This window comes from Toxorhynchites rutilus, chromosome 3 (genome assembly GCF_029784135.1).
Source record: "Toxorhynchites rutilus septentrionalis strain SRP chromosome 3, ASM2978413v1, whole genome shotgun sequence".
NCBI lineage: Eukaryota > Metazoa > Arthropoda > Insecta > Diptera > Culicidae > Toxorhynchites > Toxorhynchites rutilus.
This window is the reverse complement of record NC_073746.1, coordinates 315004686-315076774: the sequence shown is the minus strand read 5'-3', so window position 1 is coordinate 315076774 and position 72089 is coordinate 315004686. Positions and strand designations below refer to the sequence as shown.

The 72089-nt window shown below is 41.0% G+C and overlaps 1 protein-coding gene across 1 annotated transcript; it reads left to right on the top strand.

The window, feature by feature from the left end:
• The first annotated feature begins 21633 nt into the window (after positions 1 to 21633).
• On the top strand, positions 21634 to 65784 carry LOC129780139 (uncharacterized). Its single transcript, XM_055788119.1, has 4 exons — positions 21634 to 21885; positions 33380 to 34013; positions 63845 to 64128; positions 64188 to 65784. The coding sequence occupies exons 2-4, from the start codon at positions 33779 to 33781 to the stop codon at positions 64986 to 64988; spliced, it is 1320 nt and encodes a 439-aa protein (XP_055644094.1). The 5' UTR covers positions 21634 to 21885; positions 33380 to 33778; the 3' UTR covers positions 64989 to 65784.
• Positions 65785 to 72089: the final 6305 nt, after the last annotated feature.

Sequence of the window (72089 nt, the reverse complement as noted above, 5' to 3'; positions counted from 1 at the left end):
TTCGAGTCACCTTTGCTGGTGCCGCCCTCCCTGACTACGTTATGGTGGACAAATTGAGACTACCTGTGCGACTCTTCGTGCCAAAGCCCATGACTTGCAACAAATGCAAGTCAGTTGGTCACACTTCAGATTATTGTGCCAACAAGGAGCGCTGTGCCACTTGCGGAGAGCAACATGAGGGGAAATCCTGCAGTGCGACTGAGCATAAGTGTCCATATTGCGGAGGATCCCCACACGCGCTCTCAGCTTGTGAAACTTACAAGAGTCGCTGGGAGAAACAGAAGCGCTCTTTAAAGGAACGCTCGAAGCGCACTTTCGCGGATATTTTAAAGGGCGCTTCTCCACTGGCCCAACAACAACAACAACCAATCTCAACACACAATATCTTTTCCACGTTGTCAGTTGATGAAATGGAAGCGGACACAGCTAGCGGGGGCACACCGTTTATTTTCAAAGGGAATCCCCGGCGCAAAAATGTGACCACTCCCAAAGTTCAAGAACAAGTCCCTCCGGTGATGCCCCCTGTTAGCTTGCCCAAAAAATCGATTGCAGCGGATAAGCAAAATCAGGTCCCTCCTGGCCTCCGTGGTAATAGTTCACCTTCGAACGACCCAGCACTCGAGGGGACATCAAAAACCCCAACTGTCCCTGTTTTTCCGTCCAGTTCAACTTCCCAATCGGGATTTATAAAGTTGTCTGACCTTGTAGATCAAATCTTCACGTGTTTTAATGTTTCCGACTCCATCAGAACCATTGTCACCGCAATGCTTCCAGTACTAAAGACAATTTTGCAGCAATTGATGCAAACATGGCCCCTCCTTGCAATGATTATCTCTCTTGATGTCTAATTTAAATAGAGAGGTCGGAGATATCACTGTTTTACAGTGGAATTGTCGTAGTCTTATCCCTAAATTGGATACATTCAAATTTTTAATTCATAACTTCAATTGTGATGTTTTTGCTCTGTCCGAAACTTGGCTTTCTTCACGAGATGATATCTCTTTCCACGATTTTAATATTATACGCTTGGACCGTGATGATAGATACGGAGGGGTGCTTTTGGGGATCAATAAGTGCCACTCATTTTTTCGAATTGACCTTTCACCTATTGGAGGGATCGAAGCTGTTGCTTGTCATGCAAACATCAGAGGCAAAGACATCTGTATTGTCAGCTTGTATTGGCCTCCGAGAGCTGCGGTTAGCCGCAAACAACTTTATGACATGTGCTCACTCCTTCCTGAGCCACGATTGATCTTGGGAGACTTCAACTCTCATGGAACTGCCTGGGGGGAACAGTACGACGACAATCGTTCATTGTTGATATATGACCTTTGTAACAACTTCAATATGACCGTTTTGAACACTGGGGAAACAACACGTGTGCCTAAACCTCCTGCTAACCCAAGTGCTCTTGACCTCTCGCTTTGCTCGAATTCACTATCGTTAGATTGCAAGTGGAATGTAATCCAGGACCCCAACGGTAGTGATCACTTGCCAATCAAAATTTCCATCACCATTGGGTCGAATTCTTCTGAATCTATAAACATGGCATATGACCTCACAAGACACATTGACTGAAAAAAATATGCGGACGCGATTGCTCTAGCCATCAATTCCAGAGATGGTTTACCTCCATTGGAGGAGTATAACTTCCTTTCTCGTTTGATCTATGACAGCGCGGTTCGCGCTCAAACGAAACCCATCCCAGGCTCTACTATTCGTCGAAGGCCTCCCAATCCATGGTGGGATAGCCAATGTTCCAAGCTTTATCAGGATAAATCGAACGCATTCAAAGCTTTTCGGAAACGTGGAACCATTGAAAATTTTCAATCGTATTTGGACCTTGAAAATCAATTTAAAAACTTGATCAAAGGGAAAAAACGTGCTTATTGGCGAAATTTCGTGGGAGGTTTGTCACGAGAAACGTCAATGAAAAAATTATGGAAAGTGGCTCGAAACATGAGAAATCGCTCTTCAACAAATGAAAGCGAGGAATATTCACATCGATGGATTTTTAATTTTGCACGGAAGGTTTGTCCTGATTCCGCTCCTGTGCAAAAAATTGTTCGAGATATACCACAAGATAGGTGCGATCTTGATTCCGAGTTTTCGATGGTAGAATTCTCTCTTGCTCTCCTTTCATGTAACAATTCTGCTCCGGGATCGGATAGGATTAAGTTCAACTTGCTGAAAAACCTACCTGATGTGGCGAAACATCGCTTGTTGAATTTATTCAATCGATTTCTGGAGAATAATATTGTTCCAGATGATTGGAGACAAGTACGAGTTATAGCTATTCAAAAACCCGGAAAACCCGCGTCCGACTTCAATTCGTACCGCCCAATAGCAATGCTGTCTTGTATACGGAAATTGTTGGAGAAAATGATCTTGTTTCGCCTTGATCGATGGGTTGAAACGAATGGCCTACTCTCAGATACACAATATGGGTTCCGCAGGGGCAAGAGGACGAATGATTGTCTTGCGTTGCTTTCTTCAGAAATTCAAATGGCTTACGCCGAAAAAAAACAAATGGCTTCAGTATTCTTGGACATAAAGGGGGCCTTTGATTCTGTTTCAATAGAGGTTTTGTCAGACAAATTACACTCTCGGGGTTTGCCGCCTCTATTGAATAATATGTTATATAACTTGCTTTGTGAGAAACATTTGAACTTTTCTCACGGAGATTCGGCAGTAAGTCGGGTCTCTTACATGGGCCTCCCCCAGGGCTCATGTTTAAGCCCCCTTTTGTACAACTTCTATGTAAGCGACATCGACAATTGTCTTACACAAAATTGCAGCCTAAGACAACTTGCAGATGACGGAGTGGTGTCTGCCGTAGGATCAAACGAATCCGACCTGCAAGGACCCTTACAAGATACTTTGAACAATTTTTCAACCTGGGCCATTGGGCTAGGGATCGAATTCTCCACGGAGAAAACAGAGATGGTGTTTTTTTCTAGGAAGCATAGACCAGCAAAACCAAAGCTTCAACTTTTGGGTAAACCGATCACTCATGCTATGTCATTCAAGTATCTTGGGGTCTGGTTCGACTCCAAATGTACTTGGGGGGCCCATATTAGGTATCTGAGTAAAAAATGTCAACAAAGAATAAATTTTCTCCGTACAATTACCGGCACCTGGTGGGGAGCCCATCCCGAAGATCTTATAATGTTGTATCGAACAACTATTCTCTCAGTGATGGAGTATGGTAGTTTCTGTTTTCAATCAGCTGCCAAAACACACCTTATTAAACTCGAGCGAATTCAGTATCTTTGTCTCCGTATTGCGTTGGGATGTATGCCCTCAACGCATACCATGAGTCTCGAGGTTTTGGCAGGCCTACTCCCACTAAAAGATCGCTTCAATTTATTATCTCTTCGGTTCCTCATCAGGTGTAAGGTCATGAATCCATTGGTGATCGGAAATTTTGAGCAATTGATCGAGCTAAATTTTCATTCTGGATTCATGAGTTCATATCATGAATTCACCTCTATGCAGGTTGTTCCTTCTTCGTATATTCCCAACCGTGTTTGTTTTCCTGACTACATCAATTCCTCTGTACATTTCGATCTGTTCATGAAGGAGAAAATCCATGAAAATCCAGATTATCTTAGATTGGGGTTCGTTCCTACAATCTTCAATGCAAAGTATGGGCGTATCAATTGTGATAATATGTACTTTACTGATGGGTCCTCTATGAATGAGTCCACAGGATTTGGAGTGTTCAACGTATTTTTTAGCACCTCACACAGTCTTCAGAATCCTTGCTCGGTATATATTGCTGAATTGGCAGCGATATACTGGGCGCTGGACAGCGTCGCCTCACGACCTGTTGAACACTATTACATTGTAACGGATAGTCTTAGCTCTGTCGAAGCTATCCGTTCAGTGAGGCCGGAAAAGCACTCGCCGTACTTCCTTGAGAGAATACGAGAAATTTTGAGTGCTTTATCCAGACGCTGTTATGTCATTACCTTTGTCTGGGTCCCTTCACATTGCTCAATTCCGGGTAATGAGAGGGCTGACTCATTGGCAAAGGTAGGTGCAATTGAAGGCGATATTTATCAGCGTCAAATCGCCTTCAATGAATTTTATTCTTTAGTTCGCAAAAATACCATCGCTAACTGGCAACGCAAGTGGAATGAAGATGAATTGGGCCGGTGGTTTCACTCGATTATCCCTAAGGTTAGCCTCAAACCGTGGTTCAAAAGTCTAGACTTGAGTCGGGACTTTATCCGCACCTTCTCCCGACTCATGTCCAATCACTGTTCGTTAGATGCACTACTCTTTCGTTTCAATCTTGCCAGCAGCAATCTCTGCGTTTGTGGCCAAGGTTATCACGACATCGAGCACATTGTTTGGTCGTGCGAGGTGTATCTGGTCGCCAGATCGAATTTAGAAAACTCCCTTCGGGCCCGAGGAAGACAGCCCAATGTGCCGGTGAGAGATGTGTTGGCTCGGTTAGACCTTGATTACATGTCCCATATATATGTTTTCCTTAAAGCTATAGATCTTCGTGTGTGATTGTCCCTACATCCTAATACCCTCCTTTCCTTCCTTTGCGGGTAATTCGTCCCCTTGCTATAAATAGTAGAATAAGTTGAAATGTAAATAAACTATAGATATACGAATAGATTTAAGAATTGAGTGCTCATCAACATTGTTACAATTTCCTTATATCCCATCCTTCTCCTAAAAATATGTCACCCTTCTAAACTCGAGTACACCGCGAGTAATCGATTTTCCACCTTACTAACCATAGATGTAAGAAAATTGTTTCTATATATATATAGTTTTAAAAATATATTTAAGAATTCGGCTCCTTTAAACTTAAGTAACTGAGCCTGTAAAAATAAACGAATTAAAAAAAAAAAAAAAAAAAAAAAGTTTCTGCTCACTGCGAACAACATCACATCATCGCAGAAGAGCAGAAAGGATGCAGGAAGAATACGCATGGCTGCAAAGACCAGGCCATCATCGACGCAGCCATCGTCGGCCAGGCGGTTTACAACCAGCGGAACCTAAGCATGGCCTACATCGATTACAGGAAGGCTTATGACTCCATTCCTCACTCGTTTCTCGTCCGGGTATTGGAGCTCTACAAAATTGATCCCGTCGTCGTTAGGTTCCTGCAGCATGCGATGAGGCAGTGGAGTACGTCTCTGCACCTCAGTGATGGGGAAAATGTGTTGCAGTCTAGAACGCTGCAGATAAAGAGGGGGATATTCCAAGGCGACTCTTTCAGCCCGCTTTGGTTTTGTCTGGCACTGAACCCCCTCAGTAGGACGCTCAATAGGAACGGTCATGGCTATAAGTTAAGGTATGGCGACGGCGCCAACGAAGAAGTGACCCATACCTTTTACATGGACGATCTCAAGGTCAACGCTGATTCACGTCAGCGTCTAGGTGTAGCTATCCGGGTTGTCGAAGATATAAGCAGGGACATCTGCATGGAGTTCGGCCTCGACAAGTGCCGCTGTGTCCACCTGCTGAAGGGACAACTTACCGAATCCGGAGGCTACGAGGTCTATGACGACGAGTTTATACAAGACATGGTTCGTGGCGAATCCTACAAATACCTTGGATTCCGACAGCTCACCGGGATTCGCCACTCCGACATCAAGACGGAGCTGCGAGACAAGTTCTTGAGTCGAGTGAACTGTGTCCTGAGGACTTTCCTCAACGCGGGGAACAAGGTACGCGCGATCAACACATTCGCGGTTCCCCTGCTGACCTTCAGTTTTGGTGTAGTCAAATGGAGCAAAACTGACCTAGAGGACCATGAGAGGATGATGAGGAAAGCATTTAAAGAGGCCGGAATGCACCATCCTCAATCGGCACTGGAGAGAGTTTCACTGCCACGCAAAGAAGGGGGACTTGGAATAGTCGACATATCTGCACTGTGTGTTGCCCAGGTACGACAACTGCGCGAGTACTTTGCAGAACGCGCCAACCAAAACGCGCTATACCGGGCTGTCTGCGCCGCCGACAGAGGATACAGCGCTCTGCACTTGGCGCAAGCGGAGTACCAACTCAACTGCAATCTGCAGACAGTGGAGGAGAAGATTGCAGCTTGGAAGCAGAAGGCAGTGCATGGTGCCCACCCCCATCAACTGGACCGGCCACACGTCGACAAGGCCGCATCTAATCTGTGGCTAACGCGTGGTGAACTCTCTTCAGTAGTAGAAGCTGACATGATAGCCATCCAGGACAGGATAATGCCGACGAGAAACTGCAGGCGGTACGTCTGGCATCAAGACGTTGATGACATTTGCCGGATGTGCCATCAACCAGGTGAAAACATAGAGCACATTATGGGAGGCTGTCCCGTTTTGGCCAACGCAGCCTACACCGAGCGCCACAACAACGTGGCCCGTATTGTTCATCGACAACTGGCGCTCCAATGTGCTCTACTGGAAGACAACGTACCAAACTACCGGTACCTGCCTGCACCTGTCCTGGAAAATGACCGTTTCAAGCTGTACTGGGATCGCACTGTTCTGACCGACCTCTCGATCCACCACAACCGCCCAGATATAATGGTTTACGACAAGAGCGACCGCAAAGTCACCATCATCGATGTCGCTATTCCACTGAACCAGAATCTGGAGGAGACCCACGGTCGCAAAATCTGCAAGTACCGACCATTGGCCGTGGAGCTCAAGGAACTGTGGGGGCTAAGGGAGGTCCCAAGAATTGTTCCAGTCGTTCTCTCTGGAACTGGAATTGTCCCGAAGACACTTCTGGAAGCACTAAAGGTGTTGAATATGGAGAAGGAATTGGCCGGCATCCAAAAGTCGGTCATCCTTAGCACCTGCGCGATTGTCCGACAATTTCTCGGTCAGAACTGAAACAGCACGAGCATGCAGATACGTGCATTCCGCAGAGCCTAGCCCCCTTTGGCATTCAGAAGCCCGGGGGCAGTTGAAAATTCTGGCTAGGTTCGCCTAGTTAAGAAGTGAGATAAGTCTGCCAAAAAAAATTCAAAATTAAAATTAAAAAGGTTACAAGCTGGTGAAGTGAGGGATCTAATAGTTGCGCCATGGCGTAAATGATTCCAACTCTTCTGGTTATCTGAAACCAAAAAAAATCGAACAGATCAGTAAAGATACCGCTATCGTATGATCCTCGGACAGGTGAAAAATCACTAAAATAACTATAACTTGGTAAACGATGGGATTTGCGAAAAGCCCTTTTTGAGGTATATTCTTGAATGTCTAATCTTCAGGAATATGAAGGAAAAAAATCGTGTTTTTTTCTCTAATTTCTATACTACAACACATACTTCGTTGAGTGAAGAGTGACGGTTCAGTTTTCATGAAGTGCCGTTCTCAATTTTCGACAAAGCTCCAACCATGTCAGGAGGAGTTCATGTTTTGTAGGGAAAGCAAAACCAAAAAGCCGTATTCAAGAGTTTGTAAACCACTCTTCGAACTTATGAGGACAACATGCTGGTAATTTTACTTGTTGCAGAAAAGAGCATTGATCGTTTTCATTGAGAATTACAAGAGCGATCGAAATCGCCAAATAAGTGGCCGTATTTCAAGCAAGATACATGTTAGCAGTATCTGACAGCGAATTGAAAACGTTGATTCCTAAATTTGAAAATTATTACGACGAATTTTTGGAAATTGAGTAGTTACTAGAGATTTCAAAATTCCGTGGACATTTAATGGGCGCAGGAATGAACCAAGACGATGCCAATCATTAGTGTACAGTGATACAGTTCATCATCAAATGGAACTTCTAAGAAACGCTTCCAAATCTTACAGTGAGTTTGAAGCTGTTATTAACGATATGCGTTTCATGGCACCTAGTGGAAGAGGCTTATCAAAGTTGAAATTAATAAAAAAAAATATACGCAGTCAACGATGGGACCGGCATGCTCAAATGGATTCGTTTTGTTGTCAATCGAAAGTAAATTGACTAACTCTGTTGACTTTGGCGATATGTTCAGACAATTTGCTGCTGTCGAGTCGAGACGTGTTACGATTTTACGATTTGTTGTTCGTGATTTTTTCTCTTTAGTTTTTCAGCGCACTGTTTCGACTGATCACAAGTAATTCGTGCCATGTGTCAAAATTAAAGTTGCAAGTGTTCATTGGCATTTCATTATTAAACTTATAAATAATTGAATTTTGTTATCAAAATCAATGCTCTGTTAAAAATAATTCAACGATGAATCTCATTTTTGGTTGAACGAACACGTTGATAAACAAAATTGTCGCATTGCAGACACAAATAATACGAGAGCTGCCAATGCATCCCGAAAAATGTATTGTTTGGTGCGGTTTGTGATCCGGAGGAATCATTGGCTCGTACTTCTTTAAAGATGAGAACAATCTTGCTGACAATAGTGATCACTATTCTTCTTCTTGAATGGCGTTAACGTTCCTTGTGAAACTTTTGCCGTCTCAACGTATGCATTAATTAGCGTCATTTATTAATACTTAGTTGAGATTTCTTAAGCCGAATAACACGCCCTCAATGTATTCTGAGGGGCAAGCTCTAGAATACGCGTGACCACAATGCAAAGTCGGAGGAAATTTCTTTGACGAAAAATCCCCCGGCCAGAACGGGAATCGAACCCGAACACCCGGCATGATAATGTGAGACGCTAACCACTCGGCCACGAGTGATCGCTATTGCGAGGTCATTTTCAATTTCTGTTAACACTTAAAAATTCACCTGTTTTATTAATTACAATTAACCTCAAATTTAGGAATTTAGGTTTTTTGCCACTGGATCATGTTGATGATGGTTTCACATCATATGTTTTAGGTGTAATAACCGAACCTGATACCAACAAATAGGAGGACCAGGCCAAATTTTTGAGAAAAACAGTTTTGATCGTTTTCTCACAAGTGCGCCAAATGGACTTATGGGGTTTCTCAAACTAACGATTCAATTGTATTGATATATTCAAAATTGCTATTTGCTATTTGAGGAACATGGATTGGTGCACCCGTGGCCGAGTGGGGGTAATTTTTCGTCAAAGAAATTTCCTCCGTCTTGAACTGTGGTCACACGTATTCTAGAGCTTACCAGTCAGAATGCATTCAAGGTGTGTTGTTTGGCATAGAAATCTCAACTAAGTAGGGGAAGGGTGGTGAAGACGGACATCCTAAGTAAAAGTAGATTTTTTTCGTCAAATTTACAAAAAATATATAGTCATCTCACCACAAATTGATAGTCTAGGTCTCTTTTCATGATAAAATTTGTCTTTGAGGCAGAAATTTTGAAAAATGAATGTGTCCGGCATCTTTGAAAAAAAAAATTGAGTCGGAACACTTGGCGGGAAAGATGGACACTAACTGAAAAATCAAGTTTATGTACTCGTTAAGTTTTGGAGGCCTTCAAATATGCTTTGAAGATAATCTAACAAAAAATCTAGACCAAAATCACCTAGAGGGGCTTGTAATTTTTTTCGTTTTTTCACGTCTAAAACAGTTTCCGGTATTCGGAATGACAAATTCGGATTACGTTTTAAAACCCGCTCTGCTGATTCATCCATGATGTGTGGTTGCACTTGCAAACGAAGTTAGTGAGCATCTGCTAATAAAAGAAGGAAAAGATAACCAAATTGTTTTCAAAACAAAATGTTTGTTCTTTGTCGGTGGAGTGTCTGTCTTACCCGATTTGCTTAGTATTTTATTTTCGTTAATATTTCTGAAGTAAAAATGAGGAAACTTCGTCGCTGATTCGATAAACTGGAAGAGAAGTGATGGTAAAACATTCACGTAACGAAAAATACCCCAAAAAACTACTCGATAATAATGAGAACCTTATTTTCTGCTTTTCACCCGACGAACTTCGTCTCGCCCAAAATAGATTTTTTGATTTGAATACTTTCAAACATCCACGTTTTTTTACTAAGTAAACGTTAGTAAGTCCAATCACTGAACTCTTCATTGATTGATTACCCTTTGACCCTTTACAATTTTCTTTTACTATAAATCGTCTAGTACTTCTACAAAAATTCGTCCTTATAATATAAAATCGTTTTCAGACACAATTCTCCTTCAAGATTCTTCAAGCATTTGGAAATAACATGTTTCTCCGTTGCATGGAATACATGTTTGATACAGAGAATATTACAAAATAAAGACAGCTTAAATCGGACCATTCCTTCTTAGGGTTTAGGGCACACCAACAGCTTAGGTCTTCCATTTTTGTTTATATAGACAGAAGATGTAGGAATGCGTTATTCCGTCTGAAAATCCTTTTCCACTTTCGAACAAAAATCAATTTCGTTAGCGCCAACATCAAATGGATTAACAACGCTTAGCTAATTGTAGAACATATGGGAATTAAATTTTCCGATTTTTCCGCGAATTTTCCCGATTTTCCGCGCTTACCAACACATTTGGCCTTCCATTTTTATTTACAGATATAAGATATGGAAATGCGTTATTTCGCCTGAAAATTCATTTCCACTTACGAACAAAGATCAATTTCGATATATCGATATATAGCAAATATCGAATGGACTAACAACGCTTATTATGATGTAATTTTCGAACATGTGGGAATTAAATTTTCCGAATTTTCCGACCTTCCTTCAGGATTTTCTGGAAATTTTCCGATTTTTCTCTCCACTATATTGATCTACGAGAAGAGACGAATACAACAAAATAAAGAAGGCTAAAATCGGGCCATCCCTTCTTCGTGTTTTCCGCTAACCAACAGATTTTACATTTTGTTTATTGGCCCAAAAAAAATATCTGTGCAATGTTTCAGCACCATCGGACATGATTTAGGGGTGCCTCAAAGCGATCAAAGTATTGATTTTTTGATCCTCGAAAATCTTCCTCCCCCCTTGGAAATTTGGAAAATCGGAATTTTTTTTTCGATGCCAAATGACTTAAAAATGCATGAAACGTCGAGATCTGGTGTCATTTCGAAAAAAATTTTTTGGCCGAAAATCGACCTTTTGGGACTTAGCCTTTTTTTTTACCCCATTTATTTATTTATTAGGCTCATAAAGGGTGTGTCACATCAAATTGCATCACGGAAAAAACGCGGTAGAAATTTAATTTTTAGGAATTATATCTTCAGCTTTCGCTTATAATCAGATAAGAGTGTATAGATCACGTTGGCCATGCTTCACTGTAAATTTTTCGTAAATTTGGAAAAATGTCGTCGAACGAAAAAGAGCGTCGTGAATTAATCCTGTGCACTCATTTCGAGAATCCGGAGATGTAAGATGCTGGGAATCGTCCAATCCACGGACAGCAGAGTACTAAAACGATACTTCGAGAACCTAACCATCGACCGGAAGGTGAAGAAAGGCAAAAATGGATGCTCCGTCATTGAAAATATCACAAGCGCGTAGTTAAGCAGTTTAGACGTGATCCGAGAAGTTCGGTCCGGGATGTCGCCAATAAGCTGAATTTGTCAAGTTCATTCGTCCAGCGGACCAAGCAGCGGGAGGGCCTGCGTACATACAAGGTTCAGAAGGCTCCTAACCGCGACGAAAAGCAAAACATGGTGGGGAAGACGCGAGCCCGGAAGCTGTACACCGAAATGCTGACGAAGCCGCATTGCCTGGTAATGGACGACGAAACCTACGTCAAAGCGGACTTTCGTCAGCTGCGGGGCCTGTTGTTCTTCTCCGCAGAGGACAAATTCAGCGTTCCGGAGGAGATTCGCAAGCAGAAACTATCCAAGTTTGCCAAAAAGTACATGGTGCGGCAAGCGATCTGCTATTGCGGAAAGCGGAGCGCCCCCTTCGTGATGACCGGCACGGTAAACGGGCAGGTTTACCTTAAGGAGTGCCTACAGAAGCGCTTACTACCACTATTGAAGCAGCACGAGGGCCCGACCATCTTCTGGCCGGATCTCGCTTCGTGCCACTATTCAAAGGACGTGTTGGAGTGGTACGAAGCAAACGGGGTCACCTTCGTGCCAAAGGAAATGAACTCGCCCAACGCGCCGGAGCTTCGCCCAATAGCAGTTTCTTGCCATTACACTATGGTAAATTACTCAGTAGTAGCCATTTAGGCGTGAGGGTATTCTTTCTGTTCTTCCATTGTGCAGCAGACTGGACAGCGGATACAGTTGAAATTGATCATTGTTGGGTTATTTATAGAACAGCAGCCCGATGTTTCTTGCAGAGCAGTTGTATGGATGAATCGATCTTTGTTCCACCGTGGATCGATTTCCATCGCTGATGATGGTTGCGTGGACGTAGTTATTCTATAACAACACAAAGATGGTCAATTGAGGGCCCTGAGTTTAAACTCACGATCGATCGCTTGGTAAGCGAATACGTAACCAAGTGGCTACGAAGACCCCCGGGACTTAGCCTTGAGAGGTAATGAAGGTGTGGAAAAAAAATAATTATCGAATTTAAAGAACCGACCATGTACATTTTGTTTATTGGCCCAAAAAAATGCTGTTTCAGCTCGATCGGACATGATTTAGGGATGCCTCAAAACGCTCAAAGTTTTGATTTTTGATCCTCGAAAATTTTCCGACCATGTACCATGTACATTTTGTTTATTGGTCCAAAACAATGACCTGTGCGAAATTTCAGCTCAATCGGACAATTTCCTTTACTTGGAAGATTTTCGAGGATCAAAAAATCAAAACTTTGAGCGCTTTGAGGCATCCCTAAATCATGTCCGATCGAGCTGAAACTTTGCTCAGATCATTTTTTTGGGCCAATAAACAAAATGTACATGGTCAATTTTTGAAATTTGATGATGAAATTTTAACCATACATCCATTGCCACCCTAGTGTAAGTGCCAAGGGTACTGTATTGCAAGTTTGTACATCATTAAAATTTAAAATAAAAATGTGATTCAACAATTGTACAGGGGTGTCCGTCTTTCCCGACTTTCCCCTACTAATAAAAAATGACGCAAGTAATGCTACGTTGAGACGGCAAAGTTCCTCTAGGAACGTTAGTGCCATTTAAGAAGAAGAAGAAGGATTGGACCAACCAGAATGTTTAATTTTCGTTTAGATAGAGTTTGTCATTTTCAGTTGTTCAATAGTTTGATTGTTTAGGTTTCTTCATTATGATATATTCGTAGAAATAGTTTTTCGATTGATGCAAACATCCCTACGATCTATCAAGGAATGATCGAGTTATAAGCGTTCAAAATCATTCGTAGTCTCAATACATGTTAAATTTTGCACTCTATACCTTCCTGTTAATCGTAGTCATATGTTAAAAGTATTTGCCGCCAATGAGCAGGAGGTTAACCATCATATACATTTTCTTTGTGCATATAATTTGGAAGAACGGTGAACGAAATATGTGTCCACTAGTGTCTGCAAATGTTCGTATAGATTTCATGCATTGGTTCAGTGGCGTTGCGTGACCGGGTGACACCCGGAGCGGGTTGTCTTGGGTGTCACCCCTCCAATGAAACCTTGTCATCAAGTCTTTGTCTATCTTTTGACGTAGGACTACGTGTAACAGGAAGATAAGGAGGGTAAAATGAAAATGAAACACTGAACATATAGAAAAACATGAAAACTTTAGAATGCTTATAACTCGAGCATTTCTTAATAGATCGCGAAGATGTTTGCATCTATTGATAGGGAATATTCCTACCCATCTATCACAATGGCTTAACATTTATTTTTCTTGAGAAAAATAATTGAATAATTATGAAATGTCAAGCATTATCTAAACGCGCTAAATCTCATGTTTTGATTGGCTCGATTTGTGCTCCTCAAATTGTATCGACCAAAAGGAGCAACTAGAATAACAACGGAATACGTTTCCCCAATACAGACTTCAAAAACAAGGAGCTTGGGGAAATCGTTATAGTATACTTAAAAACTGTCTATACTTTTGTACTCCCTTGCATTTTTGCAGACCGGAATGTGTTTCCCCAACACAGATTCCAAAACCAAGAAACCTGTTCATGAATTATTAATATTGAATAATAGATAACGATAGTCGTTGTAGACAACATATATATTAGCATGGAAATATAAGATAATAGTTATGACGCTGGGTATTCTACTTCGTAAAAACATGTCTAAAGTTCACAAAAAATAGATCTTGTGTATCTTGCATAATCTTACATGCTATGCATCAATGCTCTTTCGTGGAATTTACTTCAATTAGCTGCGACCAGTACGACACCTATATTAAAATTTAACACGACCACGAAGGGTTAAAATGACCGTCCTTGGTTTGGTCCTACGTCTCTTCGGTTATGTCCGGTTATTACCCTCCGGTCTTTTTTAATATTATTAGATTAAACGACAAAAATAATACAAAATCTTCACGAGTTTCGACCTAGAAGCAGCAAATTGTCTGAACACATCGTCAAAGTCAATTGAGTTAGTACATTCACTTTCGATTGTCAATAAAATCGATCCATTTCCAGAAACGCAAACGGTTAGTAACAGATTAAATCTCATCGTAAGTTTTGGAAGCATTTCTAGGACATCTCAGAAAACATCGTATGCAGTCCAGGTTAATTTCAGATTTCAGATTTCAGTCTTCAAATGTCTACGGAGTCCTCTAACAAAACCTTCAAAAAAAGCTTTTCGAAAATTCGTCGTGCAAATTTGCTAATTTTAGAATCGACGTTTTCAATTCGCTGTTCTATGTTGATAACATATGCCGGAATTGATTTTCTTCATCAACTTCGATTTCTTCTTTGGACAATTTTGATCGCTCTTGGAATTCTTGATAAAAATTATCAATGCACCTCAACTTTCCTGTCCTATTTCCATCCTCAATTGTTAGCAAGGGTCCAGTAGGTCTTTCGCCTAACTTGCTTATCTTATGACGACTTTTCTTTTCAATTTCCATTCATAATCGTTAAGTTTTAATTAAACCTTCGAATAACCTTTTCAGCTAGATTCCTTTTAGCAATAAGAAAAATTAGAGCCTGTGTACAACGTTATCCAGAGATAACCCTTTGGTTTGCAAATAGTTCTGCGCAAGATCTTCTTCAAGTAGTACATCGCACCAGAAGTACAGATAACAAAGAAATGTAAAACCACAAACTGCTGGTAGAAGAGACCGTGCACTTTATCTAGTATTCAATTAATCGGCAGGATCGCACAAGACTACAATGGCTATAAATAGCCATAATCAGCAATCTTACCTCGCATAAATTGGTTTCACAGCATCATAAGTTAAGTTTCTCACTAAATAATACTATCAATCGCTGACACGTGTGACACTCATTTAAAATCTTGAACGATTTTTCTTCGAAATATAAAATAAACATCATAATCGAGAGTGACACCCCTCTGAGGGTGACACCCGGGGCGGACCGCCCCCCTACACTACGCCACTGCATTGCACAATGGTCCAGGAGATGCATTCAAGTGGAAATTAACATTTAGAGCTTGACAGTTATTCTCTAGACAAAAACTGTCTTAGACAAAGTTGTTACTCATGATAGAGCGCTCGTTTTTATGTTGTCGAAAATAGGGTGACCAAAATTGTCGATGAAATAAAAAATCTAACTTTCTTATCTTTATAGATACAAGTAAATATAGTTCGACAATGTTGTAGCTCTAATTATTTGAGACATCTTTGTAGAACAAAGTTTTTCTCTATCTCTTGAAATAACCGATATAGCCTCTTTTTTCTAAGTTACGTTAAGGTCACCATGAAAAAAACTGTTTTTTTTCTCTAACTTTTATATTTAAAATTTTACATACAACCTGTCTTCGAAAGACTTTTAGAGCTTACTAATACAAACATTTTTCGATAGTCAATATCTCAACTTTACTCAAAATTATTGATATTTCTTCCCAAAAAACACGCTCTTTCCATTTGTTTGTCGTTCTTTCTGGGGCAAACATAAAAAATGTTTTTGACGGAATTTGAAAGAACAGATTTCACTCTATATAATATGTGATTTTCAAAACAGTGTTATTACAGTTATACCTCGATATAAGGCAACTTTATTTTTTCTCTCGTTATGTTATATCGAAGCAAAAAAACCATTGTTTTTGATTGATGCAAAACTGTTTATGATTACTCAAAAATGCTCAAAAACTCATTTTATATCACCCAGCAGTATTTTTAAATCTTTCTTATGCCCATTTAAGATAATTTTCGTAGACAAACATGATCAGTTTTCAGTAGAGGAAAAGGTCTGAAAAAATTTAAGTGAAATTAATATCAATAAGTGATGAAACGGATAGCAGCTTGACCCGATACCGGATAGACTTCAAGACCTGATAGCTGGATATCCGGCAGTCGAATATTCGGCTTTTTATTTGCGAATATGAAACTGGATGACACTGCATGAAGCGCTTAACGTGAATAAAGGATTACATTTTAGAAGAAATAAACACATGTTTACATAAAAATAATGAACTATGAATAAATTTCCTTTTTCCGTGGATATGCTTTAATAGAGATTCAAGTTTTCTGCAAGTAATCTTCAACAGGGTTTTTTTTCTGATAAAGATTCAACTACTTAAGAGAGGATCAGAATTACTTAATTGCAACCTTTTTAGACCCGAGGATCAAGTCACACTATTTAGGAGTTCTTGAAACGTAAACAGTATTGCTAGTAATGTTATTGTAGTACAGAAAATGTCTTCTGAGAGTAACAGCTCATCGTCGTCTTCAAGACCTGTAAATGAAACAAAAGAGACGAAACTGAATCAAACCTTATACACGAAACTCACGACACACCTTTTAGGTCTCTTTTAACGAAGTGGCAAATGAAAATGAGAGTCGTGTTCAGTAAAAAAATCCCGTTGCTGACGAAATCGACGAAATGTGAATCACGTTTGCATTCAAATCTAAATTTGATGGTCATTAAAATCTAAGCAGTCAATCGAGGGCAAGGATTGCTAGAGTTTATCTTTCAGCTCCTTGCAGTAGTGAGTACTTACGTTTGCCCGGTTAAGTTTTGCTTTGAAATATATCATTTATATTTCAGTGCAAAAATTAACCAGGCAAATGTATGCTGTCCGATACTCGCTAACGCTCGGTCGGACCTAACTAAAGGATCGTCTCCGATATAGCCTCAAACTAACCAGGCAATCGATGGAACACAGGTTTGCTTGCGAAAGGCCGCCGCTTCCGATAACAAAACACTACAAACAACAAGGCAGCAACAACACAAAAGATATCTGAGTGCCAGTGTGTACAATAAAATTGCTATCTATTGTATTTCGGCTTCGGTGACGCTAACACGATAGTACCCAGTAGTATTACAGCGAAGACTGTTCTCTGAAGTTAGCCTAGTTTACGAAGCAAAGCGTAATCGGTTGTCATCATCAACTTCCGAAAATGTATTATTTTGGGTAATTTTGAGTACTGTTCATAAATTAATGTTAGGAGTAAATATTAATTGAATTTGAAAACAAAAACCGGGCAATTCAGTAATCAAAACATATTTTAAATTATGGATAAATGATTTTGCTAGGCTATGCTAGCTAGCTAATGAGTTACTTTGTTATAATTTATGTTGTTTTTTTTTATCTTCGCTTATTTTTTGTCGGCCTATTTCCGCCACTTCAGTACTATTCACCTACATCAGCGAGGCCACTCATGAGCCGGGCCAACTTCTTTTACTTGCCAGCCGAAGCAAGACGTAACCAGAGATTTGAGGCTGTTATGCTAACCACACTACCGCTGGCGCCGTCCGTTATTTATGTTGTGTTAATCAGTAATTGTGGATTTCTTCCAATATCCGGTATCCAGTCAGATAGCAAATATTGGCCGAATAGGCCGGATATCCGTTTCATCTCTAGTAAAAATGTTTATTTTATAGTTTCTATGTTTACTAACTTTATCTCCAAATAGAAATTCCTCTGAATTTTGTTCTTGAAACATGTTCAAAGTTATGCAAAAAGTCCAAAAAATTCCATAATCATACCAACTGGAAAATATCGCCCATAAATATCAGGTTGAATTCATGCGTATGAAATCATAAGGGAAATTGTCGTGGACTGTAATACAAAACAATCCGTACATTGCTTTTCCACAAATTCCTTTTTATCAAAAAATAAAATTGAGATCCAATATGAAAACTACCAATGCTACACCATTTTACGGAATTTATTTGTTTGAAAACTTACTAGAAACATTCATTCGAAATAATTTATATCGATGTGGCTTTATATCGAGGTTGCCTTATATCGAGGTAAGACTGGTTTTGTGTTTGAGTAAATTAAAATTGAAATCATGAGTTTTTGGATGAAACCCCGTCAATAACTTTGAGCAGGATTAAGATATTGACATGATCTGCATCGCAAAATGTTGGTATTGATAAGCTCTAAAAGTCGTACGAAGACCATTTTGATGTAGAATTTTAAATATGAAAGTTAGAGTAAAACAACCTGTTTTTTCATAGTTACCCTCCCAAAACTCATGATTTAAATTTTAGTTTACTGAAACACAAAAAATAACATAGTTTTTAAAATCACACATCATGTAGAGTGAAATATACTCTTTCAAATGCCGCCAGTACACTTCGTTTACGACAGACAAACAAATGAAAAGAGCATGTTTTTTGGGAAGAAATATCAATAACTTTGAGTAAAGTTGAGATATTGTAAAGTGACCAGATGGTCAGAGGTCTAACGCGGGACACAAAAAACAAAACGTTATGTATATACGTTATGTGAACATAAACCATAGTTTAGCGAGTCTAAACTGATCAGTATTATTTCTTTCTGAGTACCGGCACTCAATTGTGATTTTTCGGTGGTTTAGATTTTGTTTACGCTCGAAAATCACTCGCTCAATCAGAACATTTACGCCTGGCAAGCACGATTTAAATTCTACAATTTTCTTCAAATTACCGAATGGAATGCTCGAAAATTCCAATTCATTTTTCATCGACACAAAAAAATGGACTAATGTCGGATGGCGATGAAAGATGATTTATAGGAACAAATTTTCTTTAAATGTTACGTTTATTAAGTCTACAACAAAAATGATTGAAGGCTGTTGATTCGCAGCAGCAGCACTGTCAAGCAACACGATGATTTTTCCATACTGCAAGCTCCACCCCACAGTGAAGGAGTTGGATATCCTGAGGCACTTTGTGTCCGCCAGATATAGCCGATCTGGTATTTACAATATCATCTCTTTGCCGCTCCTTAAGCCGGGAGATCGAAGCAACCGGCCAAACGGTGGAGAAGAATCTCGCCAAAATGGACATTTTTATGCGGAAGCGTCAGACCGGCCGTATCTGAGCAGCAGGCAATCACCCAGAAGGAGTAGCGTGAGGTGCTGGTGAAAGAAGTGAAAAACTTCTTTTCGTACTCTTAATGAAAGACGAGACGTACTTAATGCTAGAATTCAACGAATGGCAGCGGACCGGGTACTTTACGTTTCCCATGTAAGCGATGACGTCGAATATATCATTCACATCAAGTTCTCGAAGAAGGCCCTTCTCTGACAGACGTGAAGGGAATGTCCAACCCGCTCTTCTTTCGAGTCATATGGTTAACGGGGAGATATATAATACGAAGTGCTTGCCGGAGTTGGGAAGTTGATGTGGTCTTTATGCCGAACCTGGGATCAGCCCATTATGCCAAATGATCACTGGAGGATGGATCGGCTGGAGATAAACATTGTCGCGAAGACCACCAACCTTCCCAACATTCCCCAGCTGCGCCCGATAGAAAACTTTTGGGCGAATGGCCAAAATAGAGAAACAGGCGACCACCAAAGCCACGAAAAGGTAAAATAACACACCGATATACATCTATTCATAGGCCATAGTTCAGGTTCCGGCCAACTTCCGTAAGACCGCCCAGTGCTTCATTTACGATACTTCATAAAACAACTCTGCCTCTTCCTGTGGAGTATACACTAGTTCTTCCGGCTTATTTAAAACGTTAAGCCCTGACCGAGCTAGGGGACCAAAGATGAACTTTTCGTCTGGCTCACGTTGGTCCCTGCGGATCAATAGGGGACTTTTATGAAAATCATTTTCCAATTTTGTTGCTGTCGCTTCCAGTTGACACTCTCTAAACAAAAAGCCTAATGTCGGTGCGATGAAACCAGCTCAACGTATTAATCTCTGGATGCATTAGAAGCGCTCTTGAGCAGTCTGCCAAATAAAAGATTTTTTTTGAGGTTCATCCATTTAAGAAAATCAACATGATCAAATTGTGATATTGAAATATATTGATATCGCGGGACATTTTCGTTTCTTTTGCCAAATGCGGGACGTTTCGCGGGACATTTTGTTGAAATGCGGGACGTCTGGTCAGTTTAGATATTGACAAGTTCTGCATCGAAAAATGTTTGTATTAGTAAGCTTTAAAAGTCTTTCGAACACAGTTTGCATGTAAAATTAGAAACATAAAAGTTAGAGCAAAAAAACAGTTTTTTTCATGTTGACCCTAACGTGACTTAGAAAAAAAGCGCTATATCGGTTATTTCAAGAGATATAGAAAAACTTTGTTCTACAACGATGTCTCAAATAATTGGAGCTACAACTTTGTTTACCTCTATCTATAAAGATAAGAAAGTTAGATTTTTTATTTCATCGACAATTTTGGTCACCCTATTTATGACAACATAAAAGCGAGCGCTCTATCGTTAGTAACAACTTTGTCTAAGACAGTTTTTGTCTAGAGAATAACGGTTGAGCTCTAAATGCTAATTTCCACTTAAATGCATATCCTGGACTATTGTACATTGGTTACAACACTCCACAGCAATCTCGAAGAATATCCAAGGCATCCAGTCCAATCAGATTCATAGAAACAACGAATGACATCAGTTCTACCTTCACATGCAATATGAAGCTCAACGATGAACTGCTTCAACCGTTACTGAGGCAAAATTGAGTAGGCGAGAGGCGCCTGTGATCGATAATGGATTGACTGATCACTTGGCTGGCCTGGCCATGGCTGCAGACATGGATGTACAGAAAGATATTGATCATAGTGATGAATCGATGGGACCCGAACATTCCAAACCTATACTGACTAATAATGAATTAATATTAAACTGATCGACAACCGAACGGTCCGCATTCCTTTTAACATTATCAATGGCACTTGAGCAGCGTGTTTCGTTCAAGCTTCAAAGGTCTATTCGATCACGAGAGGATCGGATGGTACCTAAAAAGTAACTACAAACATCAATATACAAATCCCTCGGATCTCACGAATTGTTCACCGGCGCGACTTGTTTCGAATAGCAAAAGTTCGGTGTCTGTCACTTTTACCACGACAATCGTTGTTTACCGCAATTTATTGGGGTAATGCGTAATTAAACCTCCAATTATGGAGATCATTCGGCGCGTTTTTTCGTTGTTGTTCGATGTCCATATTTTCGTACGTCAATCAGAAACATCACATGGTGGATGCTTTCCTCCGCTTTGTTCATGGTTTGTATGGTCGAAACATTCGTGTGGACACATCGATGCACAATGAGCGGTGCAATTTCGTCACTCGCAGTAACACAATCATTGCCGCATAGAGCGAGTGAAGAAGCGTGGACCGCGCGCCCCAGCATAAACCAGATATGTAAACAAACACTCACACCGCGCTCACACTCAACATCACGACAACATCGATTCGAATGACTACTACGAGCAGCGGCGAGCAGAAATCTACGCGGCGGTCTACTAAGATTGCGTTCACATGTGCCTTCCTCCGAGTTAGCTGCGCTTTTCAGTTCAGTGCACAACGGTCGGTGTTCGCGAGTACTACTAGCTACGCCTAGAGAAGCTGTCGTTCCCATAGTGGTGTGGTCACTTCTCAACGTGTTGTTCGAAGTTTAATTTCTCCTCGAGTTTTCCATTTTTTTTTTCTCTTGCTCAATTCTCTGTTCTAAGTAATCAAAATATTCATCTCGGTCGACGAATCAAGAGCATCTAGAGCAAAGTTTGATTTGTGTGTTCTACTGACCCAGAATATCCGGATCGGTCGAAAACGGTGATGATAACTGCCTAGCGCTTTTGAGGGTAAATTTAATTGATACAATGTGTACGCACTGGTTTAAATTTAAGCGTCTTGTAAATTTGTGCCTCCCCCGCTCGCCGCCTATTCTTCCCAATCATTTTCATCGTGTGTACACTAAAACATTTAGTGGCGACTATCACTAGCGATGTTGTCCCTGCCTCGGCGGTGGGTTGAATGACATCTATTGAGGTGGTTGTTTTCTCGCGATTGCAACAGGTGTGTTTTGCCCGCCGCGATATGTTTATCCGAGGCAACAACACACAGACACACGCACACACGGTGTGGAATCGTGAAGAAGAATAGAAGGAATTACAGCAACGAACAACACAAAAAAAACGCTGAAGCAGTCCGACACGCATTAGACGTAGAGCTACCTCCTTCTTCACCTCTGCACGAAATCGATTGGCCAAAGTCATTCATCGATGGAGTGGTTTGTGAACTTTTGAATATGATGAAACTGAAAAAAAAACCCAGCGAATATCGACTCTTCGGTGTGGAGCGAACGTGTCCGCCACTGTATTGCCCTCCGCCACCAGAAGTCAAGTAGTAGTGATTAACAGAGCGACTTGTTGATTTTAAGGGTACGTGCTTGCAGAGCAATAATATAGTTCCTGTCGAAACAAAGGGCAGCCTCACGGTTTGTGTGATAAGTGGTATTCGGTGGTTGCGTTAAAACCATGATAAAGGTTACAAAATGTATACAGTGGATAGTGCAAGCTTACTTCGCCTAATGTCAACTAGAACATCAACGGCTCTCACTCCAATTGGTTGCCCGCGGCGGATTAGTTGTTGCTCCGTGTTTCTCTAGAGAATATTATTGCTCCACTTCATGCAGTCAATTTTCATCAAATGTTCTGTTGATATTTCTTCGGTTATTAGTGCAAATATTGTGTTGATGAGTGATGATCCCGTGGAGCTACAGCGGGTAGGTCATCCTAATATTCTAATGGCTGTGATCGATATGTGGATCTCATGACAAAGTGATAACTTTATTCAGTGGGAGTCCCAGATTTAATTTGAGCACTCCGTCAAAGAGAATACTTGCGTTCAGACAGACGTATCTTTGAGATTGCCACTTAAAAGTACTGTCGATGTGTGTTCTTTTACATCGTAAATGAACCAAATTGTTCGGTATCCGGCTCACTTCGATAACTCATTTCTGGCACCCGAAGGCATCAGTCTGAGCAAAACGTTGGATATCATTGATAGATGGCCGGATGTCCTTCAGTTTAACTTTCAGTAGCCTTAGAGAGCCTTAGAGACTTAGACCTAGAGGTATTGAACTCACTTGCGACAAGCGTGACGTCTAAAATACCGTGGGTGTGTGGTATTTTCTCCCTTTGCGATATCAAAATCGATTGACAAACATCACATTAGTAGAGCAAATGATCAACTATACACAATACACATTAGATCCCAGAAATTTGAACTGTTTTTTAGCTCAGCTGCTCCGTATTATTAATTTTTTTTTCTGTTATAGTGACTTTCAACACATTTCGGCTGGTTCGTCACTTTTACTTCCATTTTTGGAAGAATGTCGGGAGTGAGAATCGAACTCGTGATCTCTGCGTGAGAGGTATGGATGTTACCACTACGCCAGATCGCCTCCTCCGTATTATTTAGAATTTCGATCTGAATTTCTGAATCTGTTTCTGGGGTTCCATCCTGTCCTTAACTGCCGTGATCTCCCAAAGTTACGCAAGCGCTAAAATTGACATTTTACTTTTGATGTTATAGATCGATAAAGAATACCAAATCCTTTCAAACGACTGCATAGTTTTACAGAAATGTGGAAAAATGACCCCGTAGAAGCTTGAAAACGCCATTTCCCTTATGATGTGACGTAATTTCAATGTGATGCGATGTGATTTTCTGATCTGTTCTGATGGCATAGAATGAACGAGCAGGGACAGCACATTTCATATAACAACATTTTCCGTAATGGATTTAGCCGAATGAGAGTCACATGCCTTCTTTCTTGTAAAAAACACTTTTCCGAAAAGCTCTTCATGCCAAATATTTTAATCAAAAACAGTCGATCCCAGTGCGATAACAGCAATTTGGCTCAGAACTACTAATCACGTATTTAGAAGCTCTGTTTAAAAGTCTCGTCAAATATTTAAATTCATAAAATCAAACTCATCTTGAAACAAAAAAATATCCTGGATTGAAGTATATTGCTGTTCTCACATATAACACATAACGATTGTAACTAAATAGTTAAAACTCATCAATTTAATTGTTGATTACAAGGATTTCCCAATAGTGTCCTTTATCTTCAGGAATCAAGGGACAATGCTTCTTTTATTTTTGTTATCCCTTTTGTTTATTTTAGGCTCATTAGCATTATAGCTGTAACAAAGCCGAATTTTAATCGTCTACATGTCACATGTTTATCATATCTATAATTAGCACATTACACAGTTGACATTTTTCGGCGTTAGAGTACTCCCTTCTATACCATTGCATATGGTACACATTTACACAGTAGCCATTTAGGCGTAAGAGTTTTCCTTCAGTTCTTCCATTATCCGGACAGCAGAGACAGTTTGATTGATCATTGTTGAGTTATTTATAGAACAGCAGCCCGATGTGTCTTGCAGAGCAGAGCAATTGTATGGATGAATCGATCTAATTTCGACCGTGGATCGATCTCCATCGCTGATGATTGTTGCGTGGACGTTGTTATTCTGTAACAACACAAAGATGATCAAAGAGGACCCTGAGTTTTGAGTTCACGATCGACCGCTTACTAAGCGAACGCGCAACCAATGTGGCTACGGAGATCCCCCGACAATGCTTCTTGACGATGTTTATTTTCCTCACCTGCTCAATTTTTCTTCCGGATGAATTGAAGCTGAGTGCTGATTGAATGGTAAATGTCGGATTTGGTGAACAGCTGCACTCTTCTAAATTATCCATCGAAACGCATCTTATAACAAAACTCAAAACATTCCTCGCATAAACTGTATCTGCTTTACATCGGATGATTTCGGACGGCATTATCTTATGTTTTCAATGTTTTCAATTGCATTTCGGATTGGAATTTTGCAAAAAGTCTCGTACTGAAAACTCTTCCCTCTGGTGCTTGCATCACTTCGCGAGATTACGGCAATTAACTCCATTCCATGACAAAGAGTCCTGTACTTTCACCAATCACTTTAAAGAGCCAGGTGAACCCTAAAGAGTATCCTCCTCTCAACCTTCACGCCTCTGTGGGTCCGTATCAAAACTTGCCACGATCATGAAAACCTTCTGGTCGACGGTATTCACTATCTGATGCTGTTTGTTAACTGTCCTATCCTATCCTTCCAAAAATATTTGCAGTTCTCCACAGTCATCGTCGGTAAATTGAATAAGGCTGTTTCTTGGACTACTTGCTGTTGTGGTACTTTCCCAATACGATATTCCATGCAATCTGTTTCCTGTTTCCTGTCGGCAGCAGCGTAGTGAGGGTAGACAGCGCCTCTGGCAAACTTTGAAAATGGCGCCCCAAAAATACCACTTTTTTCAAATTTATCACTATATTTACACTTAGGTACGGAAAGAAGCAACTACTCATGATGAATGTCTTTTTACTCAATTGAAAGATGAAACATAATTCGGGAAAAAAAGTTGCTTTTGAAAATTTCGGGATTTGGGCGCCCCAAAGGATCAGCGACTCCGGCAAATGCCGAGTTTGCCACACTACGCCGCTGCCTATCGGTAAGGACAAAAAGTTGAAGAAGCCATCCTTCTTCTTGAATGGCGTTAACGTTCCCTGTGGAACTTTTGCCGTCTCAACGTATGCATTAACTAGCGTCATTTATTAATACTTAGTTGGGAATTCTTAAGCCAAATAACACGCCTTGAATGTATTCCGAGGGGCAAGCTCTAGAATACGCGTGACCACAGTGCAGGTCGAAAGAATTTCTTTGACGAAAAATCCCCCGGCCAGAACGGGAATCGAACCCGAACACCCGGCATGATAATGTGAGACGCTAACCAATCGCCCACGGGTGCACAAGCCATCCTAATTAACCTGAAAACCTTCCTTCAAATTGATCCATGTTTTAGAGTGGATGAATGACGTGAAAAAATCCTTGAAACTTAGCTGCTCGACAATGCCTTCGCCAAGCGTTTGAATATTTATTTGGAGTAAGCGAACAAGTCCAATAAGGAATCGAGGGACAAAGAGTTGCGATGAGATTAATTTCTTCTTCCCTCAGTTTTCCCCAGAAAAAAAAAAGATTTTAGATCATTTTTATTTTAATAATCTATATTTTTACACGCTCAATTACATAAGTTTAAAGAAGCCAAGATCCTAGCTGTATTGTTCAGAAACAATACAGCTAGGATTTTGGCTATAACATTTTTCCTCAATTCTAATGTTAATAATGTAGAAAACCGATAACTCGCGGTCGACCCGAGTTTAGAAGGGTTACATATTTTCTTCAGGAAAAAAGTGGATATAAGGATATTGTAACAATGTTCACTCACACTCATCGAGCTCAATTCTTAAACCTATTCTTATATCTATTATGTATTTACAATTCACCTTATTCTATTGTTAGTATGAGGGGATCCGATTTCTCGCGAAGGAAAAAGAAAAGGAGAATATAAGAATATAAGGACAATCACACAGGAAGATCGATAACTTTTAGGAAAACATTTACCCTATTACGGGGTGAGTTGGACATATGGGTTAATTTGAACCGCCCCTTTATCTCAACAAGTACGGCTCAACTTGGATTTTTTTATAATGTCATCTCCTTTTATTGTTGAACCGTGTGTACCTAACGTAAAAAAACTTTGGTAAAATTCGACAGGTGGATCGAAACAATAGCATGAACACAATAAGCACTTTGATTGTCTTAAACTGTGAGTTTTCCGATCGTGGTTTTAAGGTTTTTCCCGCTGATCAAACAAACTTTTCGTGTATTTTAGCAGTAAAGTTCTGTTCGCCTACAGAAGAGAAACGATTTGAACAACATTCGAACAACAGTGAAAATATCCATGCAGAATTCGAGATGGTCTCAGTGCAATTTTTCTGGTCTGGAATCTGGACAAGACACCTGGTATCGATCCCAGAACACTGTTACTGACTGTAACATTGTCCCAAAATATTTAACATAAACATAATTATGTTTTTTTCGATGAAACACACACAGGACCAAATCACCCCACAGGCGTTCCAAATCACCCCGCATCAAATTTTAATGCCCAAAAATCATCTCTTTTATTTTATGATATATTTGGTAATTTGAAGCTTGATAAAATTATTAAACATTATTGATTGAGAGAAAACAAATGTAGCTCAGTGCGCAATGTAACATTTTTTATTTAGACCGTATTGGTTTGGAAATATTGGGCGTTTTGCTTAGAGATCCAAATTCTCCCCTTTTACCCTATCTGGGACATGTAAACAAGATCTAACCGAGCCAACACATCACTCACCGGCACATTGGGCTGCCTTTCTCTGGCCCGAAGGGAGTAGTCAGGAAAACAAACACAGTTGGGAACTACCTGCATGGAGAGAGATGAATTCATGATATGAGCTCTTGAATCCAAAATGAAAATTTAGCTCGATCTGCTGCTCAAAATTTCCGATCACCAATGGGTTCATAATCTCACACCGGATGAGATAATAAATTGAAGCGATCTTTTAGTGGGAGTACACCTGCAAAAACCTCGAGACTCATGGTGTGCGTTGAGGGCGTACATCCTAACGCAATACGGAGGCAAAGATACTGAATTCGCTCGAGTTTAATGAGGTGTGTTTTCGCAGCTAATTGAAAACAGAAACTGCCATACTCCATCACTGAGAGGATAGTTGTTCGATACAACATTATAAAATCTTCTGGATGGGCTCCCCACTAGGTGCCGGTAATTGTACGGAGAAAGTTTATTCTTTGTTGACATTTTTTACACACATACTCAATATGGACGCTCCAAGTACCTTTGGAGTTGAATCAGACCTCAAGATACTTGAATGACATAGCACGAGTGATCGGTTTACCCAAAAATTGAAGATTTGGTTTTGCTGGTCTTTGAAAGACGACCATCTCTGTTTTCTCCGTGAGAAATTCAATCCCTAGACCAATGGCCCAGGTTGAAAAATTGTTCAAAGTATCTTGTGAGGGTTCTTGCAGATCGAATTCGTTTGATCCTACGACAGACACCACTACATCATCTGTAAGTTATCTTAGGCTACAATTTTGTATAAGGCAATTGTCAATGTCGCTTACGTAGAAGATGTACAAAAGGGAGCTTGAACATGAGCCCTGGGGGAGTCCCATGTAGAAAACCCGACTTACTGTAGAATCTCCGTGGGAAAAGATCAAATGTTTCTCACAAAGCTAGTCATACAACGTGTTATTTAATAGAGGCGGTACACCCCGAGATTGTAATTTGTCTGACAAAACCTTTATTGAAACAGAATCAAAGGCCCCCTTTATGTCTAAGAATACTGAAGCCATTTGTTTTTTTTTCGGCGTAAGCCATTTGAAATTCTGAAGAAAGCAACGCAAGACAATCATTCGTCTCCTTGCCCCTGCGGAACTCATATTGTGTATCTGTGAGTAAGCCATTCGTTTTAACTCATCGATCAAGGCGAAACAAGATCATTTTCTCCAACAATTTCCGTATACAAGACAGCATTGCTATTGGGCGGTACGAGTTGAAGTCGGACGCGGGCTTTCCGGGTTATTGAATAGCTATAATTCGTACTTGTCTCCAATCATCAGGAACAATATTACGCTCCAGAAACTGATTCAATAAATTCAACATAAGATGTTTCGCCACATCAGGGAGGTTTTCCAGCTAGTTGAACTTAATTTTATTCGATCCTGGAGCTGAATTGTTTCTCATGAATGGCGAGCAAGAGAGAATTCTACCATCGAAAACTCGGAATCAAGATCGCACCTATCTTGTGATATATCTCGAACAATTTTTTACACGGGAACGGAATCGGAACAAACCTTCCGTGAAAAATTTAAAATCCATCGATGTGAATATTCTTCGTTTTCATCCGTTGAAGAGTGATTTCTCATGTTTCGAGCCACTTTCCATAATTTTATCATTGACGTGTCTCGTGACAAACGTCCCACGAAATTTCGCCAATAATTTTTCTCTTTTATCAAGTTTTTAAAATGGTTTTCAAGGGCTAAATTCATTCGAAAATTCTCATTGGTTCCACGTTTCCGAAAAGCTTTGATTGCATTCGACTTTTCTACATAAAGCTTGGATCACTGGCTATCCCACCATGGATTGGGAGGCCTTCGCTGGGCCGCTCGAAGGTGAACTATTCCCACGGAAGCCCGGAGGAACCTGGGGTTTCTGACGTCCTCTCAAGAGCTGGGTGTTCGAAGGTGAACTATTCCCACGGAAGCCCGGAGGAACCTGATTTTGCTTGTCCGCTGAACTCGATATTTTGGGCAAGCTAACAGGGGGTATTACCGATGGAACTTGTAGTCGAACTTTGGGAGTGGACATATTTTTGCGCCGGGAATTCCCTTGGAAAATGAACGGTGTGCCCTCGTTAGTTGTGTTCTCTTCCATTTTATCAATTGACAATTGGAGATTGGTTAATGTTGTTGTTACTGGGCCAGTGAAGAAGCGCCCTTTAAAATTTCCGCAAAAGTGTGCTTCGAGCGTTCCTTCAAAGAGCGTCTCTGTTTATCCCTGCGACTCTCGTAAGTTTCACAAACAGAGTGTGGTGTTCTCCCGCAATATGGGCACTTATGCTCAGTCGAACAGGATTCACCCATATGTTGCTCTCTGCAAATGGCACAGCACTTCTTGTTGGCGCAATAAGCTGCTGTGTGTCAGTTGACTTGTATTTGTTACAAGTCGTGGGCTTTGGCACGAAGAGTCGCACCGGTAGCATCAGTAGCCACCATGACATAGTCCGGGAAAGCGGAGCCAGCAAAAGTGACTCGGAACGAGCTGGACGGCGTAAATCCCTTATTTCTCCTTCATTGGAGACTTTTCCGAGTGGGCAACACTCCAAACTTTGACTTCCATCGAAGGCAATCTCTCGAATTGAAACTCCTTGAAACTCCTTCACTTATTATATTTTCGTACGTCAGACCCGTTTCAGTTATCATCCCCTCAATTTCTACGTCATGGGAGGGAATGAATACGCGATATTCAAGAGTGAAATGCTTGTCAGCAACAATCTTGCGTTCTTTCGGTTAGACGTAGGAGAGAGGTTGTAGAGGTTTGTAGAGGTAGGTATTTTTTGATGGAGGTTTGGTAGGGTGAGATGACTCGTCCCATGAAGAATCGTATTCCGGTATAGGAGTGCGTTTGAGGTACTTACTACACCCCGGTTGAGCAAACGAATCTGAAATCTCAATATCTGAAGATTCTCCACCCTCTGCCATTCTTAGAATGGACGATAATTTATTTCAATTACAATTATACATCTTCTATAAATTTAGAAAATAAAAAAATATATATGCTAATTGTTCCGATAACCCTGTTTAGAGAGAATTAGCCACGCGCTACGGAAAAAAACACATTACAAAGAAGTACCGTTATATTACACTCAACCGCGTATCAGTGCAAGTCTCTTTGATGAAAAATACTCCGGCTTAAATGAGAATTGAACCCGAAGCTCGATAGTCACAGATGTCCCCAACTCACGGTTAAACTTCATGTTAACTAGTTCCAGAAATAAGGTTTCGAGAGAAGTACGTTTGAAGTGTTGCTCGGCATCCCGATGCACATGGTCTTGCATGAGATCCCCGGAACGCCAGTATTTCTTCTTCCTTTCCTATGTCTCCGTCACTTTGAATCATTAAATTCATTACCTCCGGGTAAATTGTATGCAACCAATGTCCTGGAAAAAAGGTAATGAAGATGGTCGAGTTTCGAGCGACCTAGCATGCGCTGCCATAACTATTTCGCTAATAGTGACGTCAGTCGTTGTGTTTATCTTTGATTGCCCACCGCATCCATGTAAAAATGCTATTTTCAGGAAGTAATTTATCAATTAAAAACGTACATTTTAGTAGAGCTCCCGCTGAATATGAGTCGAAAAAGACGGATAAAAGTGATATTTCCATGCCATTTTTAATCCTCCACGTTCATAGAAACAAACGAAGTTTCATTATTTTACCGTTATGAAGTTGATGTTTCGAAGGCTCTCAGTGTCGGTGTGTATGTTGTGAGATAATAATCGCCAATTAATCAAAATTTCGTCGAAAATGTTACTGCTTTCGAGAACTAGCATTTGCGATTCCAATAGTTTGCTTACAAAGCAGTTTTTCAAACTCGTTTTTGGATTAATGAGTAACAAGCACACGGCTCTTAGACCTCATATCTTTCGAATTAAGAGATAAGTAAGCGCAACATATAAGAGCGAGGGAACAGTCAATGTTTGACTTTTTTTTCAAAAATTAATGCTTTATTCTGCGAAAATGGTTACAAATTTAATATTCAAAGTACTGCCCATCGCTAGTCACATCATTTTCCCATCTTTCTGGCAATTCACGGATCTCTTTGTGCAAATAATCGGCCGGTTTGTCGGCTAACCACGAATCGATCCAATTTTTGACTTCTTCAAACTTGGAGATCTGCTGGTCATCCAGGCCATGTTGCATCGATCGAAAAAGGTAGTAATCGGACGGAGCAATGTCTGGAGAATACGGCAGGTGGGATAGGACCTCCCATTTCAGCGTTTCCAAGTATGTTTTGACCGGTTTCGCGACATGCGGCCGAGCATTGTCGTGCTGCAAAATAACTTTATCGTGTCTTTGCTCGTATTGTGACTGTTTTTCCTTCAGTGCACAGCTCAAACGCACCAATTGTCGTCGGTAGAAGTCCCCCGTAATGGTTTCATTCGGTTTCAGTAGCTCATAGTACACCACACCCAGCTGGTCCAAACCACTGAAAAAGACGCGCAATGACAGTAGCTTTCCAACGAATGTCTGGAAATTCGATTCACTGGAATAATAATCAAGTTACGACATCTATTGTAAAACCGAACCGAACGAACTTACCGGTACACCTAATATTTTCCATTCTACTCTTCTCCATATTCTGAGTGGCAAGCTCTAGAATACGCAGTACAAGTCAGAAGAAATTTCTTTGGCGAAAAATTCTTCGACCAGAACGGGAATCGAATCTGAACTCTCGACAGAAGGTATTCGAGTAAACGATGAAATATCACCTATCGCAGTCCTCAGTGCGTCAGTTGTTAAATAAATGTTTTCCAGGACTGTGCACCCCTCGTTGAAACACCCTGTAGAAGTTCACTCCAAAAGTTTTTCTTATTTCATTCCACATCACTAGCGGAGCCTTCTCAAAATCCCAAATAGACTTAATCCACTTATGGATGGGCCGGCGTACAATCGTGGTCCACCTTCGATTCCCTGCAGTTCAACCGGTTCCAAAATCACAGCCCAGATCGAACTCGACTCTCGCTTACTTCAACGCGATTATATTTCACCGGTTACCCAAAAGTTGTTCACTTGCCAACACGTCCAACCAGATCCAAGGTCGCATATTTTTAAACCCGAATCTGCTTTCACTACGAACGGTTCTAGTTCATACGTGCCGTTAGGTGTAAACCACCAGCTAAAAAGACCTTCCTGGGTTGAACAAGTTTACTTGGCCGGTCTGAACACGGTTGGTTGCCGGTTTAAGAGTCACGTCTCGTCGCAAACCAATCCTCTTATTTGGAAACGCTGCGCAACCGTCTTGAACAGCCACGAATCAATTCGTTTCAAATCTCCATTTTCCATTACGAGCCGCACGTTGGGGTACATGTTATCCTCCAAAAAAGCAACAAAAATTGATTTTCAAAGTTCAAAAGTTCAATGTCGCACACCGAACAAAATAACAAAAAGCCACAATGCTCGAAACAATAATAGAGAAAGCATCCGATTGGGATGGCGACCTGACGAAACCGAGAGTTCGATCAGCGATCGAGCGAGATCGTTCGAATCTTGCCTCGGTGGGTGTGCACTGAGGGGACATGTTCGGTGAGGTGGGAGTGCATTAAACTCTATCTTGCTACATTTCGATGCGAAGGCCTTACTCAGCGTTTAGTCGAAGCACGTGCGAAGCGCCACCGCTACGAGCAGAAGCATGGTGCTTCACAACTCGCGCGCCACCGGTCGAAACAACCGCTAAAATTTGAGTTGCCAGAGAACACACTCAGAGGAGAGTGACATTTTCGAGTTCTCACTCTCGTCTACAATCACAATAGTAAAATAAACGTCGATGCTCAAGAAAGTGGGAATGAACCCATGTTCACGTTGCACTCACCAACACCGACGCTGAAGTTGATGTAAATAAAAGATGCATTTGTGTATTATTCTTGCACTAGAATCATTCATCCACTCTACAAACGATTCCCCTGAAGGTCATGGTACATTGTGAAATTTCAATGGCAGAAAAATGTTTACGGGGTGGAAATGGTCTCGTCGTTCGCTACATTCGCTCAAATTACAGCTTCTGCTGTGAAAGATACATGTCATTAACGGAAAATCTCAATCTCAATTTCAGCGTGCAATTCGCATTCAGTGTGCACCCCTCTCGAGCCTCAGCGAGCACCCAACGTGTCCAAATTCCCCCCTTTATATAGGACCCCGGCCCCAGCACAGTGGAGCGCAGCAAAACTGAATAGATTCTCAGTTGCATTTCCAGTTGAGCCAAGACGTGCGAATGGAGTAGGTCTAAGTACCACCGTGGAGGAGCAGGAAGGCAGTTTGTAAGCGTAACGCGTGCATTAGGCTATCTCCGGTGAGACTGGGGTGTGTTTAGAGAAACGTGGAAATTGTTTGTGCCTTTCTATTTCAATAATCAAAAAGAGATAATGCAACACGGTTAGCCCAAATTGAGCTGAGTGAATTGTGCGTCTTTTTGAAGAAACAAAAAAAAACAAAAACACACACTTGAAGAACGATGAAAAAAGTTACCGACATCAGTGCGTTCCCCGAAGGGGTCGTCGAGGAGGATTCCTCCCAGGAGCAGCTGGACAGCGTAGAGAACGTGCTGAAGCTGGCGGAAAATGATACCGAGCTGACCGTGGACAGTATCGAGTGTTTGCCCGGAAGTCAGCAGGGCGACAACTACATGTCGATCATCAAGCGGGTTTTGGTGCGCGGGAAACGGCGAGCGAGGAACAGGAAAAACAAAGGTAAGTTTCCACGGCAGGGTGGCTCTTATGGGGGTGGGGGTGTGTTGGCTGACGTCATCGTTTCATTTCTCTAGTTTGCTTAATTTTTAGAGATGAACGTGTGTTTTCCCAACTTGATTTCCTAGAAGCAACAGAACTGTTTGATCGAGGGTGTTGAGTGTTTATTTTGGAACTATTATGCAAACATTCCCGGTAGAAAATTTGACTTGATTTAATAATTCTATTTTAAACTGGTCGTCGATTTTAATTGTTCAAAATATTGACGAGATTTAGTAAAACTCTAAATCATTCAAATATATTTTAGACCATCAGTATTATTTCGACGCGAACACGCACTTCGCCGCTAGATTTTTGTATCAGCGTGAGTTTCTCTACTCACAGCATTACCAACGTTATTCTCAACGACATTAAAATATTACTTAAATTTTTACCTTATTATTATAATTTCAATAGCATAGAAGTACTCACATCCAATTTTTAAAAATTTTGCCAATAAATAAAATGTTTGATGTTGATTAAAAATTTGACCCTGAAACACAGTGAAGATAGCAGTTGATAAATCATAGTTATTCTCAAATTCGAGTTCACCGACAGAGAAATTTTGAACCTTGGAGCCTCTTTTTAAATCGTGTATCATCATATATTTTTTTGTATGATCCGCAGTTTACAGTTTTTACATGTGTTTATTTTTTTACTTCTACATGGATTCCCGCCAATCCGAACGACGAAAGATTTGTGATATTGAAAAACGCAAGCATGACACTCAGTAACGCCTCGTTGATTGAGTATGTCTCTTGGATATTTGAACCTTTTCCCTCGATTAAAAACGACATTTGAAGTTCGATTTTTTTTAACTAACATGTAACGCTGCATGCTGCATGAATGATGAAATCAATCGACATGAAAATTGGTATTAGGGGTTTTTGGGGTCGGGGAAGGTTCTTATGATAGTTCGAGACCCCTCCCTCCTCTCTAAGGGGGGGGGGGGTTCTGCCATACAAATGAAACACAAATTTCTACATTACTCGAGATTTAATCAAGCAAATGAAACGAAATTAGGCATGTGGATGTTTTAGGGTGCAATAAATGTTTTTACGGTGGTTAGACACTAGGGTGGCAATGGATGTATGGAAAAAAAATCATCATCGAGTTTTCCTCCACTCTCCCCTTGGAAGATTTTCGAGGATCGAAAACTCAAAACATTGAGTGCTTTGAGGCACCCCTAAATCATGTCCGATTGAGCTGAAACTTTGCACAGGTCTTTTTTTTTTTGGGGCAATAAACATAATGTACATGGTCAGTTCTTTAAATTCGATCGTTTGGTCGATTTTCGGCCAAAAAAATTTTTTCGAGATGACCAAATCTCGACTTTTCATGCATTTTTAAGTCATTTGGCATCGAAATATTTTTTCGATTTTCCAAATTTTCTTTACTCCCCCCTTGGAAGATTTTCGAGGATGAAAAAATCGAAACTTTGAGTGCTTTGAGGCACCCCTAAATCATGTCCGATTAGGTTTACAACCATAATAATGATGCATACATTTCTGCATAATTCGGGAACTAATCAAGGGACCACTGCCATGCAAATGAAGCATACATTTCTGCATTATTCGAAAACTAATCAAGCAAACGGAACCAAATTTGGCATGTGGAGATTTTAGGGGGTAAGAAACATTTCTAAGGTGGTTCAACACTCCTCCCATCTTTCTAAGGGAGGGGGGCTGTCTGCCATACAAATTTCTGCATTACTCGAGAATCAATCAAGCAAATGAAACTAAATTTAGCATGTGGTGGTTTAGGTGATGGTGGTTTTAGGGTACGAGGAATGTTTCTATGATGGTATGACACCCCTTCCTCCTCTGGAATGGAAAAGGGGTCCCATTAAAATAATGCATATTCCAACCAAACACGACAATTGAAAATTTTCGGAAAAATCTCTCTCTCTTAGGACTGCCTTCATTCTATCATATTGTCTGATTCGAACATTTAATCCATGTAACGGAGAAACATGTTATTTGAAAGTGGATGAAAAATATTGCTCGAGAATTGTGTCTGAAAATAATCTGATATTATAATGTGGAGTTTCGCAAGAAATACTGAAATTTTATAGTAAAAAATAATTTTAAAGGGTAAATTAACAGTTCTGCGATTGGACCCATGAACGTGCGCTTAGAAAACGTGGATGTGATAACGAGAATTAAATTTTTGGCGGGACGAAGTTTGCCCGGTCAGCTAGTACCCAGATAAAGAAGTTCTTTTTATAACTTATGTATGATGAGAGGTACCAGTGTGAAAGTTATTTGAACGGAAAGGAGTTCGCATTCGCTTCATCTAGTGATTCGGACGTATGAAATAAAGATAGACGCTGATCTTGGCTTTATATTCAATCAGATCTCCGAATCAAATCCGGATTAATTAAAAGAGTTATCTCTTGAAATTATGGCGGTAATTTAGAAATAACTACCAACGTAATCCCGAGCTTATCTCTGTGCAGTGCGCTCATTTGGAATACAAATTATAACAGAATAGCACGTTTGATGCGTTTCTCACGTAAGGGGTTCTTTCACTTATTGACCACACGAAGGAAAGACCGTTGCTATTAGCTGATACAATTTACCAAGGTTGTTGCTTTCTTAGTTTATTTTTCAAACACGTTTTCCGATAGTTCGGAGCATTGACTGCCCTGGTTTCCATCTCCGGATGAAATACAAACAAGAACATGTGTGTTCTAAAGGGTGTGTCACATCAAATTGCATCACGGAAAAACGCTGTAGAAATTTAATTTTTAGGAATTATATCTTCAGCTTTCGCTTATAATCAGATAAGAGTGTATAGATCACGTTGGCCATGCTTCACTGTTAATTTTTCGTTAATTTGGAAAAATGTCGTCGAACGAAAAGAGCGTCGTGAATGAATCCTGTGCACTCATTTCGAGAATCCGGAGTTGTCACATCGGGACATCGGTAAGATGCTGGGAATCGTCCAATCTACGGTCAGCAGAGTACTAAAACGATACTTCGAGAACCTAACCATCGACCGGAAGGTGAAGAACGGCAAAAATGGATGGTCCGTCAGTGAAAAAGATCACAAGCGCGTAGTTAAGCAGTTTATTTTTTTTTATCCCATTTATTTATTTATTAGGCTCATTAGCATTTTAGCTGTAACAGAGCCGGGTTTTAATCGTGTACATGTACATATGTTTATGTTTCTATAAACTGTAAATTACACAGTAGTTAATAGTAGCCATTTAGGCGTTAATTTTTCTGTTCCATTACATTATGGTAAATTACACAGTAGTAGCAATTTCGGCGTAAGGGTATTCTTTCTGTTCTTCCATTGTTCAGCAGACCGGACAGCGGAGACAGTTGATATTGATCATTGTTGGGTTATTTATAGAACAGCAGACCGATGTTTCTTGCAGAGCAGAGCAGTTGTATGGATGAATCGATCTAATTTCGACCGTGGATCGATCTCCATCGCTGATGATGTTTGCGTGGACGTAGTTATTCTATAACAACACAAAGATGGTCAATTGAGGGTCCTGAGTTTGAACTCACGACCGATCGCTCAGTAAGCGAACGCGTAACCAAGTGGCTACGAAGACCCCCAGTTAAGCAGTTTAGACGTGATCCGAGAAGTTCGGTCCGGGATGTCGCCAATAAGCTGAATTTGTCAAGTTCATTCGTCCAGCGGACCAAGCAGCGGGAGGGCCTGCGTACATACAAGGTTCAGAAGGCTCCTAACCGCGACGAAAGGCAAAACATGGTGGGGAAGACGCGAGCCCGGAAGCTGTACACCGAAATGCTGACGAAGCCGCATTGCCTGGTAATGGAAGACGAAACCTACGTCAAAGCGGACTTTAATCAGCTGCCGGGCCTATTGTTCTTCTCCGTAGAGGACAAATTCAGCGTTCCGGAGGAGATTCGCAAGCAGAAACTATCCAAGTTTACCAAAAAGTACATGGTATGGCAAGCGATCTGCTCTTGCGGAAAGCGGAGCGCCCCCTTCGTGATGACCGGCACGGTAAACGGGCAGGTTTACCTTAAGGAGTGCCTACAGAAGCACTTACTACCACTATTGAAGCAGCACGAGGGCCCGACCATCTTCTGGCCGGATCTCGCTTCGTGCTACTATTCAAAGGACGTGTTGGAGTGGTACGAAGCCAACGGGGTCACCTTCGTGCCGAAGGAAATGAACCCGCCCAACGCGCCGGAGCTTCGCCCAATAGAGAAATATTGGGCGATTATGAAGCAGGCCCTCCGGAAGAACCCAAAAGTTGTCAAATCGGAGGCGGACTTCAAGAGAAAATGGATTGAGCTCGAAGTATGAATAAAAAGAAAATGCCAAAAGTTGTTTAATTGTTTTTATTTTACTGTCTAAAATTTTCAAAAGGATCGGTCTACTGGGCGAATTTCTACAGCGTTTTATTCCGTGATGCAATTTGATGAGACACACCCTTTAGAAACGAGCTCTGTACGAGGTCTAAAAGTATTAAGGTAAAAAATTATTGCGAATTTTGAGTTTCCGCTAGTTACGAATATTTGATTTCGATTTTTTGACGTAGAACTACGTCTTTCAGGAAGGGTGCCAAATCAGAAAACAGGTCCCGTTTTTATGAAATAAAGTTAATGTTAACAACTATTTAGACTTTTTTTTTCATTCATATTGTTAGTTGTTGAATAGTAACACATCCAATTGTTCGACCATAACTTTTTTTTTTTATCCCTTTGGTTTATTTTAGGCTCATTAGCATTTTAGCTGTAACAGAGCCGAATTTTTAATCGTGTACATGTCACATATTTATCATATCTATAATTAGCACATTACACAGTTGCCATTTTTCGGCGTTAGAGTATTCCCTTCTATACCATTGCAATGGTACACATTTACACAGTAGCCATTTAGGCGTAAGAGTTTACTATCTGTTCTTCCATTATCCAGTTAAGACTGGACAGCGGAGACAGTCGTTGATCCATTGTTGAGTTATTTATAGAACAGCAGCCCGATGTTTCTTGCAGAGCAGAGCAGTTGTATGGATGAATCGATCTTATTTCGACCGTGGATCGATCTCCATCGCTGATGATTGTTGCGTGGACGTAGTTATTCTGTAACAACACAAAGATGGTCAATGGGGGCCCTGAGTTTTGAACTCACGATCGATCGCTTACTAAGCGAACGCGCAACCAATGTGGCTACGGAGACCCCCTTGACCATAACTTGTAATAAAGCAAAAAATTGTAACTACTTCGCCTTCGAAAACTGCGAATGCGAGTTTTAGTGAAGTATTGTTACGTTAATATTAAAACTATGATAAGTAATCTGAATTAATTCATGAACAGAGCAACAAGTGAATGAGAAATTATAATTTTCTACAATTAAACATTAGTCTCTATTATGTAATTCAAGTTGAATAAAATTTTGCTGGTTAGCTCTATTTTGCTGTTATAGATACAGTCGAGTGTCCGCATAATTTTTCGATCAATTGAGTTTGCTTGTTGCATTCCTGATGTTTTGCTTTGAGAAACATTTCGGCAATGTTTCAAAATATGCAATTTGTCGATGTCGATTCAATTTGCATTATAGGGGTAATATTTCCGATACATAATTTTATTAAGGACATTTTTTTTTTGATGAAACACAGGTTTTTGAGATAGTGAGCTTAAATTCATTCCGGTTGTAGTTCGTCTCTTACATTTTAAGAATGAAATTCGATTTCGGTCATATGACCATTGCGGGCCCGTTTACAGCGATCCATCCGTAGGACCCTTCTTTCCTCTACTCGACCACACATCTCGACCGGAGTGTCGCGAATTTCGCGTTGGATGTTGTCTCTGAGCTCTTCTAAAGTTGCTGGCTTGTTGGTATAGACCAGTAACTTCTCATAGGCCCATAGAAAGAAATCCAATGGTTTCAAATCACATGAACGAGGCGGCCTATCGACAGGTCCATTTCTCAAAATAATACATTCACCAAACTAACTTTTCAATACATCCATTCTAATGTGCGCTGTGTGGCAAGTTCCACCGTCTTGTTGAAACCATATATTAGGCTGTCAAAAAGTGCTGCGGTATTTTTTTTTTAATTGTCATTTGTTCATAAAATTAGTCACAATCATCTGTTTTAAGTCAACTATGCGCCGTTTTGATCGATGACTTGTTCCCAACGAGATGCCAACTTCATAATACCCCTGTTATAGAAGCTCGCTTCCTTATTGGCAAAAAACTCGGATAGCCAATTTTCACAGGCCTATTTTGTGGCTAACTTCTGACTACCTAGCTCGTTCGCCATGGATAAAAACAGGTGGTAGTCACTTGGTGCAAGGTTCGGACTATACGGCGGATGCAAAAGAACCTCCCATCCGAGCTCCCGGAGCTTCTGGCGCGTCACCAAAGAAGTGTGTGGCCTGGCGTTGTCCTGATGGAAGACAATGCGGCCTCTGTTTATCAAAGATGGCCTCTTCTTCATGAGTGCTACCTTCAAGCGGTCCAGTTGTTGGCAGTACAGGTCCGAATTGAGCGTTTGGCCATAGGGAAGCAGCTCATAATAGATTATTCCTTGACAATCCCACCAAACACACAGCAGAACCTTCCTGGCCGTTAATGAGGGCTTGGCCACCGTCTGAGCCGCTTCAGCGGGCTTCGACCACGACCGTTTGCGCTTCACGTTGTCGTAAGTGACCCACTTTTCATCGCCAGTCACCATCCGCTTCAGAAACGGGTCGATTTTGTTGCGATTCAGCAGCGATTCACATGCGTCGATACGGTCAATGATGTTTTTTGCGTCAACGTGTGTCGCACCCATACATCGAGCTTCTTTGTGAATCCAAGCTTCTTCAAAAGGTTAATAACGGTTTGTGACTTATCCCCAGCTCTTGGCCGATGCTACGGCTGCTACTATGCCGGTCTTTCTCGGCTAATTCAGCGATTTTGTCGCAATTTTCGACGACAGGCCTTCCGGAGCGTGGCGCATCTTCGACGACCTCTACACCAGAACGAAAACGTTGAAACCATCGTTGTGCGGTGGAAATGGAAACTGTATCGGGTCCATAAACTGCACAAATTTTATTGGCAGCTTGAGATGCATTTTTGCCTTTGTCATAGTAGTACTGTAAAATATGTCGGATTTTCTCTTTATTTTGCTCCATATTTGCGACACTATAACTCACGAACGACTTAACCAAACAAAACACTGTCAAGGACTATATTATAAAAAATACGCAAAAATACCTTTCCAATAAGCTATAGTATGACTCGATACAATGAATACAACTAGAACTACGCGCTTACAACGACACCTCGCGGAAATACCGCAGGACTTTTTTGACAGCCTAATATAATTGATGTTAGGATTTCCAATTTTGGTCGAAAATAGTCTTCCAACATGTCGCGATAGTGTTCTCCATTTTACATTTTACATTTTATTTAGTATATCAACATGCCTCTACATTAGTGCCCTAATGATATCTAAATCTAAATAAAGCTTTTTTTATGTCTAAGAGCGGCGAGGAATATATTTTTGAGGATTCAGCGAAACAGGCGAAAATCGAACGAAAAATAGAAAATAAAACGTAGATTACGAAAATCACCTTGCTTTTTGTCCTTACTTTATTTTTCCTCGATTTCTGAGGCACTGAAACTTATTTTTTGAACGACACTCGTAACACTGTTTATCTTTTTTCTGTAATTGGTCCCCTTGTTTTAAACAGTAGAATAAGTTGAAATGTAAATACACTATGGATATACGAATAGATTCAGGAATTGAGTTTGATCATAAACATTGTTATATTCTCCTTATATCCCATCCTTTTCCTGAATAAAAAATGACACCCATGTCTAAACTCGAGTCATCCGCGAGTAATCGGTGTCTACCTTACTAGCCATAGATTTAGGAAATTGTTTATATATAGTTATAAAAATATAGTTAAGAATTCGGCCCCTTAAAACTGAGCCTGTAAAATTCGACGAGTTAATAAAAAAAATCTTTTTTCTGCTAAAGCACAGTGAATGCGAGTTTTAACGTAGATACCATCAACATCGTAAAATTCATAATAACTAAAACAACCAAATCCGGACGGGGATCTCCGATTGTCTGCCTTGTGCACTGAGAGCACAAGGCAGACAATCGGAGATCCCCGTCCGGGATATCTTAGGTAGCCGGGATCCTGATCTTCTGCTTCATCTATACCTGTTCCTCAGAAACGCCATATGAGCCTTGATAAGAATATATATTTTGGAAAAAAAAGGCAAAACCTGTTTTTCTTGCAAGCGTGGCATTTTTTCAAGAATGACTAGCTAATTAGGTTTAGTTGGATATGTCGACCGTCTAAATCGGTTCAGTAGTTCACAAGTCATGATTTTTTTAAAAATGACATTTTTGAAAAAAAAGGGGGAAAAGTCGATATTTCGGATCAGCCTAAAAAGAAAATGAGCACCCTAACAAAAAAAAAATACGGGTCTAATGTTCTGCGATAAAGAACAAAATTACCACTTTTCACGAAAATCTGAGAACCACTATATCTGTGAACCAGTATTTGTTTTGGAATGGCTGTATATGCATATAAAGTTACTCAAATTCAAACATCGTTCATCAGTCGAACAATCTTCTTTATAGAGTTAAGGGATAGAACACTATGGAAACATGAAAAAATAAAAAAAAATCTAACTTAAAATGTTCTCTGGGATGTCTACTTTACTGTAGTTTTTATCCCAGGTTTGTCCGATGCTTCGTTTCAAAGTTACAAGCCAATTAGTGGACCTAAGTCTTTGCGTGAAGAGCGCAGATCCAAAATTTAAAACGCGGTTTTCTTTAAACTAAGTTCTGCAAACTGGTGAGAGTTCTACCTCCGGAGCGGTCCATCCGTTTTTGATGAAAAAGTTTTTCCCAGATTAACAACTAAATTTCCTGTCATCGTACGTAGGATTTTTTTTTTGCTATTTTGAAAAATAAAATTTTGGTGAATGTTTTCGTCTCGATTTTTGGGGCAAAAACACAATTTTTTTTAAAAAACTGTCGCCATTTCATCATAAATCAATCTCTTCAAAAAAAATCCTACGTACGATGACAGGAAATATATCCAAGATTACGTAAAAAAAATCATTGGTGGAAATCGGTCCACTAGAAAACCTGTAGAACTCCCACCAGCATACAAGGTTTCGGCTGCTAGGATTCAACAAACCGATTGCGGCTATTCAGGGGATAGTCCAATTATCACCAATATATTTTTTGTTTGTTAAGTAATGTATACCTAACAAAACTGAAACATCAGATCATAGTAATTTTTATAATGTTTTTTTATTTATTTATTTATTTTATTTAATTTTTTTATAATGTACTACCCCCTTAATAACAATATACCACAACGGACTGTAACAAAATGTTTTCGTGTTGTAGACCGTTTCCGAAAATCGATAAGAAATGTTCATCTGAAAAACGTTTCTTAACGTCAGTGATTGAGAAACTTTAGTTTCCCTCCAACTCACACAAAAGAAAAACTAAAAATAGGAAGTGGTTTATATCTGTAGTATAACCGCAAGGTTGACGTAGGACTATTGATTTAGTGATCATTTGTTTGAAGTTCATTCTGAATCCATTCTAAGTAATGAATAAATGAGTATTTGGGGGATTTCCAAAACGAGAGCGTTACGTTGGAGACACAAGGGTTTAAAAAATAAAATATTCCACTGATGCGGAAGAATAATCTTCAAAAGCTTTCCTGTTAATTGTACTTGATTGAAAAATCACGAAACGAAATGCATTTGATCGCAGTATTATATGAATAGAAAACATTAAAATAAACTCTTTCGCTTGAATGTAATTTACAATTCCAAGGGGAGACTGTTCCACCACCAGAATACCGCTATAGTATGCTTTTCGTCATCGATTGAATCGAGAGAAGGTGTGGTTTACTATGGCAATTTGGAAGGCAAACTAGAGGCGAATGAACTCTCTGAAACTTTCAGACTCTTTGAAACTTTCAGCGACTGAGCAATAACCGATGGAAAATTATATGATTTTCGCGATGCGAAACATTTTCCGTTGCGCGCGCATCCTATATTGGATATATAAATATTTTTGTTATCTGTATTCTAGTGACTTTCAACTCATTTTTAGCTGGTTCGTCATTTTTACCGCCATTTTTGAAAGAATGTCGGGAGTGAGAATTGAATTCGTGACCTTTAGCGTGAGAGGCATGGATGTTACCACTACGCCAGATCACCTTCCGCACTGGCAGATTATGTTTCAGCAACGATGACATCTTTCCGAATTCTTCTCGATGCTTCTTAATGCTGACTCGATGACTACCATACAAAAAGAGTTGCACGCGTGTATATGTGTGTGGCGGCTGCTCCGAAGCATAAAACGGAACCAATTTTCGATGCTGGTACTCTCTTGGTCGCCTTCTCAGTGGCATCACTCTCCTCCTGTTGGATTTCCTTCTGGCCTAAGCTGCACAAACAGACGCTTGTTCTGACACAGTTCATCAGCGCTTTCATGATGAACGAAGTTAGCTTCACCACAACAGCGACAACATGCTCCAATCGCAGTTCAATTATAACTGAGTGGATTTCCGTGCGGCGCTCGATTATACACCGGGTTCAATCATAGAACTCGTCAATGATTGATCTTCTAATAGGCCCTTTGCAATTTCGTTTTATTATAATTATTAACTTCACCAAAACTCGCCATTATAATGTAAATTTGTTTTCAGACGCAATTTTCGATTCAGGATTCACTTGCAAATAAAATGTTCCTTCGTTACATGAAATAAAAGTGGCTTTTCATTGATAATTTTCATTTTCAAAGTGTGTTATTCCAGCTGAGAATCTATTGCTATTTTCGCTTTACACCAACGGAACACTCAGCTTCATTCCGCAAACGCGAAATCCAACTGGACTAACATTGTAGATCGCATAGGATTTTTTTTTAACAAAAAAAGTTTCCGGCGCTCGATTATACACCGATTGGTGATTTCAATAGCCTGTTTTAAAGCAATTTTAAGGCTATTGAAACAAGTTTTTGGATCAAAAAGTAACAAGTATACAACGCGTAAACATTTTATCTTCCGAATGAAGTGTTTATCATACCATTTCGTTCAATTGTTTAGGAGCTTTACACCCTGGTATAGATATGAAAGACGTAGTCCTACGTCAAAATCAGACAGCAAGTACCGTGTGCTGTAATGGAAATGGAAGCCAAAGCATATTATTTTTGTTCATGATAGTATGTTGTAATTTATTTCATTTTTTATAAGACTAAACAACTTTTTGAATTGAGATTACTTACCGCTCGCCTACTTTTATTTTGTTGAGAGGTGGCTCAACTAACACGAACGTGCGTCTCAACGGTTGGTTTTAGATTTTTGGCATCAAGTTGTTTATACGTGTTTATAAATAATATCTCAAAATCAGTAACATATTGCCAAATGCAGAAAGACGACAAATCGATACTCATCGATCATTACTCGTCACGGATAACTTTTCAACACCACCCCATCCCGTCACGATGAACATCGTATACATGTTTTGCTTCCCTTATGTACAGAGGAAATGGGAAAACTCGCATCACTTGAATGAACGTATGCTTCCACTTGAATGAGTGCATCGAAAACAAACTCTATACATACTATGCGGGAAGGAAGCGCGCACACACACACTGGTGATGTTTTGTCGCAAGTGCACTCTTGACCTACTTTCGGAACGGAACGACAGAACTAGCCTTGACATTTTTCAGCGAAGAAAATCGAATTGCTCTAACAATCACGTAATAATAGAAGAGCAGTATTTGTTATCAATTTTTAATCAATAACTCCTGCCCCAGTCGAAGTACCGCTTGATGATGGTGCGTACTTGCGCCTTACTTCATCGTCGAGGGGTTCCGCAAGAGCACAGTGGTGCATAGCGTGTGCCGATTGTAAACGACGCAAAAATGTGCACTCCCTCAACATACGAGAGAACATACGGGTGGTATGCCCCTTCGTGTGTCTGTGCCATTACCCCCCCCCCATCCCCCACGCATCGATTATTGTTACTTGCATTGGCATAACCGTGACCTTGGCTTCCGCGAACATGAACTGCGCTCTGGCATGCAGCCGCACAGTGTAGTACCTGCCAAGTCTTGGGTTACTGGAGGGTGATCAGAGGCGGAGGCGAATAGATTTTGTATGGATGTATGTATGCCTGCATGTACATACAATGAATGCAAGTGCAGTGTCAAGTGCACCCAGTCTGCTACTCACCATCGACCACTTGGCGGACGAAGAAGCCCCAGCTTGGCGCCAGTGTGGCAATGTCAGGAAGATGCCTCAAACCGTTTGGACGTTGGCATTGAAACACAGTGTGTTATGCAATTTTTCAGCAGTTAGTATATAACCCTGAGCATATTTCGATTGCATACAGATGAGCCAGTGATGATCCGTAAACGACCGTGCCTCTCCATGATTGGTTGTTGCATCTGGAGATGGAAGGTTGTTGTTTATTTTGCTAGAAAATCAAGTGTTTCGAGCTGAAACTCAAAATTACGTTTCTACAGCTCTGTTATTCTAACTACGCATACAGGTCGGACTCGATTATATATATGACTTTTTCATTATATACAATTTAAGACTCGATCACATACAATTTTAATTTTTTTATATATGTACTAGCTGCCACGGCGAATTTCCAAAATATTTTTTTTATATGAAACCTTTCGAACATTCACTTTTTCTTATTAAACGAACGTTCGTGGGTTCAATCACAGAACTCGTCATTGATTGATCTTCTATTAGGCCTTTTACGATTTCCTTTTATAATAATTATTAAATTCACCAAAACTCGCCATTATAATGTAAATTAATTTTTAGATGCAATTTTCGATTCTTGATTCACTTGCAAATAACATGTTTCTCCGTTACATGGAATACATTTTTGATACAGAAAAGAGAATTTTCATTTTCAAAGTGCGTTATTCCAGCTGAGAATCTATTGCTATTTTCGCTTTACACCAACGGAACACTCAGCTTCATTCCGCAAACGCGAAATCCAACTGGACTAACATTGTAGTGCGCATGGGAATTATTTTTTCAAAAATTTCAAAATTCCTGCCGTAAAATAACATTGATCTACGGGAAGAGACGAATATAACAAAATAAAAACAGCTTAAATTGGACCACTCCTTCCTCGAGTTTTGGGCACACCAATACATTTGGCCTTTCTTTTTTATTTACAGGCAAACCTTTTTTGTGCGAGGAATAGGGACAGCACAAAAATATCACATAAAAAAATCTTACCAGTAGCTTTAGAAAATTGTGTTCGCTACAAAATTTGAAAAAAACTTTTTTTGTGCGGTGGATAGGTTTTCCCACGAAAAAAACTCAAATCCACGACTTTTACCGTTCGATTTCCTTTTGTCTTCCTACTCTGCGATGAGACAGTTAGCCTTTTCGGTTACGCATGGCTGTGTTGTGCTTTTAGTTGCATGTCGAAACATGTTACTAATAGGAATCATGTCATGCGCAAATAGCACAAGAATAGAAAATCGCACAAAAAATATTTGCCTGTAGGGGAAAAGCGGTTAAAATGGACACCCTAAGGAATATGCCCATTTACTTTGTCCACAGACTGCTACAATTTCCGTTCTTCGAAGAATGTTATAGCTTAACTAACTGTTGTTCTAGATATCAAACGGTTTTTATTATAAAAAATGAAAATAGTACATTTTTCATTAAAAGAAAATAAGATGTAAAATCGAGCTTTTTTTTATCGTGCGGTTAAAATGATCACATGGTGGTGGTAAAATGAACAATTACACATGTCATACTAAATGGGATAGACTGCGTTGTTCCTTATCTAAATTTGTTTAAATCATTATTGAAATAGTAGGTACATGTATGAATCAAGCTGAGCTTATTCACCTAGAGTAGTAATTAGAATTTACTCATACGTGCGAAAAAGTAGATTATTCCATGTAACGGAGAAATATGTTATTTGCAAGTGGTTGAAAAATCATGAACGAGAATTGTGTCTGAAAATAATCGGATATTATAATGATGAGTTTTGGAAGAAGTACTAGCAATTTTTTAGTACAAGGTAAATTCAACGGGGTCGATTAGAAAATCAATCAATGAACAGTTCTGCGATTGGACTCATGAACTTGCGCTTAGTAAGAAAACGTGAATGTTTGAAGGTATTGATAACAAAAACAAATTTTGGGCCGGACGAAGTTTTGCCGGGTCAGCTAGTCATATATAATTGAGTCTGTAAAAAATCGAGTCCGACCTGTATTACAACGTTAAGGTGAAGGTTAAGTACAGCGGAGTAAAAAGTCGTGATTTTTGAAGGTTATAATTGATGGCTTACCAGCAATTGTTTCAAATGATATTGCAGCGAAATTTGGAAATTTGTCAAAAAATAGATTGTGAAGCGGTTAGAGAGCTTTAGTTTGGTTGATAGAAAGAATCATGTTCATTACGCGTTTTTAGGTTGAATTAATGACAACATCTTCGAAACCACTGACTTTTTATTTTATTTTTTTTTACTTCCAACATGTTACTAAAATCCAATAGGTCCAAATGTCTCACAACTGCATCCAGTATTAAATATTCTCATCTTTCAAACAGTAGAATCAGTTTAAGGCAAAAAGAGCCCGCAACAAAAAAATCAGTAATCCCATGGTACGAGGGTAAGTGCAAACCTGGAAAATTTCTTTAACACCAAATAAAACTCTGTCAAAAAAAGATGTATGAGAATAAATATGACAAACTTATTGAATTCATTTCCTTTTATTCTTTGATAATGCAAAATAAAGTAATCAATTCTGTTAAGGATATCAACAAAAACAAACACGATATCCATTGCTGCATAAGTCAACAGTTCAAAAGATTTTTAAGATTTTAGTGGATACCTCGCACAGTTCAGTTACGATTTCTTCGAAGCTCTCTTACATTCGGAGCAGCTGTTCCAGTTTCTCCGACGATCTTAACCCGACTAGAATCGAGGCATAAGCTGGTCTCATCGATGTTGTGTATCTGCTCGGAATGAACTTTTTTTTTTCCAAAATATATATTTTATTAAGGCACATGTGGCGTTAGCCTAACGGGGCCGGGAGTCCAATATTTTGACAATTTTTGTCTTACAACTATGTTAGTAATATGTAACCGATTACTCGCGGTTGGCTCGAGGTTAGTATTACAAGTGTTCTCATAATTGGTATGTTGCAGTCTTCGATGCTCTGTATGTGTGCCCGACACGGGATACTTCCTATTGGGATGCAGCTGACCATTAATCAGCAACGAATGAATGAACGTTAGTGGTCATTTGTTTTAGGAGTTCGAAGTAACCGTCATCGCGAAAGGATCAACTTCTTACATACGTGCAACCTCAACGGCTTCGGGTCTTTTTGCGATAGGTGCTTAACATTAGAGAAAAAAATCGTCTCCCGGAATACCGTCCGCACGAAGCAGCAATAAAATGTCTCTGTGTTGAGTGCTGTTTGTCTTTGAAATGCCCAGGAAAAGGTAATATTCTGAAGAAAACCTAAATTATTAATGAATCAATATGATGACAGGAAACATCTACTCGAAAATTTCATTTTTTTTGACGTAGGATTACGTCTTCCGGGAACATATTGGGATATAAAGGGTGTGTCACATCAAATTGCATCACGGAAAAAACGCTGTAGAAATTTAATTTTTAGGAATTATATCTTCAGCTTTCGCTTATAATCAGATAAGAGTGTATAGATCACGTTGGTCATGCTTCACTGTCAATTTTTCGTAAATTTGGAAAAATGTCGTCGAACGAAAAAGAACGTCATGAATTTATCCTGTGCACTCATTTCGAGAATCCGGAGTTGTCACATCGGGACATCGGTAAGATGCTGGGAATCGTCCAATCCACGGTCAGCAGAGTACTAAAACGATACTTCGAGAACCTAACCATCGACCGGAAGGTGAAGAACGGCAAAAATGGATGCTCCGTCAGTGAAAAAGATCACAAACGCGTAGTTAAGCAGTTTAGACGTGATCCGAGAAGTTCGGTCCGGAATGTCTCCAATAAGCTAAATTTGTCAAGTTCATTCGTCCAGCGGACCAAGCAGCAGGAGGGCCTGCGTACATACAAGGTCCAGAAGGCTCCTAACCGCGACGAAAGGCAAACCATGGTGGGGAAGACGCGAGCCCGGAAGCTGTACACCGAAATGCTGAAGAACCCGCTTGCCTGGCAATGGACGACGAAACCTACGTCAAAGCGGACTTTCGTCAGCTGCCGGGCCTGTTGTTCTTCTCCGCAGAGGACAAATTCATCGTTCCGGAGGAGATTCGCAAGCAGAAACTATCCAAGTTTGCCAAAAAGTACATGGTGTGGCAAGCGATCTGCTCTTGCGGAAAGCGGAGCGCCCCCTTCGTGATGACCGGCACGGTAAACGGGCAGGTTTACCTTAAGCAGTGCCTACAGAAGCGCTTACTACCACTATTGAAGCAGCACGAGGGCCCGACCATCTTCTGGCCGGATCTCGCTTCGTGCCACTATTCAAAGGACGTATTGGAGTGGTACGAAGCCAGCGGGGTCACCTTCGTGCCAAAGGAAATGAACCCGCCCAACGCGCCGGAGCTTCGCCCAATAGAGAAATATTGGGCGATTATGAAGCAGGCCCTCCGGAAGCACCCAAAAGTTGTCAAATCGGAGGCGGACTTCAAGAGAAAAAGGATTTCTGTTCAAAAAAAACTACAACCTGACGTTGTACAGAACCTTATGGACGGGGTAAAGAGGAAGGTGCGAGCATACGGGCTTGGGCTCGAAGTATGAATAAAAAGAAAATGCCAAAAGTTGTTTAATAGTTTTTATTTTACTGTCTAAAATTTTCAAAAGGATCGGTCTACTGGGCGGATTTCTACAGCGTTTTTCCCGTGATGCAATTTGATGTGACACACCCTTTAAATTGAAAATCGAAAATCGAGCACATCGTGAAAATTGTCCAATTTCTAACGCTAAATGCTCAGTCATTTCATGATGGATTGATGAGATTTTTGCGTCAATCGATTTCGGCACTCAATAAATTTTTTTTAATAGAAGAAAATAATATTTGTCATGAAACTAACTATCGAACAATTGAAAAATCTCAACTCCTATCCTAACGGGAATACCCACCTCTGATTGGTTGAAATTGACGACACATGCGGTGGGTCCCTAACAGAGACATCAAAACCAAGCTGCCTGGGGGAAATTGGCATTGTAAATATATGAAAGTAGGGGAGGGAGCGCGTTAATTGGAAAATCCGCGAAAAAAAAAACCAGGTCACCTAAAATCTACGTAAGCATCGTGATAGAGTGCGGCACTAATTTCCGCCATAAGCGCTAAATTCCGTCGCAAGCATTGATTACTGTCATATGCTCTGACGGAGCATGAAGATGAAATGTGAGCGGAGTGAGCGATGTAATATTGCTCTGGTCTTTTTTTTACGCGGTAAACCGAGTTAATTGGAAAATCTGCGTAAAAAAAATCGCGCTAATTGGAAAATCCGCGTAAAAAAACCTCCTAAAAAACCGCGTAAAAAACCTTGATGTACATGAAAGTAATGGGAACTTTTGTTCTTACCGAAATGTATTCCCTAACAGAAACATCAAAATCAAGCTGCCTGGGGGTAATCGACATTGCAAATACATGAAAGTAGGAGGAGCTTTTTTCCCACCGAAATGTGTTCTCCAACAGAGATTTTAAATCAAGGTGCCTGGGGAAATCGACATTGCAAATATATGCATGTCGGGGTCATTTTTATATTGCAAGTAAGGTGAGTGATACGATAAATTCTAGCAAATGCAAATTTAATTTGGAACTTGAAGGTTGGTTTCTCCGTGAAATTTCATATTTCAATTTCAATCGTTCATTGTGAAAAATTTAGCACAAGTGTGAGTATAAAATTATTGTGTTGTATAATGACTAATTAATGACTTGATATATGAAACGATCTATTTCAATTTTCATAAATAAAAAGCAAGGGTTGTTCCCGCTCGAGAACGGGTCGTTACGTTTAAGCTTGTTGTGTTCATTTTCACCCAAGGAAAGTTTTTTTTTTTTTTTTATTTAGCAGACTTATCTCACTTCTTAACTAGGCGAACCTAGCCAGAATTTTCACCTGCCCCCGGGCTTCTGAATGCCAAAGGGGGACTAGGCTCTGCGGAATGCACGTATCTGCATGCTCGTGCTGTTTTAGTCCTGACCGAGGAATTGTCGGACAATCGCGCAGGTGCTAAGGATGACCGACTTTTGGATGCCGGCCAATTCCTTCTCGATGTTCAACACCTTTAGCGCTTCCAGAAGTTTCTTCGGGATAATTCCAGTTCCAGAGAGAACGACTGGAACAATTCTTGGGACCTCCCTTAGCCCCCACAGTTCCTTGAGCTCCACGGCCAATGGTCGGTACTTGCAGATTTTTCGACCGTGGGTCTCCTCCAGATTCTGGTTCAGTGGAATAGCGACATCGATGATGGTGACTTTGCGGTCGCTCTTGTCGTAAACCATTATATCTGGGCGGTTGTGGTGGATCGAGAGGTCGGTCAGAACAGTGCGATCCCAGTACAGCTTGAAACGGTCATTTTCCAGGACAGGTGCAGGCAGGTACCGGTAGTTTGGTACGTTGTCTTCCAGTAGAGCACATTGGAGCGCCAGTTGTCGATGAACAATACGGGCCACGTTGTTGTGGCGCTCGGTGTAGGCTGCGTTGGCCAAAACGGGACAGCCTCCCATAATGTGCTCTATGTTTTCACCTGGTTGATGGCACATCCGGCAAATGTCATCAACGTCTTGATGCCAGACGTACCGCCTGCAGTTTCTCGTCGGCATTATCCTGTCCTGGATGGCTATCATGTCGGCTTCTACTACTGAAGAGAGTTCACCACGCGTTAGCCACAGATTAGATGCGGCCTTGTCGACGTGTGGCCGGTCCAGTTGATGGGGGTGGGCACCATGCACTGCCTTCTGCTTCCAAGCTGCAATCTTCTCCTCCACTGTCTGCAGATTGCAGTTGAGTTGGTACTCCGCTTGCGCCAAGTGCAGAGCGCTGTATCCTCTGTCGGCGGCGCAGACAGCCCGGTATAGCGCGTTTTGGTTGGCGCGTTCTGCGAAGTACTCGCGCAGTTGTCGTACCTGGGCAACACACAGTGCAGATATGTCGACGATTCCAAGTCCCCCTTCTTTGCGTGGTAGTGAAACTCTCTCCAGTGCCGATTGAGGATGGTGCATTCCGGCCTCTTTGAATGCTTTCCTCATCCTCCTCTCAAGGTCCTCTAGGTTAGTTTTGCTCCATTTGACTACACCAAAACTGAAGGTCAGCAGGGGAACCGCGAATGTGTTGATCGCGCGTACCTTGTTCCCCGCGTTGAGGAAAGTCCTCAGGACACAGTTCACTCGACTCAAGAACTTGTCTCGCAGCTCCGTCTTGATGTCGGAGTGGCGAATCCCGGTGAGCTGTCGGAATCCAAGATATTTATAGGATTCGCCACGAACCATGTCTCTTATAAACTCGCCGTCATAGACCTCGTAGCCTCCGGATTCGGTAAGTTGTCCTTTCAGCAGGTGGACACAGCGACACTTGTCGAGGCCGAACTCCATACAGATGTCCCTGCTTATGTCTTCGACAACCCGGATAGCTACACCTAGACGCTGACGTGAATCAGCGTAGACCTTGAGATCGTCCATGTAAAAGGTATGGGTCACTTCTTCGTGGGCGCCGTCGCCATACCTTATTTTATAGCCATGACCGTTTCTATTGAGCGTCCTACTGAGGGGGTTCAGTGCCAGACAAAACCAAAGCGGGCTGAAAGAGTCGCCATGGAATATCCCCCTCTTTATCTGCAGCGTTCTAGACTGCAACACATTTTCCCCATCACTAAGGTGCAGAGACGTGCTCCACTGCCTCATCGCATGCTGCAGGAACCTAACGACGACGGGATCAATTTTGTAGAGCTCCAATACCCGGACGAGAAACGAGTGAGGTATGGAGTCATAAGCCTTCCTGTAATCGATATAGGCCATGCTTAGGTTCCGCTGATTATAAACCGCCTGGCCGACTATGGTTGCGTCGATGATGGCCTGGTCTTTGCAGCCATGCGTATTTTTTCTGCATCCTTTCTGCTCTTCTGCGATGATATGGTGATGTTCGCAGTGGGCAGAAACTTTGGCGGTTATGATGCTGCTTAATATCTTGTACAGACTCGATAGGCACGTTATCGGCCTGTACTTTGATGGGTTCAATGTGTTGCTGTCTTTCGGGAGGAGGAATGTGACGCCACGGGTGGCGAATTCAGGAAGGTTGTGTGGGTCACGTAGCACCTTGTTGAAGCACTCAGCTATCTTTGGATGTGCGACGGTCAGCTTCTTGTGCCAGAAGTTCTGAACACCATCGGGGCCCGGTGCTGCCCAGTTCCTCAGGTACCGCGAGGCTTCGCGGACATCGTTCTCTTCGACGATGATAGCTGGCATCTCTCCAATTTCACCACAACTCTCCTCCTCCCGTCTTAACCACATTTGCCCGTCGCGATGTTGTACTGGGGTCTCCCAAATACCAGCCCAGAAGTTCGTCACATCGCTAATATCTGGCAAACCTTCGCGGTAGTCGGGCTTCTCGTCGCTAATGTGGTCGTAGAACGCCTTTTAGTTATCTCTGAACATCCGATTTTGTTGTTGGCGCTTTGCAGAGTCAGAGTAACGTTTCAGCCGTTTTGTAAGGACGCTCAATTGCTGTACCAGTGTGTCGAGTTTTTCCGTCAGCTGGTGAGCTCCCAGCTGGCGAAGTTCAGTAGGCCGCACGATCACAGCAACTTGACATAATTTCGCCGATCTGCTGCCTCTTTTGTACGCCATCAGTCTTCCAATTGCGGCGCGCTTGTTTAGGATCCGTTGCTCCAATCTCCTTCGCCATGGAGGCTCACGCCTTTCACGGAGATGTTGGAGCAGTCCGCCTCTTGGCCTAATACGGTATCCTAAACTTTTGGCGGTCGCCACAGCAGCACAGTAAACTTTCAGTTGCAGCTCCTCCATGTTCTCAGCATCAACCAAGTGCAGCGGAAGAACGTGCTCGTTCATGAGCTTTACTGCACTTGTCAGCCTGCGGGAATGCTGCAACTTCGGGATCCTGGGGCGCGATAAAGGGTCCGTGTCGCGGAACTGTGAGATCGCCTCGTCGTAATGGAAGACCAGATCACGTAGTAGTTGTTGATCTGGCTGTGGATCTTCCGGCTCAGGGGGTTGTTGTACTGTGGCCTCCACTGGTGCTGATTCGCGTGCCCCACTCGCGAATGAATTGCTCAGCCGTACTGAACTTCGTCTCGACACATCGCTTGCTCTGCTTGTTCTGGAGCTTAGTTCTCTCTGCACCTGCTGCTTGATCTCGTCGACTTGCGTTTGGGAGAGCATATTGTTGCGTACAATCGCTCTACGCCTCGCGTTCATCGCGTTTTGGTCAAGCCTTCCGACGAACTCTGGATACGCTTCCTCGAACATTGCGAGTATTCGAGGGCGACCGCTCATGTCCGTCTCCAAAGCAGTGCAGATGTAATAGGCGCGGATCACGAATTCATTCATTTCATGTGTCCACATGATCCGTCGCCTAGTAGTACCCACAAGTGTGGACGACTGTCGTCTGACAGTCGCAACACGCCTCGTAGGCGCAGCGTTTCGTTGGTGATGTCGATGGCTGCTGTTTCCGTGTGGCGGTAGCTGCTCTTCGGGTTGAACCCGGCTGGTGGCCCGCTCTTGCACATCGCCCTCCAGCCGCTGGCCGCTCGCTCTTACGCCCGTTCCAGGACCAGCTCCAGTTCGGGGACCCTCCTCGGGCGATCGCATTCTGAGTATTCTTCGTGAACGTAGCTCCATTTTCTGGGTGTATCTCCTTTGCCCGGGAGACAGCGGGTTGGCAATGATTTTTTTTTTTTTTTTTTTTTTTTTCTGTATTATAGTGACTTTCAACGCTTCTGGCTGGTTCGTCACTTTTACCTTCCATTTTGGAAGAATGTCGGGAGTGAGAATTGAACTCGTGATCTTGAGCGTGAGAAGTATGGATGTTACCTCCACGCCAGATCGGCTCCCACCAAAGTTAATACGGCAGAAAAATTGGAAAAGTGAAGAAATATTAGAAAAGGTGGTTTCCCATATGCTCTACATATGGTATTAGGTGTTGTTGTCCAATTAAAATTCGCATTGGGTTGAATAAACACTCAGAAAGTAAAAAATATAAAAGATAATTATTACCTTTTCCATTTCAAATAAGTTTTCTCTGTATTAAAGAAAAATTGATAATTGTGTTCGGTATTGGTAATTATCTTATTTTACATTGGTGAGTTTTTTTTAATTTATTTCATCCATACCTAACACAGGAGCCATCTTGTCTAGGATCACAGAGGGCAGTTTTCATCATATCTCGTTCCACTTCGGTATCTTTTATCTGATACGCACCATCCAACGACTGTTTACCATCCTTCTGTCATGATCACTCGGTAAACACACCAAACAAAATGGCCCATTCCAGAGCCACCAAATCGTTATCAATGAGTTTTACGATGTAATTCTTCAAACATATCCAAAATCAACAAATAGCCTAACGGAATCCTACGTCAACTATGCGGTCGTGTCTCGGACACGACCCTCCTGTGACTTTTTCATTCAAAAATGCTGATTTCTAAAACCGGACAAACCATAATCATAATTTCTATTTGAATAAAATTGTTAAAACCGTAAAAAATTATATAATTTGAACGCCTTATAGTATCATTAGCAACTAGAGACTTAGGGCTACATGTGATATACATGAAGAAAAATTGATTTGCATTTACAGCACTCGTTCGCTAACCGGGCGTTGTTTGACTGGGCTGCTTTTTAACTGGGCGCTCGATAACTGGGCTATAGCACAGTTAAAGATCAGTTAAAAGTCAAATATAATGTAAACAACAACATTGGTGAGGGGTACTCCAATGCATCACGGATCTATAATCATCAATACACTGGAAGACAGATTTAGTACTTATATAACAAATCTTATAGTACCTAGTACAAATTCGATAGTCATTTTCTACCGTACTAACAATTCGTACATTCTACGTGAGTAAATGGTAAACACTAGTGTCAAAATTTATAGCAGAATATCGGCTCAACATCGATCCGGCTTTCAGGATTTCGGACTTGGTCACTTGTTTATGCTGGCAAAATTCGCAGATGGATTCACTTTCACGCTCGAAGCATTTTGCAGAATGATTGGCGAGTAGGTAATGAATATCAGCGCTGGTATTTTGTTGCCGGTGCCGCCTGGAGTGTTTGAATAGCACAAGAATTGGATAAATGTGCCAGTGAAACAATATTTGTGCAATAGATGAAGAGGACCAACTGAAAACTTATTGAAGAACTCAGTAAACATTAAATCGTATAACCAGCGTATATACATTATCATTTATCCAATATTTCGGGTGGTATATGGTACACCTAATTGGCATATACATACTTGGCAAATGCTTATGAATTAATTTGGATAAACAAACGATGAGTGTATGCATATTATTCGACTATTGTCATACGAATATACAATTTATTACAAATATAGAAAAACACAAATGGCGAAAAATATTTACGTCAACTGTAGTTGTAACCTCATGAATCGTCATTTGAATGTATGCGAATATTCATGGGATATAAATGATGTATCAGGTCCAGGGCCTGACAATTTCACTTCAATTAGCACATCGTCACTCAATAATGTGTCTATCGCTTCTCAGAACAGAACCAGAACCATGCAGGCTAAAAATATATCTATTCTCTTTTCACGCACAATAAGAAAAATATCTCGTCTCTCTCGTACATATTCCTTTCATTTCACGTTGATTCCTTTCATTCTGCAAACCAAAGCGACGTTAGAAATCGTCACTTGGAAATCAATTTGAAGCATCCATGTATTCTGGCAGTTTGTATAGAAAGGAATGTTTCCTTGTTGCATTCGAAACTTATTCACTGAAACTAATGAAAACGGTGCAGTGAGGGTTGTGTAGTATGCCTGCAGGAGTAATTATTTACCGGCGCTAGTTGTCAGTGTGAAATTAGTGATGAAACGGATAGTGGTTTGGTCGGATACTGGATACCGGTCAGCTTCGAGTCCGGATAGCCGAGTTTTCGACAGCCCGATGTTTGTGTTTGTGCTTGTTTGTGTACGTGCACGTGTATTTGTGTGGGTGTTTGTGTATGTTCGCGCGTTTTTTGGGTGTTTGTGTGCGTGTGTGCGCGTGTTTTTTTTTTGCTTGCATGCAGGTGTGCGCTTTTTTTATGCGCGGGCATGTGTAGGCGTGTTTGCGCGCATTTGTGCGTGTTTCTGTGCGCGTGTGTACGTGCGTTTGCGCGTGTTTTTTTCTTGCTTGTGTGCAGGTGTGCGCATTTTTTTGTGCATGGGCATGTGTGGGTGTGTGTGCGTACGTGTGCACGTATTTGTGTGCGTGTGTGCACGTGCGTGCGTCTGTGCGTGTGCACGTTTGTGCGTGTGCACGTTTGTGCGCGTGTATGTGCTTGTGTGTGCGCGTTTGTGCGCACCTGTGCGTCCATTTGTATGTTTGTGTGCGCTCGCGTTTTTGTGCATGTTTGCGCGTGTGTGTGCGTGTTTGTGCACCCAATGGTATGTGCGTGCGCGTGCTTCCGGCGTTGTGTATGCGCTCGCAATTCTGCGTGGGCACGCTGAAAGCGCAGACCTAGTCGAAAATCGCGTAATTTCGAGCAAACCGTGTAATTTCAAGCAAATAGCATAAAAAAATCGCGTAATTTTGAGCGAATAGCGTAAAAAATATCACGCAAAAAACGCATAAAAAAGAATCCAGCGTACTTGCAAATAACATGCTTCTTCGTAACATGGAATACATGTTTGATACAGGAAATATAATAAAATGAAGACAGCTCAAATCGGACTATTGTTTTCACTCTTAGAGAGGGTGAAAAACTCGAGAAAGGAATAGTCCGATCTGTGCCGTCTTTCATTTTATTACATTTTCTGTAACAAACATGTATTCCAAATAACAGAGAAACATGTTATTTACAAGTGATTGAAGAATTTTGAACACGGTCCGCGACGATCCATTTTGGTAAAATAAAACTTACGTTTGAAAGCAGCAAGCATCCTCTAACATGCGAAATGAAAATAAATATAACCCGTTCAAGCAGTTTTAATCGTCAGTGAAAGCTTCTGCTTTTATACTTGTAAGAGAACGAAAGGGGAAAGGAACGAAACCAAAGAATCAATGCTACTGTATGCGTAGAGAATATTTCGTTTCCACTACACCCCGATACACTGAAATTAATCCACCGAAAATGACTGTAGTGGAAGTGAGAGTTGTATGAATAAAATTCAATCACATTTATTAGCTTCGAAAATAACTAGCCCTGATCAGGTCGTTCCAAAAGTTTTTACCCATCAGTAGCGTTGGAGGTTCCTTACGAACAAGAGCATGATGGGTGCATCCAATGTGGTCACGGATGTTGGATGTAAGGTGGAGCACAGTCTTGCAGCCTGTAGGACGGTCGCGTGCATGAGATAGGTCATTGAGTATATAGATATAGAAATTTCTACAACTTTCAAACAACGAATCTCTTCCAGAAACGTTAGTGGCATTAAAAAAGAGGAAGAAGCATCTTGATGTGGCAAATTCATAATATGATGTGATATGTCCTCCATTACGATCTAATTTGATTTACTGTTAAGCAATTTTCCACAAGATGTAACATGATTTTTTCCAGTACTATATTGATTTAAAATATTCGTTTATGTGACTCACGAACTGCATCGTTCTGATATACATATATGATGTCTATTAAACTGGTTTAACGATACGATAAAACTTAAACGTAAAACTTAAACTTTACGAATGAAACACAAATTTCTGCATTACTCGGGAATTAATCAAGCAAACGAAACCACAGTTGACATGTGGAAGTTTTAGGACGCAATAAATGTTTCTATGGTGGTTAGGCACTCCTCCCCCTCCCTAAGGGGGGGGGGGTTTGGGGGGTCGTCTGCCATACAAATGAAACAAAAATGTCTACATTACTCTCGAGAACTAAGCAAGCGAATAAAACGAAATTTGGCATGCGGATATTTTAGGGTGCAATAAATATTTCTATGGTAGTAAGACACTCCTCCCCCCCTCTCCAAGGTCATACGAATGAAACACAAATTTCTGCATTACTCAGGAATTAATCAAGCAAACGAAACCACAGTTGACATATGGAAGTTTTAGGACGCAATAAATGTTTCAATGGTGGTTTGGCACTCCTCCCCCTCCCTAAGGTGGGGGCTGCATTACTCGAAAATCAATCAGGCAAACGGAGCCAAATTTGGGATGTGGGTGTTTTGGGTACGAGAAATGTTTCTATGATGGTACCCATAAAAATAATACACATATTTCAACCAAACATTTCTAACCAAACACGACAATTGAAAATTTTCGGAAAACTCTGAAGAAAAATGGGAAAATTCGAAAAATTCAATTCGCATATGTTCTACAATTACATATTGACAAGCGTTGTTAGTCCATTTGATGTTTGCGCTAACGAAATTGATTTTGGTTCAAAAGTGGAAATGGATTTTAATCTGATAAAACGCACTCCAATATCGTCTTCTATCTATATAAATAAAAATTAATCGCCAAATGTGTTGATAAGAGCAAAACTCGAGAAAGGAATTGTCCGATTTAGGGCTGTCTTCATTCTATCATATTTTCTGTATCAAACATTTATTCCATGTAACGGAGAAACATGATATTGGCAAGTGAATGAAAAACCTTCACGAGAATTGTGTCTGAAAATAATCTGATATCGAGTTTTGGTAGAAGTACTGGAATTTTATAGTAAAAATAAAATTAAAGGATAGATTAGAAGATCAATCAATGAACAGTTCTGCGATTGGACCCATGAACGTGCGCTTAGTAAGAAAACGTTGATGTGATAACGAAAAATAAATTTTGGGCGGGACGAAGTTTGCCGGGTAAAATCAGGATTTTCGCATTTTATACGGTTTTAGATATACACGATTCTTTAATCGATATAATATAACATTGTGATTTGATACCGTTTTATATACGACTTACAATATGCCAAATAGCCATTATTCTCTGAGCAAATTTAATGCATGAAAATTTGTTCAATCTTCATACATTCGTTATAATCTGAACGCTATATGAACGTTGTATCTCCACCGCCGATTATCAATACTATACCACTCATTATAGAACTCAAATATTATAACACTAGTCTTATTTATTCAACTTGGCAAGCCGTGTCCAATAAATTAAAGGTCGAAAACATCGATTTACATGAAGGGTGCCAAATCAGAAAACAGGTCACGTTTTTATGAAATGAAGTAGAGGTGAATAACTATTTTTGCTGCGAACGGATTTTAACGATTTACATACCAATCTAATCGGGAATTTTCTAAGATTTGTATGCTATACATTACAATCCCATAGTCTGTATATGGTTTAAATCGATGAAAATTTTAAACATTCCCGTTTCCCACATTTGTTCTGTACATTTGTGTGCTTTCCCAAACAGATCTATCAATAACGGACAACTTATACAGCCGCTAAAATAGAAACAACGAAGGGGGATAGCGAAAAGAGAATATTTGCGAAGTAAACTCCACACTTGCATAGTAGGTAAGCTGTCGTTAGCGTATAAGTATTGCATCTACTTTGAGGAAAATTCATGCATTCATTATCCATTCTTCGTGAGGACACTGACTGGACAACACCGTTGCTGGGCGAGCTTGATGGCGAGGGTTCGAGTGCCCTTCTCAAGGCAATGGAGGTGAACGAGTAGGAAAGTTTCCCAAGGGTATTTTTGAAGACTAGAGATGAAGATGGAGACAATAAAAAATAAGAAGAAGGGAAATTCTCAGAATCTTTCTATGCCCGAAACAACAAAGGTTGCTTATTCTGTTCGTTTTGTGTTTTATGTTTCCCCTCGAGCTGTGAACGCTAGCGAATATTTCACTTGAAGTGCATCTGGAATTGCAATTAACACAACCATCCGAGCCACGGTGAAGCAGGCGAAAAAAGAGATGAGTGCAAATTATTATAGACCTATAAGCGATCAGTGTTTGGCTTTGTGTGTGTTGCTTGTTTCCGTTGCGCGAAACTTAGAACTTGTACATTTCCTGTAGATGTGAAACATGTGAATAGCACACCTTCAATACTTTTAGTTGCCATTCGTATTTGCTCTCGTGCGCATCGGCTTTGTTCTGATACAACAAGCTCCTAGCTTTGTTGACGGTTTTGACCGAGAGTTGAAAAACGATTTTTCATAAACGTTCATTCTCGCGATGTTTCATTTTTATCGCTGCAACTGTATGCATCTGTTAGACGCGTGTTTGATGCTTGTTGAATGGCGATTCACGGAAGATGCCTCTCGTTAAATACTCAGTGCAATGCTACTAAACCACGCAAGCCAATAATTTTTTTCAGGGTCCCCGGAACTTTTTATCTCAAGGGATATAGTATTGCTGTACGAATTTTTGAACGCGTTTTTCTCGAAACCATATTTTTTCAGCTGGTGGTATTGATATCTCAGGATCTGATCGACCGATTTGTCTTTTTTTTTCAGCATGTAAAAATGAATTATCTAAAGTGTTACATAGCCGTTTTTTGATATCTCATTTTTCGATTTTTTATGAGCTTCTAAACAACGATTTTTCATTAAAAATAATTACGCGTGGATACGCGTAGTCCTGGGTCAAAATTGCCTAGCCGCTACATTGGTTACTCGTTTTGTAGTGGTCCTGTTAGTGGAACTCAGGTTGCTCGTGCTCGTAGATTTTTGGTCGGATAATACTTGACAGAATTCAGTCATTCAATTGTTTGTCTAAAAAACATATAAATTGTTTCAAACGGTTGATGCAAACATCTCTGCGATTATCAATAAATGGTTAGGGAAGAGTTAAATGAGATAAAAGATAAATCTTTTATATTCTGTTACATGTTCAATTTTTAGATCTTAAACTAACACTTCTTGTTTTCGTATTAAACGCAATTCTACGTTGAAAGCATCATTTTTTCCCGAACGCCACAAAAAAAAATGCTTGTTCATCTTTTGTCGTCTGAACGAGCCCATCTATTTATTCAAAAATCATGTTTTGGAGGTGTCTAAAACAAAATGGGAGAAATGCTTCGGCAGGTGATTCGAACGCATATGATAAAACAAAATACTGCTTTGATTATTAGGCTTGAGTTATAAATATTGACCCTATGATATAGTATTAATATTCTTATCGTGATAGAAATGCATGGAGTCATGTCTGTTGTCACACAGTATATCAAAAATAAACCAAGGAACAAGACTAGAAATGGCTCGACCGAAAGGCGCAGATGCACAATGCACTGTGGATTTTGGAGCATCGCAATCGAAAAGAGTAATTCCTCGAAATGCATGTGTTATTTCCAGACATTCGAGTATTGCCAAATAATGCTAATCCAGCCAGGCATTCCACCACATCGATTTATGCATCCAATTACAATTCAAGTTAGCGAGGTTTGTGCACGGTTGCACTGCGGTAAAAGCACAGCTGTCGCGACAAGCGCAATTAATTTCAAATTCCGCGCTCCAATATGACAAGCCGCTTTATAGTTGTGATTTGAGGCACGTACTCAACACGCTGCGATACACTGCGTTGAGACGATTTTGATCGACCAATCCCCCACGAGCTAGCGGAGGGACCTTGACTCCAGTCATTAGAAAACTCGACACGGTCGGTGGGAGGTCTATTAGGATTTACATATTTCACTCGCCATAGCCGGCGGAACCGCATTCGTCTTTGTTTGATTTTCTTTTTTTTTTATTTCCAGAATTCTTTATATCTCTAATCTTCAAGCGGCAGATAGTGAGCCTTCAGCGGCGGAAGCTATTCCGAGCGGACGAAGCTTTCACAAACGAAATCAACGCTTACGCACAGCTTATACCGGAGTTGAGGAGGTTTTCCCGCGGTAGGCTACCATTCCCAGCATGCATCTACGCCGGTAAGGATACCGAGGGGGAGTTGATCGTACTGGAGGATCTCCGCTGCATCGGATTTCGGATGGTTGATCGTAGGAAGAGCTTGAGCTATCAACAGTGTCGGACGGTTATGAAGGTGATGATACGAATTGTTCGATGGTTTAGGGTAAAGGGTAAAAATGAGTTTCGTTCCAGGAACTGGCGAATTTTCATGCAGTGTCACTTGCGATGAAGCAAGTTCAGCCGGTTTTGTTCCATACCATGAGGGAAAAGGTAACGGAGATCGTCTACAACAATGAGGCAGCAGAATTCTACACACATTCGCTGGAGACGTCACTGCGGGGCACACTGGACAGTTTGAACTATAGTAATAAGAACGGTAGTCTGGATGTTCCGATCAAAGCTATCGAGTGTCTGAGCGGCCGACTGTATAAAATCATGTCCGCAACAGTGCGAAACTGCTACGAACCCTGGAGTGTTCTTTGCCATGGTGATACATGGGTTAACAATCTGATGTTCAATGAAAACAACGACGAGGTTAAATTAATAGATTTGCAGACGATGCGCTACACCTCACCGGTAATAGACATCATTCATTTACTCTACACGAGCACCGGTCTGGAGCTGCGATCGAATCATACCGACGAGCTGATTCGGAATTATCAGCAGTATTTGATCGCCGCCTTGCATATCTACGTACCTGCCCACAAGCGATTTGTACTGCCCACACTGGAAGCCATCTTCACCTACGAAAACATCCGGGCCGAATTCGATGCCCGCGTTATATACGGTTTGGGTATTGCCATGTGGTTACTACCAGCGGTAACCTTCCACCCGGATCACATTCCAGACCTGGATTCGGTCACAATGAATGACTTCAAAACTAAAAACCACGAACGGACCATTGCGCAGATGCTATCGGCCGATTATCACTGCCGAATGCGGGACACGGTACTAGAATTCTATGAAAAGGGCTACCTGGCTAGCCAAAGCTAAAAAAAATCAAACAAATCTGAACCGTTCGTACCGCATCAGATTTTGTAGAAGTACCTGGTACTCCAACCCATTAACTCTTAAATCCGCTATAAAAGGAAACCATCATTGAAAGATAGAACTGCGCCGGAATTCATAACAAAATAATAATACAATGCCATTTCAAGTTGTACAGTAGTATTACCCATAGTATACATTAACTTTTTACAGATTGCCATTCCAAAGCTTTGATAAAGTAGTAAACTTGACGGGATTATGTAATATTATAACTCGAGCAAGTGATAATACACTATAGCAATTAGCTAGTCAAATAGCGATAAGTACCACAATAACAGCAACCAAGCAGATATTAAAAGTTTACCAATGCGAATCAGTACTAAATTTAAACAGTTATAATAGAGCTTTCTTTGCCAACTTAAATGCATCACCCATCTACCACCACACAACCATTTGCCAAACGCCACTACTAAGTAGACAGCCGCCAAATACAAGCTTAAATCAAACGGGGAAAAACGAATAACAATTCGAAGCCTTACTTAATCGAAACAACAGCAACAGTGTGGAGCGGAAAAGCCGAGTCGACTCGCAGTTCGTTCGAAAGGTAATGAATACAAACAAATGGTGCGTCTTTTGCCTTACTGTCTTCAACAATACTACCTTACGTGTTTTAACAGTAGCAATAGTAGCAATAGTATAGGGGCGTAAGCCGTGAATCAGGGATGCAATATTTGCATTGTTCAGGTAGAGGAAAAATTTTGTAGTTCTCGTTGGTGTAAATGTTGCAAGTTAGAGAAATAAATCGATAAAAATATAACAGTTTGGGCATGGCAATCATCAAGCAGAACTTAAAACGAAAAAGAGTCAAATATTTCATCCCCTTTTTTCTATAGGGTAAATGATCTTGGTTTGTCCGATTTGGGGTGCTTTTACGCAACTAGTAAATGCAAATCGATTTTTATTCATGGAAATCACATATAGGGGGCTGTCCACATGCCACGTGGACAGAAAAAGCACGGTTTTAGACTCCCCCTCCCCCTCCGTGGACAAGCGTGGACATTTTCCTTTTCAAATTGAAATGATTGAGGAAATAACTGATTTGCGTCTAAATTCCATTTTAATTCCATTTAAGTTGTTTTTATTTAAAATTTTACTTGCTGTACCCTGTACCTGCTTTGTTGTGGCCCCTTGTTCTTGTATGGTAGAGAAATGAGTGGCATAACGAAGCACATGCTTCTTGTGAGTTTAATTTTGAAACACTTATGAGTTATCACTTAGTTATCACTTACTTATAGATATCACATAGACGCCAGTAATAGTCTAGTCGAAGGGCAATTGTGGAAACTTGAAAATGTTCTATACAAGATCCAGTTATTGCTTTGACAAATGCATTGTTTTATAACAGAGTTACAGTGTTACAGTGTTACTCAAAATTTTAGGTGAAACAAATCTTTGCCCACTCCGGAATATCCGGAATATGATCGATCACAGTAAATGCCGATTCATCTTCAATCTGGATTTCCGATTCACCTTTAGTCGGTAGCGCAAGTCAAAACCTTTTCCGCCATAGTTCGGAGAATTTACAGAGGGTATTTAAGGCGTTTTAAAATATTTTATTATTTTTCAAATTCTTATGGGTCATTTTGCATTGAGTGTCTAGATGACTTTCAAAGTGCTTGCGGGGAAAAATGACATCAGACAACTCACGATACATTGATTTCCAACTATGGAATCAAGCTCAAATCTCAACTATGAAAATTGATTTTTTCTTGAGACTCATTTTTTGCTCTAAATTGACCCCAATTCAAAATGACGCTACTTAGAAGAACTTAATTGCATTCATTTGAAAGATGAGAAAATTTATCCATATTCAAGAATGTTTTAAAATTCTTGAATATGGATAAGTTTTTATTTAATTTAGAATGTATCGGTGATTATATTTGAAAAAATATTTATTTTTCGTGTCCACGTGGACATAGTCTATACCCCCTCCCCCCCTCTCCGTGGACAAGCGTGGACATTTTCATACCACCTACCCCCCTCCCCCCTAAAATTGTCCACGTGGTATATGGACAGCCCCTAATCGATACGAGTTTGGGTTTGTTGAAAAGCCCCAAGCCTAGTTGCTAATACTAACATGAGGCGTTTTTTTCCATTTATTTATTTAAGGCTCATTAGCATTTTAGCTGTAACAGAGCCGAATTTTAATCGTGTACATGTCACATGATTATTATATCTATAATTAGCACATTACACAGTTGCCATTCGCCAGTATTCCTTCTATACCATTACATATGGTACATTCACACAGTAGCCATTTAGGCGTAAGAGTATTCTTTCTGTTCTTCCATTATCCAGTTGGACCACCGGACAGCGGAGACAGTTGATTGATCATTGTTGAGTTATTTATAGAACAGTAGCCCGATGTGTCTGGCAGAGCAGAGCAGTTATATGGATGAATCGATCTTATTTCGACCGTGGATCGATCTCCATCGCTGATGATTGTTGCGTGGACGTAGCTATTCTGTAACAACACAAAGATGGTCAATGAGGGACCTGAGTAACATGAGGCGTTGAAATTATTCAATTTTTTATGTTTTTTAACGATTTTACTCGAAGAGAAATTATGATCATGGTTTGACCAGGTAAAGTGTTATAGCGGAAGGACTCGCGAATGCGGCAAATAAAAACGCAATAACTCTGGAATATAGTTTTAACAATGAAAAAATGAAAACGTGTTTATTGTATTTGAATTTCGGATACAGTTCAAGATAACAAGCTCAAAAGGTGTGTGAATAAGAAAACAACTTGAGCGCGCCAGAACGAGGGGCGCATGGATAGCAGTGGATGTATGTAATTCAACACGCCCGCTCGAACACTGCAATCCTGGACACCGATGTTGCTTCGATGTTTTTTGAAGGCTGGAGCAGCAAGACTCTTTGTAAAAATATCCGCTTGCTGCTCGTCCGAAGGTACATAGTCCACCTCGATGCTCTTGTCCTCGACCAACTCTCGCACGAAGAACTATTTAACATCGATGTGCTTCAGTCGGCCTGAATCCTTCCGGTTCGACGCTATCTTTATAGTCGACTGATTATCCTCATGATATGGCACAGGGAGAGACACAGTAGACTGCTTCTTCGCTATCCAGCTGACTGTGGCCCCGAAAACCTTAAATATCGCTCCAGACACGGAACGACGTGTGTAAATGCAGTTAGCCCAGTCTGCATCTGAATAAACTTCCAATAATGGACCCTGGTTGTCAGCATTATAGACGAGTCCATAGTCCAACGTACCTTCCAAATAACGAAGTGTTCTGCGAAGTTGCATCCAGTGCTGCTCGGTTGGGCACACCTGAAACTGGCTAAAATAGTTTGCGGCGGCTGTCAGATCCGGTCTCGTTGTTTGCGACACGTACATCACACATCCCACTAGCTCACGATACGGTAATGTAGTTCGATCCGCCTCTTTTCCTTGCGGCAGCTGCAATCGGTTCTCCATCGGGGTTGCGATTGGGCGACATTCTTCCATCTGGAATCGGCTGAGAAGACTCTTCGAATATAGCCGCTGGCTGATACGCATCGTCTTCTTCTCCTTGTTCCAGTCGATTTTCATCCCGAGAAAATGACACGCCTCTCCAAGATCCGACATTTCAAACTCCCGCGAAAGACATCCTTTGACAATCTTCACGAGTTGCTCGGACGGGCTGACAATAAGTACATCATCTACGTACAGCACCAAGATAACCAGCTCCTGGTCGGCAGCCTTGTAATACAAGCGAAAATCGTTTACACTCCTCTTGAAATCGAGTATCTTCATGAACCTGTCGAATCTCTCGTTCCACGACCTAGAGGCCTGTTTTAGCCCATACAGCGACCTATTGAGACGACATACTAGACCATCCTGCTCCGCAAAGCCTTCCGGTTGTTGCATAAAAATTTCTTCTGACAGCTCCCCATTCAAAAACGCTGTCCTAACATCCATTTGGTGGATAGTCATATGTGGATATTAGAGTGTCCAAACTAGCAACCGGAGAATAAGCCCCGGTATAATCTAAACCTCTTTTCTGACTAAAACCCCGCGCTAAAGGGTGTGTCACATCAAATTGCATCACGGAAAAAACGCTGTAGAAAATTAATTTTTAGGAATTATATCTTCAGCTTTCGCTTATAATCAGATAAGAGTGTATAGATCACGTTGGCCATGCTTCACTGTCAATTTTTCGTAAATGTGAAAAAATGTCGTCGAACGAAAAAGAGCGTCGTGAATTAATCCTGTGCACTCATTTCGTGAATTAATCCTGTGCACTCATGGGAATCGTCCAATCCACGGTCAGTACTAAAACGATACTTCGAGAACCTTACCATCGACCGGAAGGTGAAGAACGGCAAAAATTGATGCTCCGTCAGTGAAAAAGATCACAAGCGCGTAGTTAAGCAGTTTAGACGTGATCCGAGATGTTCGGTCCGGGATGTCGCCAATAAGCTGAATTTGTCAAGTTCATTCGTCCAGCGGACCTAGCAGCGGGAGGGTTGCGTACATACAAGGTTCAGAAGGCTCCTAACCGCGACGAAAGGCAAAACATGGTGGGGAAGACGCGAGCCCGGAAGCTGTACACCGAAATGCTGACGAAGCCGCATTGCCTGGTAATGGACGACGAAACCTACGTCAAAGCGGACTTTCGTCAGCTGCCGGGCCTGTTGTTCTTCTCCGCAAGGGACAAATTCAGCGTTCCGGAGGAGATTCGCAAGCAGAAACTATCCAAGTTTGCCAAAAAGTACATGGTGTGGCAAGCGATCTGCTCTTGCGGAAAGCGGAGCGCCCCCTTCGTGATGACCGACACGGTAAACGGGCAGGTTTACCTTAAGGAGTGCCTACAGAAGCGCTTACTACCACTATTGAAGCAGCACGAGGGCCCGACCATCTTCTGGCCGGATCTCGCTTCGTGCCACTATTCAAAGGACGTGTTGGAGAGGTACGAAGCCAACGGGGTCACCTTCGTGCCAAAGGAAATGAACAGAGAAATATTGGGCGATTATGAAGCAGGCACTCCGGATGACCCCAAAAGTTGTCAAATCAGAGGCCTTCGTGCCAAAGGAAATGAATAGAGAAATATTGGGCGATTATGAAGCAGGCCCTCCGGAAGAACCCAAAAGTTGTCAAATCAGAGGCGGACTTCAAGAGAAAATGGATTTCTGTTCAAAAAAAAACTACAACCTGACGTTGTACAGAGCCTTATGGACGGGGTAAAGAGGAAGGTGCGAGCATACGGGCTTGGGCTCGAAGTATGAATAAAAAAAAATGCCAAAAGTTGTTTAATAGTTTTTATTTTACTGTCTAAAATTTTCAAAAGGATCGGTCTACTGGGCGAATTTCTACAGCGTTTTTTCCGTGATGCAATTTAATGTGACACACCCTTTACTAGTCAGCATTTGTAGCGGGCAGGTTTATTATCTTCGGCTGGCTTAATTTTAAAAATCTACTTACATGATACAGCGTTTCGTCCAGCCGGCAGCTCTGCTAAGGTCCATGTATTGTTCTTGACTAACGAATTCATCTCCTCCTACATTGCCTGCTTCCACAGGTGCCAATCTGGACGTTTCTTCAACTCCGCTAGCGATTCAGGCAAATCCTCATCGTATGATAGAGCACTGTACGCAAAGCAAGCGTATCCCACGTCATACTCACTGTGCCACGATGGGGGCTGACGCTCTCGAGATAGTCTTCCTTCTGGTTCGGGAACATTCTCGTTTTGTTCTACTTCCGATTCAGCACCACTCTCGTCCGACTCGTCCGCCTCACAGATACTCTCGAAGGAATCGTCTTCACTTTGTTCTTCCTCGTTGTCGTTCGCCTGCTTCATCATCTGTATCATCTCGAAAATGTACGGTGACATCAGCTGGTGACACACTCTTCTTCTTCGAAGCATCCTCTGGTACCGTCGTCTCGACAAAGTCGAAATCCCTCGCTGTCACAATCGCATTCGTATACGGATTCCACACTCGATAGCCGCTGTTGGCGTAGCCAACCATCACACCTTTCCAGGCCTTGGCATCCAATTTACTACGGCGTTCCTTTGGTACGTGAACGTACGCAACAGATCCGAGCACTCGGAGATGGGAAACATCAGTCTTCCCACAACTCGAAGGGAGTTTTGTCTTTCGCAATGGCACCAGATGGGCAGCGATTAATCAAATGTGTTGCCGTCTGAACCGCTTGTACCCAGAACTTCTTGTCGATCTCCGCATCAACCAACATGGCACGAGCTCTCTCGATGATTGTGCGGTTCATTCACTCGCTTGTGCCATTCTGCTCTGGAGTATATGGCACAGTGTATTCAATTTGAATCGCCTTGTCGCAGCAAAACTTCTCGAAAATTTTGTTCCGGTACTCTCGTCCGTTGTCACACCTCAGCCTAGAAATACGCGTCCCAAATTTGGCTGTAACTAAGGCCGTCTACACATTAGGCAACAGCAACCCGATCTATGTTGGCGATGTCAATCGCATCGCCAACTCAGCTCTGCACATTGAGACAACTCGAACGCGATGAATTCGTTAAGTTTTTATCCGTCATAATCGCTAATAGAGATGCCATTTCTTTAATTAAATAAGAAAAGCGAATTATGATTTTTCTCTTTCTCTTAGAGACGAATGAACTCTCAGAGTTTAAAGTCTCTCTAATTCATTACCATTACCATGATTTTTCTCTTGACATTTTTCCTGATATGAGCGAAAAGAAAAAATACAATTACTTGATTTTGAAAACGGCATCAAAATTAAAATTTGTGAGAGTTTTTAAAATCTAAAATGAAGTCAAAGTGGGCTGCTTTAAAATACAATTTGCACTATAACAGAAAAATCTGTTTATCTGGCATTCCTGAATGACATTCTATTGAAAGTGCTACAGCTCATGTAACAAAATAAAAATTCAAATTTGATTTTTGATTTGAAAAGCATACCGTCGTGTCAATATTTAACAAAATTTAACGTAAGTGAATTTCAGAATCGTATTTTTGCGAAATTCTGTATTATTTTTATAGTTTTGAATTCTTTCTCGTAGTTACGATACCACAAATTTAACTATACGTTTGTGCAATCTATCTGTTA

What these genes read in the sequence shown, in the direction of transcription:
- LOC129780139 (XM_055788119.1), top strand. Translation starts at nt 33,779, where the DNA reads ATGAAAAAAGTTACCGACATCAGTGCGTTCCCCGAAGGGGTCGTCGAG. An exon ending in GAGGAACAGGAAAAACAAAG is followed by an intron (nt 34,014 to 63,844) that starts GTAAGTTTCCAC and finishes TTTTATTTCCAG; the next exon opens with AATTCTTTATATCTCTAATC. An exon ending in AGTGTCGGACGGTTATGAAG is followed by an intron (nt 64,129 to 64,187) that starts GTGATGATACGA and finishes GTTTCGTTCCAG; the next exon opens with GAACTGGCGAATTTTCATGC.